Here is a 69,070-nt window from a genome sequence, read left to right as displayed (position 1 = left end):
TGTAGGGCAAAGATCCCTGGGGCAGGCCACGTCGGGTATGTCCTGCAGCGTGGAGATCCCTGGGGCAGGTCACGTCGGGTATGTCCTGCAGCGTGGAGATCCCTGGGGCAGGCTGCGTCGGGAACGTTCTGTAGGGCAAAGATCCCTGGGACAGGCCACGTTGGGTATGTCCTGCAGCGTGGAGATCCCTGGGGCAGGCCGCATCAGGCACATCCTGCAGCGTGGAGATCCCTGGGGAAGGCCACGTTGGGCACGTCCTGTAGGGCAAAGATCCCTGGGGCAGGCCGCGTTGGGAATGTCCTGTAGGGCAAAGATCCCTGGAGCCGGCCACGTCAGGCACGTCCTGTTGGGCACGTCCTGTAGGGCAAAGATCTCGGGAGCAGGCTACATCGGGCACATCCTGCAGTGTGGAGATCCCTGGGGAAGGCCGCGTTGGGAACGTCCTGTGGGGGGCAGGGGTTGCACCTTGGAGCAGGCCATGTTGAACCCCGTGCTCATGCTCCTTGGGCCTATTTTGGGGGAGGAGGTGACTGTATGGGGAGGAGGTGACCAGCTCTCTGTGGAGAAAGAAGTAGTTCGGGGCTATTTAGGAAAGCTGGACGAGCACAAGTCCATGGGGCCGGATGCGCTGCATCCGAGGGTGCTAAAGGAGTTGGCCGATGAGATTGCAGAGCCATTGGCCATTATCTTTGAAAAATCATGGTGATCGGGGGAGGTCCCAGATGACTGGAAAAAGGCTAATGTAGTGCCCATCTTTAAAAAAGGGAAGAAGGAAGATCCAGGGAACTACAGGCCAGTCAGTCTCACCTCAGTCCCTGGAAAAATCATGGAACAGGTCCTCAAGGAATCAATCCTGAACCACTTAAAGGAGGGGAAAGTGATCAGGAACAGTCAGCATGGATTCACCAAGGGCAAGTCATGCCTGACTAACCTAATTGCCTTCTATGATGAGATAACCGGCTCTGTGGATGAGGGGAAAGCAGTGGATGTGCTATTTCTGGACTTTAGCAAAGCTTTTGATACAGTCTCCCACAGTATTCTTGCCAGCAAGTTAAAGAAGTCTGGGATGGATGAATGGACGGTAAGGTGGATAGAAAACTGGCTAGATGGTCGGGCTCTACGGGTAGTGATCAATGGTTCCATGTCTAGTTGGCAGCCGGTATCAAGAGGAGTGCCCCAAGGGTCGGTGCTGGGGCCGGTTTTGTTCAATATCTTCATTAACGATCTGGAGCATGGTGTGGACTGCACCCTTAGCAAGTTTGCAGATGACACTAAACTGGGAGGAGTGGTTGATACGCTGGAGGGTAGGGATAGGATACAGAGGGACCTAGACAAATTAGAGGATTGGGCCAAAAGAAATCTGATGAGGTTCAACAAGGACAAGTGCAGAGTCCTGCACTTAGGACGGAAGAATCCCATGCACTGCTACAGACTAGGGAACGAATGGCTGGGTAGCAGTTCTGCAGAAAAAGACCTAGGGGTTACGGTGGACGAAAAGCTGAATATGAGTCAACAGTGTGCCCTTGTTGCCAAGAAGGCTAATGGCATTTTGGGTTGTATAAGTAGGGGCATTTCCAGCAGATCAAGGGATGTGATCATTCCCCTCTATTCAGCACTGGTGAGGCCTCATTTGGAGTACTGTGTCCAGTTTTGGGCCCCACACTACAAGAAGGATGTGGATAAATTGGAGAGAGTCCAGCGGAGGGCAACAAAAATGATTAGGGGGCTGGAGCACATGACTTATGAGGAGAGGCTGAGGGAACTGAGATTGTTTAGCCTGCAGAAGAGAAGAATGAGGGGGGATTTGATAGCTGCTTTCAACTACCTGAAAGGGGGTTCCAAAGAGGATGGATCTAGACTGTTTCAGTGGTAGAAGATGACAGAACAAGGAGTAATGGTCTCAAGTTGCAGAGGGGGAGGTTTAGGTTGGATATTAGGAAAAACTTTTTCAGTTGGAGGGTGGTGAAGCACTGGAATGGATTACCTAGGGAGGTGGTGGAATCTCCTTCCTTTAGAGGTTTTTAAGATCAGGCTTGACAAAGCCCTGGCTGGGATGATTTAGTTGGGTTTGGTCCTGCTTTGAGCAGTAGGTTGGAGTAGATGACCTCCTGAAGTCCCTTCCAACCCTGAGATTCTATGATTCTATTCTATTCTATGAACCTGCTGCTCCGTGTGTTGCTCGTTTCCTGGGGGTGGCAGCTGGGTTCCTTCCCTTTTTGCTCCTTTGTGATGCTGGAAGAAAGTTAAAAAAGCAGTTTGTGTTTTTCCTCTTTTCAAAACCAGATCAGAAATGGGGGGTCTCACCTACCCTACCATCCCTGGAAGCCCCAAGGGTTACTGGGGAGCTGGCAGGACTGACAGGGTCACACCTGGGGAAACTTCACTGCCTGGCAAGTGACGTGATTATTTTCCTCCAAAGGTTTGGAAACTATTTGACCCAACGTCTGCTCCCATTTACACCAATGTAAATCCTGAGTCATACTGTTGCCTTCAGGCTAGATTTACACTGGTGTAACTGGGAGCAGAGTTTGTCCCTTTGGCTTCATCTTTTTCATTTGTGTGGGTGCACATATAACTCAAATGCCTGAGACACAGTGGGGAGAAAAGCTCTTTTAGCTAAAGATGCTACACACCAATCCCTGCCCCTTTAATTATTGTCAGGCTTGATCGAAAGTGTGTCCCATTCAGTGCTTGGGGGTGGGGTAAAATCTAGGGTATGGCCAGGACAGGATTATCAGAGCCATTTTCCCCCCTTTCCAGATCCCCCCTTCATGAACCGGCAGCTGGTGATCCCTACCCTGATCATTGTGGCCATCAAACTGCTCCTGATGACCCGGGTCCTCCTCTACCTCCTCTACCGTGAGTAGCCACCATGACCTGGACCCCGTACCCCCACCAGAGCTGGTCTGGTGAGAGCTAGGCACCTTCTGAGACAGCATGGACTAGTAGAGACAGAATAGTACTAAGCCCTAGAAGACCAGGGTTCTATTTGAGTGGTGTGACCTTAGGCAAGTCACATCAATGCCCTGTGCCTCAGTTTCCCCATTTATAAAATGGTGCTCATGAGCCTGACCCCCTTCACAAAGGCTTTGTTTGCTCTACTGATGAGAAGGGGGAGGCATTATTATTATTAGGGTTTGAGATTCTCCCCTCCCCAAATCCTGCTCATCCCTGCCCCAAGAAGGTGAGAGCCCCAATGGGCTGGGGGAGCCCCTCGCTGGGATTTCCTCCCCACCCAACTACAGAGTTGACAGACCAGACTGAGAAGCTGCCAACCCACCCTTTGGGAGAGGCGTGTGATGTCCCTGAGGCTCACACTGGGGCTCTGCTCAGTTTCTTAGATGGTCCCATCTTCAGACATGGCCGGGGACCCCAGCCCCACAACCAAGAGGGGCCCGTCTGGTAAGATCAGGGCTGGAGGACAGGGGTAAATAGGAGGTGCTCTCTGGGCTCCTCTTGAATGTTCTTAGTTTTCCTTTCCTTAATGTCCTAGACTGTGCCCTGAGAACAGGGATGGCACCACATGGGGCATAGGGAGGGGGATGAGCACCCAGCAGGGACAGGGGTCAGGGTGCTGCAGTGTCTCCTTCCAATTTAGGAATGTAGGGATCAGGGGTGGTTCAGCCTGCAGATGAGGTCGGGGAGAAAGATGCTGGAAAGTCTTGATCTGGTTTAGGGATGCAGGGAGGTGGGGATCAGGCATTAGGCAGGGTTGGGGTGCTGAAGCATCACCCTCTGGGGTGCAGGGAGGTGGGGTGAGCAGCACCCCGCGGGGTGTGTGTGTGTATCCTATCAATGGCCCTGAGACTAACACAAGGCATGCTCAGTTTCACAGGCCACCCCTTCTCCCACCAAGCCGGGAGACCCTGGCCCCACAACCCAGAGGAGCACAGCAAGTGAGAGCAGAGTTGGGAGAATCCAAATGCAGTGTCACATTCTAGCTGGGGTGGGGGGCTCCCCCCTAGCTGGGGTGTGGGGCTGCAGAATCCCCCATTAGTGCCAGGGGTGGGGGCTGGAACCTGGGAATGGGGCCCTGCCACTCGCCCTGTGAAAGCAGAGCCCATAAGGATGGATGGAGGGGCTGCCTGTGCCCCATGTCTCCGCCTGTAGCTTCTGCTTTCACCTGTGGCTTAGGTTTCCTGTGGAGTACCCACACCTGCTGTGGTTTGGCCTGTGCTCTGTGTCTGCAGGGGGAAGGATTGGCCCCTCAGCAGTGCGTGTGGGGAGAGGGATCGGTTGCTGGCCGGCACATGGGGAGGGTGGGATCGGGCCCTCGTCGGCACATGGTGGGGGGTTAGTCCCTCATTGGCACGTTGGGTGGGGCGGGTTGGCCCATCATCGCCATGTGGTGGGGAGGGATGAGCCCCTCGTCAGCACCTGGCGTGGCAGGGTTCGGCCCCCCCATCGGCACGTGAGGGGGAGGGATCTGCCCTTCGTCAGTACATGGGGTCGGGGGATCGGCCCCTTGTTGGCACGTGAGATGAGGTGGATAGGCTCCTGATCGGCGCATGTGAGGGAGGGATCGGTCCCTCATGGCACATGGGGCGGAGGGATCAGCCCCTCATCGGCATGTGAGAGAGGGGATTGGCCCCTCGTTGGCGAGTAACGGGGGAGGGGCTCACAGCTGTGTTCTCTGCTGTGTTCTCTGCGGCAGGTGTTCCCTGGTGCCAGTGAGGCTGGGACAAGGACCAAGGGAGGTGCTACCTTTTCTCCCAGGCTAACCAGACCTGGGAGGCAGCAAGAAACTCCTGCTTAGCCCAGAATGCTGATCTGGTGGTGATGAGCGACCAAAGGGAGCAGGTACGAGCACTCAGCCCAACCTCTCTCTGGGGCGTAATGACCCCTGGGCAGAGAGCCGGCATGAGGCTTTGGCGCTTTTTGGGCCTGACGGGAAGAAAGGAACGGTGGGAGTTCCTGGTGCAGGGCTGGAGCAGGACTCCAGGTCTCCAGCAGTGACAAGGGCTAGCCCTGCCCCACCCCTGGGGTGAATTTTGCCTCGGTGGGGCAGGAGGGGCTTGGGGCAGCAGCACAGAGAAGGGACGATGTGGAGCAAACGGTGGGGAGGTTTGAGGAGGGCTCGGAAAGCAGAGCTGCTCTGCAGATAAGAGAGGTGGTTACCCAGCAGGGTAGTCAGACTCCCTGGGGCGCTGGGAACACAACACTGTCTTGCCAGAGGTGGATTCCCATCAGACTGCAGAGCCCAGGGGGTCTGCTGGGAGAGAAGAGCCAGGACTTGACTGTAGTGCCACAGGTGCTGACTTTAATTTTTCCAGGTGGGTGCCCCACCTCGGCCTTGCCTCAACTCCACCCCTTCCCCCAAGGCCCTGCCTTTCCCCCCGCCTATTCTCACCCCTGCTCCGCCCCCTCCCCTAACCACCTCCCACTGGCTGCCAAACAGTTGATCAGCAGCAGGGTGGCCAAACAACTGATGGATGGGTGGCTGGTGGGTACTTAGCACCCACTGTTTTTTCCCCATGGATGCTTCAGCCCCAGAGCACCCACAGAGTCGGCACTGGTAGTAGTGAATGTATTTCTTTGGTCAGTGCTTTCAAGTGCCAGGAATGGGCCAGCACCTTGGCTGGTGCACAGCAGCTGTCATCCGTGTGATCCCGCTTGACATCAGCTGGGGATCCAGCCCAAAGATCCTGCAACAGGAACTTGGGTGACAATTCTGCAGAGGCTTGAACCAGACCAGGCCCTGGCTGGCTCTGCTGGGCGTATGAGAGAGAAAAGCAGGAATGGCTTAGGTTAGTCCCTGCACCTCTGATACCCACAGGGATGAGGGAGGTCATCTGGGAGCAGGTTTTTTGCAGTCACTTTCAAAGTGTAATGGCCCTTTGGAAAGGGGAACTCGGACGGTGCATTCGTAACGCTCACCCTTATCTCCTGCTGCACCTGGTCTTAATAACTGGCCTGACAAATTTACCCTCACTGTGAATGCAGCTGTAAAAGTTTGTGAGCGTTCCTGAGATGGTACAATGATCGAGAGTAACCAGGGTTGATGGGAAAAGGTCCCATACGAGAGACAGATGGAGTTAGTCCAAATGAAAGAGCCTCCTGCTGTAACTCAGTGACTGGGTTCAGATCACGCCTGGCAAACAAGAAACGTGTGGAACCAGAAAGGAGTGAATCCAGTGCTGCAGATTAAACCTCCTTGGTGGTCAAAGGAATGAGGGGATGGGCTGTTCCACCCATTGCTCCCTTTTGGGGACCTGAAAGAGACTTTGGGGAGAAAATTAGGCTACTAGAACGAGCTTCACCATCATGGTTCTCCCCTCCCCCACATCTTCTGGGACCCGAGACCTTTGTCATCCTGAGCCTGAGACATCCTGTCACGGAGTGTGGGGGACCCAGGCCCTTCACCCCCGTGCTCCCTACGATTCACCAGGACTCTCAGCCAGCCAGTAAAGCAGAAGGTTTATTTAGACGACAGGGACACAGTCCAACACAGGTCTTGCAGGCCCAGATAACCAGATCCCCCCGGTTAGGTCCATCTTGGGGGGCCTCACCGCCCCCCCCCGGGGATCAGAGCCCGGTCTACCTGCTCCCCTCTCTTCTTCAGCCCACGTTCGACTCCCAGTCCTCTCCGGCCCCTCCTCTCTCCTCCGCCTCCTTCCTTTGTTTCCCCTGGCCAGAGGTGTCACCTCCCCTCCCCCAGGCCAAGCTCAGCTCACCGTTTGAATTCCTGCATCTTCACCTAAACCTCTGGCTCTCCCCTCCCCCGCACAGACAGTCTGTGCTTCCTACTCCATCACACCTCTCCCCCCTCCGAGACTGAACTGAGCGGGGTCACTCCAGCCGGTGACCCGGGGAAGTTCGGACCCACCTACAACCTTATGCCGCCCGCGCCCTTTCCCCACCCCAATACCCCGGGGGTGCACCCTGGGCTGTGGCCTTCTCCCCACGTTCCAGTCTGGGGGGCTGGGATTCGGGTTCTCTCGGACCAGAGCCCCCCTTCAGACCCTGGCCCCCCTCTGGACAGGCTCCTCGGGGCGGGGCGGGGGCCTTACAGCCATCTCCCCCCTGTCCCGGGCCTTCCTCCCCCTCTGGCAGGGGTCACAGGAGCGGCAGTGCTGCCGGACATGGGCAAAGACCCCAGGCCAGTAATAGTTCTGCAGCAGCCGCTGCTGGGTACGCCAGGCTCCCTGGTGTCCTGAGGGGGGAATGTCATGGGCCTGGCACAGCAGCTGGTGGCGATACTCCTGGGGTACCACCAGCTGCCTCCTGATCCCCCCTGACTCCATCTTCCCTGGGGGAGCCCATTCTCGGTACAGGAGCCCCTTCTCTCACAGGAACCTTTTCCGGCCACCTCGTCCCATGGTCTGTCCCCCCCCGAGGTTGGCCAGGTCCCTTATCCTCCGCAAGGAGGGGTCTTCCCGCACCGCGGCCTGGTACTCAGCCGCTGGGGCAGGGGCGGGGATCTGCTCTCTCTCACCGGCTGGGTATGGGGCCACAGCCTCTCTGAGCCCTGTCCCTGGGCGTTCCCTCCCCACCGGCTCAGGGTCCGGTGTCTCGGCCAGAGTACCTTTCCCGGTGTCGGGGTGCAGAGCCCTGCGTCGACCCTGACTACGGTTCACGGCCAGGGTACCCTGGGTGTTACTTGGCCAGTCCTCGAGGTCCCCCCCATTAACACCTCCGTGGGCAAATATGGGTGCACTCCCACGTCCTTGAGGCCCTCCTTGTCCCCCCACTTTAGGTGTACCCTCGCGACAGGCACCCTGAATGGGGTCCCGATCACACCCCTCAGGTTCAGGTAGGTGTTGGGCACCATCCGATCTGAGCCCACCACCTGCGGCCGGGCCAGCGTCACCTCTGTGCCCGTATCCCAGTACCCAGTGACCTCCTTCCCGTCTACCTCCAGGGGAACAAGGCACTCGCTCCGGAGGGGTAGTCCCGTGCCCACCCTGTAAACCCCAAACTCAGGGCTGGGAGCATCCAGCCCCTCGGGGGGGTCAACCCGGGGCCCCCCTCCCTCCTTCGCAGGGGGTACGCGGCCCGCCCCCCTTTCGTGCGAACGCTGCCCCTCATCCGGCTGGGTCTCTATCAAGTTGACCCGGTGTGGGGTTGGTCTGCTCAGTTTGTCCCGGAGCTTGGGGCACTGGGCCCGTACGTGGCCCGATTGGCCACATTGATAGCAGCCCATGTCTCGTGGGTCCCCTCGAGGGGGACGGCTGGACCTGACGCCAGATGCTTCCCTTTGGTGGGGGCCCTCCCTCGGCTCCTTCTGGGGGGTCCCATGGTGACTCTCTCTCTGCGTTGAGGCGGACCTGCTCCTTCGAGACGCCTCCCTGCCATCCCCTGCCCGACTGTCCACAAACTCGTCGGCCAGCCGGCCTGCATGCTGCAGATTCTCCGGCTTCTGGTCCATTAACCACAGCTTCAGGTCCGACGGGCACTGCTCATACAGGTGCTCCAGTACGACTAGGTCAAGCAGGTCCTCTCTAGTTTGGGCCCCAGCCGTCCACTTGCGGGCGTACCCCTGCGCCCGGTTGACCAGTTGCAGGTACGTGACCTCCCGGGTCTTACGTTGACCCCGGAACCTCTTCCAGTACATCTCCGGGGTCAGCCCAAACTCGCGGAGCAGGGCCTCTTTGAACAGGTTGTAGTCCCGCGCCTCCTCCCCTTTCATTCGGCTGTACACCTCCACGGCGGTGGAGTCCAGTAAGGGGGTGAGGCACCGGATCCTGTCTGCGGGGTCAACCTGGTGCAGCTCGCAGGCATTCTCAAAGGCCGTCAGGAAGGTGTCTATGTCCTCCCCCTCCTTACGCGGGGCCAGGAAGTTCTTATCGAAGCTCTTTGTAGGCTTGGGCCCCCCCTCACTCACCGCAGCCGGGACCTCCCTGCTTTTCAGCTGGGCCATGGCCAGCTCATGGTTACGCTGCTTCTCCCTGTCCTCGAATTCACGTTGCTTCTGCTTCTCCTCCAGCTCACGCTGGCGTTGTCTTTCCTCATATGCCCTCAGCTCCTTACGCTCCTCCATCTCCTTCAGTTTGATCTCTCTCTCCAAGTCCAGCCGCTTGCGCTCCACGGAGGCCGAGCGTCGCCGGGACGATCCCCTGCTGGCCGTGGGGGTCACGGTGCCCTCGGTAGCTGGGCTCCTCCCCCCCCTCCCCCTAGGCCTAGGGGTGGGGGGTCTCGAGGAGCCCTCATCCGCCAACTGGCCACTCCCAGCGGGTACAGACACTGGTGCCTGCGCTGCATCTGCCCGGCTGCTTCCCTCAGAGACAGGGACCGGTTCATTCCTGCGATCTCTCTCCTCCAGCCGGGCAATCAGCTGGGCCCTGGTGAGCTTCCCATGGCGCAGCCCCCCCTGCTTGCACAGCTCCACCAGCTCACCCTTGCGCTTCTGGGAATACATCTTCCTGCTGGCCGCTCGCAGGCTGGGGTGTTCGCCGCTCCCCACGGGTTCCAGGGGACCCCTAGTGTGCCAGGCCTTGAGGTCACCCCCTCTCTGCCAGGGTCGAGCTGCAGACTCCTCCGCCCCTGGGATCGCTCGCTGTGATCCCCCAGGGGACCCTGTTACTGCAAAGTCCTGCTCTCTGGTCACACTCTCCCAGGGGTTATTCGCCCCTTCGTTTTACTGCTCCCCAGTCACTTACTGCAGGAAGCGCCGTCCACGGGGTGCCGCCGATCCAACCGCTGACACCAGTTGTCACGGAGTGTGGGGGACCCAGGCCCTTCACCCCCGTGCTCCCTACGATTCACCAGGACTCTCAGCCAGCCAGTAAAGCAGAAGGTTTATTTAGACGACAGGGACACAGTCCAACACAGGTCTTGCAGGCCCAGATAACCAGATCCCCCCGGTTAGGTCCATCTTGGGGGGCCTCACCGCCCCCCCCCGGGGATCAGAGCCCGGTCTACCTGCTCCCCTCTCTTCTTCAGCCCACGTTCGACTCCCAGTCCTCTCCGGCCCCTCCTCTCTCCTCCGCCTCCTTCCTTTGTTTCCCCTGGCCAGAGGTGTCACCTCCCCTCCCCCAGGCCAAGCTCAGCTCACCGTTTGAATTCCTGCATCTTCACCTAAACCTCTGGCTCTCCCCTCCCCCGCACAGACAGTCTGTGCTTCCTACTCCATCACACATCCTGACCAGATGGGACCGGAGAGGGGACCCAGATGACGTCGCCTCTACCCTACCCGCTATTATATCCATACCCTCATGTAATACGACCTACTCTAGTTCACCTATCTTATTGTTTAGACTTCTAGCATTGGTATATGAGCGCTTTAAAAACTTGTCACTTTTTAGCTGTCTGCCATTACATGATGTAATTGAATGGGACTCTTTTTTATTTGACTGTTTCTCATCAGAGCCTACCTGTATTTTATCATCTTCCATCCTCTCCTTAGCCACCTCCTTACTAGGACATAGAGAATCTCCATTAATAGATCCGCCCCTAAGGGATGTCTCTGTCCAAACCACATGCTCCTCCACACATGTTGGCTTTTCCTCCAGGGCCGCCCAGAGGATTTCGGGGGCCCGGGGTCTTCGGCGGCGGGGGGCCCTTCCGTTCCTGGACCCGCCGCCGAAGTGCTCCGAAGACCTGCGGCGGGGGCTCCCCGCCGCCGAAGCAAGACCCGCCGCCGAAGCGCAGCCCAGTCTTCGGCGGTAATTCGGCGGAGGGGGGCCCCCGCCGCGGGTCTTTGGGGCACTTCGGCGGCGGGTCCCGGAACGGAAGGGGCCCCCCGCCGCCGAAGACCGGGCTGCGCTTCGGCGGCGGGTCCCACTTCCCCCCCGCCCCGGCCCCAGTCTCTTACCCCCGGCTCCCTCCTCACCCGGAGTCTCAGCGCCTCGCCGGAACAGCCGCAGCGTGTGGCCGGCGGGACCTGAGCTCCGTCCCACTCAGAGCCGCGTGGTGAGGGGGCGGGGCTGGGAGCTCCCCGCCGAGCGGAGGGAGCTGAGCTCAGCCTGGAGCTCCCAGCCCCGCCCCCTCCCCACGCGGCTCTGAGCGGGGCGGGGCTCAGGGGCCCCGGCGGAGACTCGGCGCTTGATGCGCTGAGGCTCCAGGAGAGGGGCAGAGGCAGGAGCCTCCGCTGTTCTCTTGGGGGCCCCTGCGGAGCCCAGGGCAAATTGGCCCCTTTGCCCCCCCATCTGGGCGGCCCTGTTTTCCTCAGCCCTTAGTTTAAAAACTGCTCTATGACCTCTTTAATTTTAAGTGCCAGCAATGTGGTTCCATTTTGGTTTAGGTGGAGCCCATCCTGCCTGAATAGACTCCCCCTTTCCCAAAAGGTTCCTCAGTTCCAAATAAATCTAACCCCTTTGTCCCTAAGCCATCGTCTCATCCATGCATTGAGACCCTGCATTTCTGCCTGTCTAACTGGCCATATGTGTGGAACTGGAAGCGTTTCATGAAATGTTACCATGGAGCCTAAATTTGGCCTCTGGGATCTCTCTCCCATCCTTCCCTATGTTCTTACCCAGGGGGATTCTATGATTCTATGATAGACTCCAGTAGGCAATGGCAAACAGGAGAGGAAAAAAATTCTTTAGCCACAGGGAATGTGTTGTTCTAAAGCAGACAGAGGAGGAAATAAGGCAGGTGAACCACACCACACTGCTCACCACAATCCAGACAGGACAGGGGTATCCACCAGGAAACACCTGAGAAAGGGGAAGTCACTGAGCAGAAATTGACTTTATATGGGCAAAACCCACTTGTGTGTGCAGTGTTTTTCGTCAATGGAAGGTTGATCTATTTGGAAGAAGCACATCTGTGACACTGATTCGACCAGAGCTGTTCCTCTAGGAGGGGCCACAAGAAAAGGGGACCTGGTAAGACCCACACATGAGAGTGATCATAGGAGGAGGAGCTTGCGTGTATTTCTTTGTCTCTCTTCACCTTGAGCTCATGGACACCAGGATGGGAGGACTGGAGAGCCCCAAGTCCTGAGGAGTCCCTCCCTTGAAGAACCTGCCGTATGGGACCATCAACAAGTACCATCTGTTGGGAATCAGGGCCTGCAGCAGAGCCAGTCTCCAGGCAACCTAACGAGCTCAGGTAGCCTGTACCAAGCTGACTGATTGGTGGGAAGGGTCAGCAGAGAGGCTCTTAAGCCCAGCAGTGGCAGTTCAGTAGCTGCTCAAAGCTTTTGCCCACAGCTATGGTAGCTCCGGCCTTGGTCCAGCCCTGCTCCTGCCTTGTCCCTCCCCAGGTAACCTGGTTCTGACCCTCAGCTCCGATTCCTCATCTCCAGCTTCGACTCCTACCCCGATTCTGACCCTGGCTCTGACCCTTGGCGCTGGCATTTGGCCCCTGGCTCTGACCCACAGCTCTGTTTTTTGGCTGCAGGTCCTGCTCTGACCACTAAACCTTACCACCCACATCCCGCTCTCTGACACCGTCAAGCACGGATAGTCATTAGCCGCCTCTTCTATCTTCTTCCTGTGTTAACCCTGTTACTACAGCACCACCTGGAACGGGACTGATGTTCTGTCTGCGTCTCCAAGATGACAGCTGCAGACAAGAGCTACAATCACAGCTGAGACTTGGACATCACCAACTCACCCATAGGGAGCCACACTGTGAGCTGGATGAAGATCTGTTCTTCTGTTAAGAAGAGCTACTGCTCAGAATGTGACTTCGGCATTACAGCTGCACCACCTTAGATGACTGCTTACAGCAAGACACATTAACAACCCCAGGACACTGACATCTTTGACCATTATGTTAGCAACCAGCCACTCAGTATGAGCACCTCTTCAGTTTTACTGAATGCAGGATTTAAAAGGTTAGTTGTGAACAGATACTTCACACTGGTTAATTTTAATGAGAGGGAAGGAACACTGGCCAGAATAGGGAAATAATAGATACAGAATATTTACTAAGTTAGATCTCTGCAACTCTGCAGGGCCGGATGAAATTCACCCTAGAGTACTTAAGAAACTAGCTGAAGCAATCTCTGAACCATTAGCGATAATCTTCCAGAACTCATGGAGGGTGGGTGAGGTTCATAACAAGGACAAACTTCAAAAAAAAAGGTTCTCAGGGAAGTAAAGATGGGACAGGCTAACTTCAATACCCAGAAAGATACTGGAAAAAATGATTAATCTACCAATTTATTAAAAGCTAGAGGATAATAGGTGATAGGTAAGAACCAAGATGGATTTGTCAAGAACAAGCAAGTGCGGCTCTAGGCACAAGCAAAGCAAGCACCTGCTTGGGGCAGCCCATTTGCCAGGGCAGCAGGGAAGCTGAGAACCAACAGGGGGCTCTGGGAGCTGTAGTTCCTTGGTTAGCTCCCTGCCTATAGAGCCAACCCTGGAGGAGGGAAAGAACTACATTTCCCAGCATTCCCTTGGACACTACCAACTGGGAAGGAAGGAGGGGGACCTCATGCGGCAGCCTGCTGTGAGTGCTGTGAATGGTAGGAAGACCAGACTTTAACATTCAAAAAAACAGGACACTCCACGGGGAGGGAAGCCCCCCCCCGCAACCATCCACTCCCTCCGACTGCCCCCCACAGAAACCCCAACCCGTCCAACCCCCCCCCCCGCTCCCTGTTCCCTGATCACCCCCTGCCGGGACCCCTGCCTCTAACTGCCCCCCAGGAACCCACCCTCTATCTAAGCGCCGATGGTCCTTGTTGCCTGATTGCGCCATCCCGGGACCCCTGCCCCTAACTGCCCCTTGGGACCCCAGCCCCCACCTAAACCTCCCTTTTCCTTGTCCCCAACTGCCCCCCTAGGACTCCACCCCCTAGCTGTCCCCTGACAAACCCCTGGGACTCCCATGCCTATCCAACCGCTGCCTGTCCCCTGATGGCCCCCCCGAACTCCTGACCCATCTAACCCCCCTTCGCCCTGTCCCTTGACTGCCCCCCCGGAACCCTCCACCCCTTCTCCAACCCCAGCCCCCTTACCGTGCCACTCCGACCAGTTTGTCTGTTTCCGCGCAGCGCCAGACACACTGCTGCATACAGGCTGCCGTGCTCCCTCGCGGAGCCCATGGAGCCCACAGCCCCCCGCTCCACCCCCACCCCAGCAGCTGCCTTCCAGATTTGAACACCTCAAAATTCAGGAGTGCTCAAGCTCAGTTTGGGCAGCTGCTACTTCATTTCTCCCAAATCAAATATATTGATCCACTGCAACTTGCTGTAGAAAAAAGTAGGATAAAATTGAGCAAGAAATGCTTCCCAGTGGTTATTAGGACTGGAATTGCTATTTTCAACAGCCATTGCCTTTTGTTTGTTTGTTTGTTTGTTTGTTTAAAAGGAAGACAGTGATATTGCATTGGCAAATTCCCCATAGAAACAAAGAGTGGAACAAAAGAATAATAAAGGCACCTCAACTTCTCCTCATTTATGTAGGACAGTCTTATAATATGCATCCAGATATCCTCCAATCACACAAGGTGAAAATTGTTCCACTTTACTGCTGTTCTGTAACCATATGGGACCCAATCCTGTTTGTGTTCTGTGCATGTTCAAAATTCCTGCTGAATGACCCACCCTGGGAGCAAGTTTCCAGTGACCCAGGGCTGCGGCGGAAGGAGGATGCTGGTGGGGGGGGGAAGATCCCAGGGCTGGGGTGGCAGGAGGTGTCTGTGGGGGGGCACTGGTGGGGGGTGAAGGGTCATTTTCATTTTCAGGTCATTAAAAAACTTCTGATGGAGTCATATGGGCCTCTTGCTATTCTTCCTATCTTCTCTTTGCATTTTATCTTTACTCGGAGACTTTCAGCTGGTCTGCTTCTCACCTCCTTCTGGACCTCAGAACAGGTGTACAATGCAATACTTTCTCTCTTTTTTTCCTGCCTGTCCTTCCTGAACAAGCTATAGCCCTCTATACCAATATTCCAGTCATGAGATTTAGCTCAGCAAGTATCTGTGATGCCAATTAAGCTCAGTTATCACTTATGTATTAAAACTCCCAGTTCTTACTGTTTATTCCCCATTAGTATTACTCCTCCTAGAATCACAGAATATCAGGGTTGGAAGGGACCTCAGGAGGTCATCTAGTCCAACCCCCTGCTCAAAGCAGGACCAAACCCAACTAAATCATCCCAGCAAGGGCTTTGTCAAGCCTGACCTTAAAAACCTCTAAGGAAGGAGATTCCACCACCTCCCTAGGTAACCCATTCCAATGCTTCACCACTCTCTGAGTGAAAAAGTTTTTCCTAATATCCAACCTATAAACATCTAAGATTTTAAGCAGATGCCCCCATGGATTTCCCTCTTGTTTCTCCTATAATTCTACTGCAATTTTCCACATCTACTTCTCCCCAAACATCTAGTCCTCTATTAAGGTCACTTGTTTTTACCTGGTGGCTTTTTTCACCTGCCCCCTCTGAACTTAATTTTAAGCTCTTCTCATAAGGTTGGTGAGTCAACGCATGAAGATGTTCTTCTCCTTCTTGGTCAGACGGACCCCAACTCTTCCCAGCAAACCTTCTTCCTGCAATAGCAGCCCATGGTAGAGGAAGTCAAACCCTCCCATACACCCATCTTCATAACCCATTATGTGCATATGCTACCGTTGAGTGTGTGTTGAGCAAAAAGAACACTCAGTGCAGGAGACGAGGGGACTGAGTTAAACTGCAGATGTCAAGTTCACATACTTCCATTTTCAGTGACTAATCTCGTAAGCCAGTGGGGATGGCCATGGTACAAAAGTATTTCTGTAGATCAGCATGTGATTATTTGTATTGCAGCACTGCCTCATAGTCCCACTCACAGACCAGGATCCCATTGCGCTAGGACCTGTACAGACATAGAACAAGATGGTCCTTAACTGTCATTAACTAACACATATTAACAGCACAACAAACAGACAAGAGGATAATAAAGCAAGCAAAAAAGCCCCCTTTGACGAGGTACCAGCATATAACTAATATAACATATTTAGGGAATGTGAGGGCAGTTCACAGTCTGTGCCTCACGCTCCCAGTCTCCTGCCCAGGCCCTAGCTGTGCTGCAGGGATGCTGTAGGTCAGACACTTGCTCTGGCAGTGGCCACACGCCCTCTGGCTCTAGGTGGCAGGATCCTTCTTCCCAGGGTCAGTCCCCCCATCAGGGTTATGATCCCCCTCCAAGTCTGGCCTGCAAGGCCTCTTGGCTGGGGGCATCTCCCTGTGCTGCGCCCGCTGCCCAGGGTCCCCCCTCGCTCCCCACAGTGCTCACTGCTCCAGCTTCAGCCCCAGCACTGATGCTCTGCCTCCAGCTCCCTGGGCTGCTCTTCTGGCCCCTCTGGCTCTGGTTGCTGCAGCTCTGCTCCCAGCACAGGTCTGCTCCCTGGGCTGCTTCTGTGGCCCTGCTCCCAGCACAGGTCTGCTCCCTGGGCTGCTTCAATTCATAAGGTAAGTTTGAGTGTTTGCTCTGAAACTGGAAGCCCCCACGGTGAGGAGAGAAACATCACCAGGTTGGAATGCAAGTTTGCCGCAGGAGCTGTCATCTTCTGGCCAACACAAGAAGGCCCCTGGACACCAGACAAACCCTTGTGGAACATCAGAAGACAAAGGACTTTTTTGATTGCTCTCCCCCCCGCCCCCCAAAGAAGGGATGTGCACATGGACTCGTCCCATCACCTTGAACTGTGGGGGAAGGGAATAAAAATCCCCGACAAGAAGAAACGGCACCTTTGTGGCTGTTTGAACTCTGAAGGGCCAGAGACTTGAAACTGAAGCCAGAGATCCCCAGGGGCTGCCTCCTGGGGTGCCCTGAAAGATGCTTTGAATAGACAGATCAGGACAATTCTGTCACTCTCAGGAGTTAGATGGTAACTCATTGATTGTACAAGTTCGCTTGCTTTGACCTGTAAATGACGCTCTTAGTCCTTTTCCCTAATTAATAAACCTTTAGCTAGTTTCTTACAGGATTGGCTACAGGCATCACTTTGATGCAGGATCGAGGGTGTCAAGTGATCTGGGGTAGGTGACTGGTCTCTGGGGTCTGGAAGCAACCTGAATGTGGTGTCATTTTTGGTGTAAGCAGGGGGGGCTCCAGGCACCAGCATGCCAAGCGCGTGCCTGGGGCAGCAAGCAATGGGGGTCGCTCTGCCAGTTGCCGCAAGGACAGCAGGCAGGTTGCCTTTGGCAGCATGCCTAAGGAGGGTCTGTTGGTCCCACGGCTGAATCCGCAGGATCGGGGACCTCCCGCAGGCAAGCCGCAGAAGGCAGCCTGCCTGCCTGCCATGCTTGGGGCGGCAAAATACCTAGAGTCTCCCCGGGTGTAAGTGACCATTTATCACTAAGTCCAGTTGTCTGGGTGGCAGGATAGACTGGAGAGTCTAAAGGGACTGCGTGTGACTCCATGGTAAGGCTCGTATAGTGATCCAGGCGTTCACAGTTACTGGCTTGGTGAAATCTGATTGTAGAACACACCACCAGCTTGGGGTGTCTGCCCTGATATTGGCAGTCTGCTCTGAGTTAGGCACTCATGGTCGTGAGCCACTCCAGACATGCACTGCACTCTGAATTGACACAAGCGCTCCTGGTGAGGATGCGCAGAGGTGACCGGGAGCATGTGTTCAACTTCCCATAATGCAGTGTTCTGCATCCCATAATATTTCACACCTCTTTTCAAAATCCCCCAAAACCTGTGTGTCCCTTCTCACTGTCTACCATCTCTGACAGAAGCATGGAGCATGCACAGCTCTGCACTACTCTCGTGAGTATTGTGAGCACGGGGCACCTGAGCCTGCAGAATTTGCAGAGTGTGACTCATTTCAGCCCCATGAGGCACTTCAAAAACGTCCCTAATCACTCTGGGCTGGAATGACAGTGAGTGGCACAGTGGGATAGCTGCTCATGGTGCACTCTGCCTTGATACACGCACTCCTGGTGAGGCCACGCACCGCTGACTCAAGGAGTGCAGTGTGCACACGCACAAGCAATGTAATAACTGTGATGGCTGTATGCGTGGGCGGCAAGATATATACCCACATTGTGCCCAGGCACCAGCAATATTCAGAGCCCAGGGGCCCAGCTCCACCAATGTTTGGGGCCGGGTCTCCCCCCAGCCCCACCTACTGCCCCGCCCCGCACCTCCTGAGTGTCCTCCGCTGCCCCCCCACTTGCTGACCCAGGAGCAGGGCATCCCTGCTTCTTCTGTGCAGCTCCATGCTGCCCTGCTGCAGGGTCCTAGTGCCCTCCAAATCGACTGCCAGGGCAGACTCTGAGCCTGCCCTTCTACCTCAGACCCTTCCCTTTTCCGGTGGGACCTCTATCAGCACAGGCTCCCTCCACCCACAGTCACCACTCCTGCCCCATGCTGGGCAAGGAGGCAGCCCCATCCCCCGCCCCCAGTGTGGCTACAGTCAGGGAAAACAGCAGGAGAGGGGCAGCACGGAGCACCCCCTGGCACCCACCATGGGGGAGGCGAGGGAGATTCCTGGACCTGAGAGGGGCTCTAGGAGCACATGCAGTGACAGTGCTGGGGGTGAGTGTACTGCTGGGGGGGTGGGAAAGGGGGGCTCGTTCCCCAGAGCTCGCTGCTGCCGGCAGGGAAAGGGCTGGGGGGAGTCCTCCTCTCTGGCCCCTGTCCTGGAGCAGCCTGCCTGCACCCCAAACTCATCCCCAGCCCTGCCCCACCCCAGAGCCCATACCCCCAGCCAGAGCTTTCATCCCCCCACCACATCCTCAACCCTAGCCCTGAGCCCCTCCAGCACCCCAAGCCCCTCATCTCCAGCCCCAGCCAGAGCCCTCATCCCCCCGACACCCCAACCCTCTACCTTAGCCCTGAGCCTCTCCAGCACCCCAAACCCCTCATCCCCAGTCCCAGCCAGAGCCCTCATCCCCCCACCACATCCTCAACCCTAGCCCTGAGCCCCTCCAGCACCCCAAGCCCCTCATCCCCAGTCCCAGCCAGAGCCCTCTTCCCCCCACACCCGAACCTTCTGCCCCAGCCCTGAGCCCCCTCCTGCATCATGAACCCCTCATCCCCAGCCCCACCCCACAGCCCTCACCCCAGACCCCTCCCCTCTGCCATAGCCCTGAGCCCCCTCCCACATCCCAAAACCAGCCCCACCCCTGCATCCCCTCCCTTCTCCAAAATCCCTCCCAGCGCCTGCACCCTGCACCCCTCCTGCACCCGAGACCTCCTCCCCCACTCAAAATCCCTCCCAGAGCCTTGGGTAGGTGGGGGGCAGAGATTTGGGGGGGGCAGAGTTTGGGCAGGGGCGGGTTCTGGGCAACACCAAAATGTCTACAAACCTGCCGCCCATGCTCCTGTATGCACAGAATAGATATGGCAGCATAACCTCCCAGTCATTCTGGCGTCTATCCACATACATTTTCAACATAGACTTCAGGGTTCCATTGAACCGTTCGACTAGACCGTTAGTCTGGGGGTGGTAGGGAGCAGCTTTCAGGTGCTTCACCCCAAATAACTCCCACAACTGCTTGAAAACATCCGACATAAAGTTAGACCCACGGTCAGACAATATTTCCTTGGGAAAACCCACTCTGCTAAAAATAGAGAACAAGGCCACTGCCACTGTCTCTGCCTCAATATTAGCCAAGGCTACAGCCTCAGGATATCTGGTAGCAAAATCTACCAACACCAGGATGTATTTCTTCCCATTTTTGGAAGGTTTGGGGAGTGGCCCTACAATATCCACAGCCACTCTGGCAAACGCCTCCCCAATAACGGGCAGAGGCTGGAGGGGCACCTTGCTAGGCCCCCTTACGCTTCTGGCACAGTTCACAGCTCCTGCAGTAATCTCTCACCGACCCAAAAAGGTGAGGCCAGTAGAAATTTTGCTCTAGCCTGTCACGTGTTTTGCCTAGACCCAGATGTCCTGCAAATGGACCATCATGAGCCAACTTCAACAAATCATGGCGGTAACTCTCAGGTACCACAAGATGTTTGCGAACTGCTGCTTGGGAATTCTTCCTTCCCCTAGGCAGCTCCCTATACAACAGCGCACCCTGCATGAAAAACCTGCCTCTCTCTTCACTGGCTGGGACCTGACTCTCTCTAGAGATACATCACTTTGCTGAGCCACAATGAATTCACTCTGGGTTTTGTTTGAATTCAGAACCATCTCTGATATTTCAGACAAACCCTCACCTGATTCATCTTGAGAGACACTCTCTGTCTGTTTGCCGTTCCCCTCACTGCCATCAGTCAGGGTATTTGCCACAGACCCAAACTCCCTCTGTGACCTGCTCACCACATTAACTTGGCCAGGCACCCCCAGTATGTTATTTCCTACCAAAACATCCGCCGGAATTAAATCCCGGACAGCAGCCTTCACATCCCCTTTAAAGCCATCCCACTCAAGGTGGATTCTAGCCATCAGCAGGTCCACAGAGTACTCAGATAGTGCCACTATCGTCACATATTCCCCAGGGAACATGTCCTCTGGCTTCACCAGATGTCCCTTGACTTTAGTTACATCCGAGCCAGTGTCTTGCCATCCCATGCATTCAACACCATTGACCTTTGCCTCCATAATAAACCTCTCACTCCCTTGCCATGCCTTAGTTCTGACATAACTGGTGAGCTCATCACCTCCTCCCATACCACTGGAGACGATGGGGTTGGCATTAGCCACTGCTTTGCTTGCACCTGAACTTAAGGTGGTGCTGTTGAGGCTTGGTTCAGCCTGAGTGCTCAGGGTAATGGAGTTGGCATTTACTGCTGGCTTTGGGCTGCCCTTCAGTGTCGGGCAATCTGGTCTCATGTGGCCGAGCATGCCACAGTGATAGCAGGTAACCTGTTCCGTCCTGGGATGTGAGTTCCTACCCTCCAGGCCCCCTAGGGCTCCTTTAGAAGAGTCAGGGCCGGTTTACTTTTAAATCCTTCCTTCCTCTTGACCTGGGGAGAATGGTGATTATTTTTCCCCAGGGGTTTACATCCTTCCCGAGCCCTGTTTTGGGTAGGGGCATCCGCAATCTCTGCCGCCCATAGGACTGACTCAGGGTCCCTATCACACACAGCTGCTCTAACATGGTCAGGCACAATGTCTAGGAACTGTTCCAAAGTTATCAAATCCAGCAGTTTTTCAAAACTCCCATGTGCCACTGCTCCCATAACCCACTTTTTAACAAAACCCATCAGCTTATGAGCACATTCTACAAAAGTCCAATCCTTAGACATTTTAAACTCTCTAAATTTAACTCTGTAAGATTCAGGAGTAACCTTGAACCACCTTAACACAGAATCTTTAAACCGCTCATAATCTAAGGCTTCTTGTTCCCCCAATTCATTAAATACCTCTCTGGTTTTTCCAGTCAGTCTGGTCAGCAGGGCAGGCATTTGCTGACCTTCTGGGATCTGGTACAGATTGCAGAGGCATTTAAAGGTAGGCAAAAACTCCTCTATATCCTCAGTATCACTGTAAATGGGACACATCCTTTCCCAGTTTTTCTCATGGTGGTGGGGAAGGGGGCGATGATTTTCTCTCTTCTTCCATTACTTGGAGCTGAAGTTTGTCCATCTCCTGTTCCATCTTGTGAGTCTCCTGTTCAGCAGTCAGCAGCTCCAGACGCCCCTTACGAGCTCTCTCTTATCAGCCTCCTTCTTTCTCTCATCAGCCTCCTTCTTTCTTTTATCAGCTTCTTTCTCTCTCTCCATCGGCCTCCTTCTTTCTTTTATCAGCTTCTTTCTCTAGTTCAGCTATTTTTTGTTTCTCCAGCAATCGAAGATCTGCTAGATTCCGTTCATGCTCAAGTTGCAGTTTACTTGTCGTCTTTTGCCCTCTAATTCTTTCTGCATCTTCTGTATCCTCAGGTAAGGGCTGTGCTCTTGTCCCCTGATCACTGGCCATTAACAGATTTCTGAGTTCTTGATTTGTTGATTTCTTTCTAAAGCTTATCCCCTTTTCTGAACACAAATTTTCCAGGGCTTTTTTGTCAAGTCCCCCATATGCTCTTTGCTTAGCCATTGCAGCAGCTCTTTAACCAGTCAAACTCTCCAAACCAAAATTCAGATTTATATAGCGTGGGGTTATGACCCAAAGCTTAATTGACATGATTCTGTGGATCCAAGCATGACTACGCCACTGTGACAGTGCTGGTTCTGGCGGGACCCCACTGAGAGTGCCAATTCAGGACCAATTGCTTAAACAGGGTAGTTACAGCCCAAGGCTGGGGTTCTTCTACCTCTAAGGCAAACCAAAACCAGCCAAACAAAGAGGACTTTGGTTGCAACCATATTCTATATGGTCCCAGATTATATCAATAACGTCACACCAGGATTTCACTCCAGTTGCCTGGGAGGAATTCTGCATTCTGTGTCCTATAGAGGTTACTCCCTATTCTCTCTTTGCAGCTCACTGTGGTTGTTCTGCGAATTAGCTGCTGGTTGTGTTGTTCTTGTGTGGAAGCAGGGAAAGAAAGAGAGTGTTTAAGTGCAGGCATTTAAGTGTCAGAGACAGAACAACTATTGAGCTAAGTCTTAGCCTAATATCGTGAGACCTGTAGAAGCAGGGCTCACGTCAGAAGCAAGTGGAAAACAGCAGAATAGTCAGTGTGACCTAGCCTTGAGATAACAATGTTTTGAGAAGAGCAAGTGAGAAAATACTGGAATAGATAGCAAATAATCTAAATAAAATTTAAATGTTTTTAATTAATGCACATCACAAAGAGGTATAAATGCTTGTGTGATTTTGCTTGTACTTTGGAGAAACTGAGGCAGAGATGCTCTCTGCCAGCTGTATTCTTCCCCTGCAATTGCCTGAATAAAGCTGTCTCTGATTTGTTGCCTCCAGCCTGAGAGTGGAGTTTTGTTTCTTCCACATGGGATATATGTATTCAAAACCAGTAGAGGGAATTTACGATATTGTACTTACACACAATAAACACAAACTGAGAATATTCTTAATTTGTTAAAACTTAAGCTCTCTTTCCGTGCCAGCAGGAAAGTGAACATTTACTTCTCCCTAGATGATGCCGGACAGTAGTGCAACTTGTGCATTTTACAGTTGCACCTCTTACTGTAATATAAAATTCACCTGTTATCACTATAGGTCTCAGTGAGAATATGCACTACTGGTAAGCTGTGACTCTTACTGATGCATGCTGTCTCCGTGTTTAGCACTTCAACATGCAAGTTCTACACTAACAGAGCACACTTTTGCTGGAAAAAATACGAGACATGCTTTGCTGCCAACTTCCACCTAGGACATGCAACATCTGTACTGGTGCATACCTGTTTAACTGGAATATGCATGCTAATGCAAGCTGATTACTGTAGCTGATTTGCACTAGTACAGATCCTGCTCAGAAATATGCAAAATTTTTCTTGGTCAAATGAGTCCTGTACTAGTTACAAGGTTTATAGGCTTCCAATTGGATTTCTTAGTTCCACAAATCTTTTAACTAATATAAAAACCTAAATTCAATATTGTCTACTCTTAATCAAAAAGGCAATATCTTCTACTTTATTTAAAAACAAATGCTTGAATGATGTTAATGTTATAAAAGGTGTCTGTCAGGATCTGCTGCATGCTTAAAGTGTTTGAGGAGATGAATATCTAATGAATGAATTACTGACTGTGACTATTTAATCACTGTAGGTGATTGACATCATGAGGGTGAATGTGGACAAGGTTTTGGAACGAGATCCAATGCTGTCAGAGTTGGATGATGCACTGCGGGCGAAATTTGAGACCAATGCTACCAAGCTGAAAAAAAGTATTGGTGGAAGAACTGTAAGGTAAACCATGACTTGAGTATTTCCAATGCAAATTAATGTGACTAAGAACTATAAGTTGTTGAATACTCCATAAAGGGGAAGAAATCCAAATAACTTTGGCCAATTTCTGCAGCGTTTACTCATGGTGAATAGTATTTAAGATTACAACATCTGGTCCTTAATGAGCATCTGGATAAGTGAAGTAGATGAACTTTCCAAAAGTTGGGTGTCCTGGCCAAGTTCCTTTACACAAAACATTCTCCAAGACACAAATGTGGCTAAGGAGAAACGAATGTACTAGTTTAAGGTGTTGGAGATCTAGAAGGAAGAAATTCAGTGATATGGATTGAATGATGACAAAACACACAACAGCACGGAGAACCTTTAGTCTCTGACAGTCACGTGTGCTAATTACAGGAAGGCCTGGAAGCCTACTCTTTTTGCTGAGAAGCCAAGACAGAGTGGAAAACATTAATTTGTAAGGCAGGGGAGCAGTAGTTGAGTCTAGAGAAGAAGCTTTTGCCCTCTTTTTAAAAATATCTAAGTGAGCTGTTTGTACTAAATTATGTGCTTTTTTTTTAACAGATATGGGCAGTGTTGATAGCATTTGTTCGCATCATCATCATCACCATCACTGGTATGTGTTTAGCTAAAGTACTATTTTGTCAGTAGGACTAGAGTACATGAGGCATAAGCTGTAAATCGAATGCAAAAAGTTGTTAATGTAACACACTCTGGTTGTGACTGCTAGTACGTAGGTCATAATATTCAAAAGTTAAGGTTCACACAGTAACGCTAACTTAGCCATATTGCATGCTTGACATATGCAGTAGTTCAAAGTAGTACTTACACTGCTTAATTGATGTTTGAACATAATCTGTGTGATGTGGTGAAGTTATGGCTTCTGTGGGAACCTTAACTGTTGAATCTCAGGCTTTTTTGCATTGAGCAGAAATGGGATCATGCAGGAGACTGGGACCCCTGAGTCCCAGTCCCAGCTCTGCTAGTGACTCTGAGCGTGACCAGGTCACGTGACCACTTCTTTGCCTCAGTTTTTCCAATCTTTAAAATGGGGATAATGACGCATACCTCACAGGGGTTTCCAAAGAGTAACATGAAATGTTTTGAGAACTTAGATAACAGAAGCTGTGGACATACACCTTTCTCAAATTCATCTTTCATGGTATTTCTACATTTATTAATCCTTTAGACTCCAGGTTCAACACCCTTATGTCACTTTTTGTTCTTGCAAAGCAGTCTGGCCCTCTTCTATCGGGTCACATCCTTTTCTTAATCCCCATATGGGTACTCCAGCCAATCAGAGTCCCCTTGCTGTCTTCCAGCCCAGAAGCCAGGCAAAACAAAGAACAAAAAAAGTAGGGAAGCTTCATATGAGACTCCTTCTCCAATCCTCAATAGTGCCAAGATAGCAAGGTAGTTAGGCCAGGTCTACACTTTAAACTTACCCCTGCATGCCATTGATAGAACTATGTGTGAAAAATCCACACCTGTGAGCGACGCAGTTACACCTACTTAACCCCTGTTGTAGACAGCGCTACGTGGCCAGGAGAGCTTTTCCCCTCGACATAGCTACTGTCCCTCGTGGAGGTGGATAAACTATGCCAATGGGAGAAGCTGTCCCATCAGGGTAGTATTGTCTTCACTGAAGCGCTACAGCAGTCCAGCTGCACTGGTGCCACTGCAGGTCTACACTTAAAACCCTGCCCTTAGACTCAGTTCAGGCAAGAGCCTTGATCTGACAAGCCTCACTTGAGTGCAGGAAACACCACTGACTTCATGCACTAGCTTTCCTGCTGGAGCAGAAGCCTGGGAGAGGAGGAGGACAGGCAGTTCTCAAGGATTCATCACCGGTGAACAAGCTGTTTAAACAGAAGTATATTGCAGTAGAAGCTGTAAGAGAAAAGACATTTATGCTCCCTTGTTTGATATCCAGATTTCACTTGTCCCAAATTCTGAATGTTGGCGGATGTACCCGTATGTATACAACAGCCACAAGCCCATCATTATAACTGGTAACAAACCTGTAAATACAAATGCAAGTGGAGATGTTTCTGGTGAGTGCAAGCAGGGCCGGCTCCAGGTTTCTGCTGACCCAAGTGGTGGGGGAAAAAAAAAAGCCAATCGGCGGCACTTCGGTGGCAGCTCAGTAGTGCCGCTCCATTCTTCGGCAGCACTTTGGGAACGGGTCCTTCACTCCCTCTCTTCCTCTTTGGCGGCACTTCGGTGGCAGCTCTAAGAAGAAGAGAGGGACTGAGGGACCCGCCGCCAAATTCCTGCCAAAGACCTGGACTTGCGGCCCCAATAGTGGATGGAGTGCCGCCCCTTTGTATTAGCCGTCCCAAGCACCTGCTTCCTTAGCTGGTGCCTGGAGCCGGCCTTGGGTGCAAGGAAGACTGTGGATTCATATTCTGGTCATAGCAGAGCCAGGGAGCTTATGACTAGTTACACTGCTTGGTGTTCAGCTGTTTGAATTTGTGATGTAGCTGTTAACAAGCTTTCCAGCAGGATTAATTTACTCTCCAACTCTGACAGCATATTCATTTCTCATCTTTGGGCCTGTTTGTAACACAATCTACAGCAACTAATTGTGATGCTACAAACAGAATTGTGACCATAGGTGAGAAATACCCAGGACATGAATTCTAAAAGCCAAGCCTGTGCATGCAGGGGCGGCTCTAGGAATTTGGCCGCCCCAAGCAGTCATGCCTGCGGGAGGTGCTGGTCCCGCGGCTCGGGTAAACCTCCCGTAGGCATGACTGCGGAGGGTACGCTGGTCCCACGGCTCCAGTGGACCTCCCGCAGCTGCGGAGGGTTCGCTGGTCCCACGGCTCCGGTGGAGCATCCGCAGGCATGCCTGCGGGAGGTCCACCCGAGCCGCGGGACCAGCGAACCGTCCGCAGTCATGCCTGCGGGAGGTCTACCCGAGCCGCGGGACCAGCGCACCCTCTGCAGTCATGCCTGCGGGAGGTCCGCTGTCCCGCGGCTCCATTGGACCTCCTGCAGGCATGACGGCGGAAGGTCCGCCGGACCCGCCTGCCGCCCTGCCGGCAAAATGCCACCCCATGCGCGCGCTTGGCACGCTGGGGTCTGGAGCCGGCCCTGTGTGCATGAATGAAACTATGGTAAAACAAACACAGGAAATTATTTAGAATTTCCTTTTGTTGAATATTTTTGAGTGTTCCGTTGCTCAAGTCTTTAAGTTGCAGAATTGTTTTATGCCTCTTTGATGTGGGGCAAGAGGACTGTCGCTTTTCCAATCCTTATTTTTCTGTTATAGTCTGGAGTGTATCCTCATGAGTTACAAGAAGAAATGCAAACCAGTGGAAGCCATCTCTCTCCTTCAAACCTGCTGTATTCTCAAGCTCTCACCTACTGATATATAAAGCAAAATTATTTTCGATTCGTCATGTGATAACTTTCTCTCATTTATAGGAAATGTGCCTTTATTTAAAAGTTACACTCCTAATTTTAAAATACTAATAAGCACAGGCCACACCTTGCACAGTGCCTTGGTAATCTTGAGTATGAGCTGGTGAAGAGGATTTCATGTTTGCATTTCAGAATCTAGAAGCAATGTATTGTTGCCAGTGACGACAGCATTCTAGATCAATTTGAAGAGTATGTTTGGGTATCTGTCCTCTTCGCTGTCTCCTTCATGCCCCAATTTAAAGATGTCTCTTCTGACACACTACTAAAGGAATGGGAACCAAATCTTAAATTTGTGCCTTCTTGGAAGAAACTCTGAATACGTCTGCCATTTGAACAGACTTTGCCTGCCTTGCCTTACTCCATTAATGCCTTCTGACTAGTTGTGGAAGAACCTGCCACCCTTGTAAACACTACTTGTCATTCACTGCTGTTTTATCAATATGCAGTTAAATTCTATTATTGAAGTTCTAAATATTGGAGCACTGAACCGTTAGTGTTGCCTTGTGGTATTTCTGATTAAACACATCTCTATAAGGTGTTTACATTTTCTTCAAAAGACAGTCTGTCACTTTTTGGTGTCAGTTTAATCTGAAAGAGTATCTTTAAAAATGTTTAGTGTTTGTAATGTAGACACTTACCAAAGTTGGTTTTGTTTGGGGGTTTTGTCTTTTGCCAAAAAGTAGTTCAGTGAAAACTTTTCTCTGCAAGCCAGCAAGATGTTTCCAGTGTAGAATCAGTGCCAAATGTAGTTTAAAAATGTATATATATTTATATGTAATCTGTTTGCATTACTTCACAAATTGTCTTCCCTCTAAACTAGTCCTCTGAGTGAATGTTCCCTTAGGACTTCAGGAAAGGTTGGTAACAAACGCCGTTGCCTCTTCCCTCTTCTCGACAAACTTTTTCGGTATGGCTGACTGTTCTCCATGAGGAGGGAAAGAAATAACTTGGTGCTTCACCCAGAGTCACCACTATGTGTACCCTCTAGTCTGTCTGTTTCTAATTTCTTTCCAGTCCTTGTTTCTACTTCCTCTGTATAGTTTTTCCTTTCTCTTGTCTCTTTTTTCCTCCCTTACTTTGCTCTGTTGGCTTATAATTAACTATCTGAGGCCTTGCCTGTGTCTTTGAGGATGAAGAGGGAGAGAAAGGCAAGGATTTCTTTGCCTGCTGAAGTAATTTCTGTTCTATCTTCATCACTGCAGTGACTTCTTTGAATGTACAAAGTCTCTTAGAAAAATAACTCGACTGTATAAATGCACCATGGACCAGTAACAAAGCTAACAGTACAAAAATGTAATCTTATTTACTCACAATTAAGAAACTTTTTATTATTATGTTTATGCTGCAGCTTTTAAAGAAATATCAACTCTCTGTACTAGTTCCTACACTGTCAGAGGTTTCTAAGTGTATGTCACCAGGGAGGCGTGTGTCCCTGCACTGTGTTGGCCTTTGTAACTTTTAATAAAGCAGCTGTTGAAACTACCATGTGTTCCTCAGCGTGTGTGTGTGTAGGGGGGGGGCTGTTAGGAAGAAAGGTCTCTGCTGCCTTGCGCTGCTGGGGAGGCGGCTGCACCTCCTGGGCGGGCATTGAGGGCAGAGTGGCCCATGGATGGTTGCCGTGCTGGGCCAAGCTGTAGCCCCAGATCCCCACCCTGGGTGATGGGTGGGGGGAGGGCAGGGGGAGCTGGGTGCTGAGGCGGCGGCTCGAGCCCCAGCCAGTAGGTGGTTCCGTCTCTAGATTTAGCCCCTCAGGGGGTTGGGGGTGGCTGCGTGCGTGTGTTCCCTCTGTGTGCTGTCCCAGCTCTGTGCACACAGCTGACACAGCAGATCTCGAGAGAACCCCCAACGACCACAGACTCTAGAAAGAAACGAAGGCACGTCGGCCAGGTTTATTGTCGAAGAAAAACACAGTCTCCAGCTCCCTGGCATAGAATTCCAAGGTGCTGCTGAGGTGTGGCCAGCTAGTACTTATGTGCTCCCTGACAATGGACTCAGCTCAGTCACTGGTGGGACTTTCCACTGCCCCCGAGGCTGGCCAAAGACACTGCCCCAGGGATGCATTCTTATACACCGGTACAAACACGTTACACATCACTCCTGACGTATTGAGGTGCAACCCTTCTACCTAGCAAGGTACAACCCTTCTACGTAGTAAGGTGCCGCCTCTCACCTTGTACATGTTGGTTCGAACAAAACAACTCTCCATCATATTACCCTTTTGGCCCTGTCATTGGGATGGGTCAACCTGTTCCTTGTTATCTGTGAGTATACAAGTATGCAAATGTTCTGATATCTGATGTCTCTTTTCGCAGCATCAGCCCTTTTCTTGCCAGCTTCTGAGAGCAGGGCCTGCCTCTGGCTCACAGCTTAACTTTGCTTTATGTTAGTAAAGTCTTGACCATTACTTTGGTCCAAGCCTTAGTCCTCATACTGGGCCTCTGATAAGGGTTTATCTTTCAGGGCCTCCTCTTACTACAGGGGCTCCCTGACAGCCGCTCTGCCCCACCACACTCGTATTGCCCTATGGGAATGCAGGGGTGGGGGCGGCCCAGGGCCCAATGGGAGGCAGCTGTGTGGTGAGTCGGAGGCCGAGCCTGCTCACTGTGGGGCTGTGTGAGGCTCTCAGGAAGGGGGAGAGAGACCCCCTAGCGGCTTGACCCTGGAGAGTGATGGGGGAGCCCGAGCTCTAGGGGTTCTACCTAAAGAACCACCGGGCTGAGGGCAAGGGCTGTAACTCTCTGGCCTTCGGGGGCTCAATAAGCCCTCCTACAAGCTGGAGTGCAGGTGAGGGGTTGCAGGGGCTCTATAACAACCACCCCCGGGCAAAATGAGACATGGACTTATATTCACCCTGTACTGAATTGCAGCCACTTCTGGGGTGAAGGGCAGTAGCTGCATAACAACACACAGCAACACTGCACAGGGATTGCCTGCCCAGCACTGAAATGCAGATATCTCTGGGGTGGAGCGCAGAAGCAGTGTAGTAACAAAGCAACACTATACAGGGATCACTCACCTGGCACTGAAATGCAGACATCTCTGGATGGAGCACAGCTGATGTGCAACAGCACTCAACAACACTACACAGGGATCACTCACCCAGCACTGAAATGATGCCACCTCTGGGGTAGGAATGCAGCAGCTGCTGAACAGCCAAAGAGAGAACACTACTCACAGTTTACAACAGGGTGCAAAGAAGACTCTCACTTCCATTTGAAACTTCTGGGGGAGTTTAACAGCATGTTCTGTTTCTGTAACCTGAGCTGAACAGCAGCCAGGGCACAATAGCTTGGGTCTGCACTGTGGGTAACCAGACAAAAGCTCTGGCATGAGGGATTTGCTCTGACTGATGGAGAGAGGAATGAGGTAGGGAGCCAGTCAAGCCTGGGGAAACAAATTCCTTCTCCAGGAGGCTTTGCTCCAGGATCTTGGAGCCCAGGCTCTACAGCCATTAATTACTGCACCACCCAGCCAGAAGGGAAGGGCTGGGGCAGGTCTCTGCACTCCACATGTCACACACAGACAAGGCAGAACGAACCATGTCACAGAATGAATCAATTGCAGAGCCTGGACTAGAACCCAGGAATCCTAACTGCCAGCTCTCTGCTCTGACCATTAGACCCCACTCCGCTTGCAGTCAGGATTGAACCCAGGAGTCCTGACTCCTAGACCCCCCCCCCCCTCCACCATTCCTCTAATCCAGTGGTTCTCAACCAGGGTTACATGGGCCCCTGGGGGTATGCAGAGGTCTTCCAGGGGTACATCAACAGGCTACATAAAAAGCATTAGTGAAGTCAGTGCAAACTAACATTTCCTACAGACAATGACTTGTTTATACTGCTGGGTGTGTTTTGTTATAGGATTATAGTCTGTTAAAATATGTGTCTATTAAATTCAATGTGTAGTTTGTAAAGCTAAAGCAGCAATCCAAGATGGAGTCTGAACTGCCACCTTGTGACCGCCATCTTGTTGTTTACTGTTATCATGGCCCAGTCCTAACTGGATCCAACCAGTTTTTCCCCCCATTGGCCACTCCAAGGACAATGTCACCCTTGCTGGGACTGTACCATATTTTCCCGCCACTAAAGGGGACTGAGCTCCCTGCCGAGTGGCGCAGTCCATCCCAGTGACTGTGTGCGCGGCTCAGGCCTGCCCAGCACGTTCTGCCCGAAGTGACGAGTGAGGGAAGGAGATTCCATCGAACCCGCTCCTGCTCCTGGTACAGCCCGGGGCCTGGCTGGGGGCTGGGTGGAGGTGGGGGGCGAGGGGCCTGGCTGGGGGGCTGGGTGGAGGTGGGGGGTGAGGGGCCTGGCTGGGGGGCTGGGTGGAGGTGGGGGGGCCAGGGGCCTGGCTGGGGGGGGGCTGGGTGGAGATGGGGGGTGAGGGGCCTGGCTGGGGGGCGGGGTGGAGGTGGGGGGCGAGGGGCCTGGCTGGGGGGGGCTGGGTGGAGGTGGGGGGCGAGGGGCCTGGCTGGGGGGGTCTGGGTGGAGGTGGGGGGGCGAGGGGCCTGGCTGGGGGGCTGGGTGGAGGTGGGGGGGCGAGGGGCCTGGCAGGGGGGGGGCTGGGTGGAGGTGGGGGGGCAAGGGGCCTGGCTGGGGGGGGCTGGGTGGAGGTGGGGGGCGAGGGGCCTGGCTGGGGGGGGCTGGGTGGAGGTGGGGGGCGAGGGGCCTGGCTGGGGGGGGCTGGGTGGAGGTGGGGGGACACAGCTGAGGGGGGCACTGGTTGGAGGGGGGACTTGCAGCTCGGGGTGGGGCTCTGACCGGAGTGAGCTGAGGCCCCACTACCCGAACCCCGTCCTCGCTCTAAGCCTGCCCGAGGCCCCTGCCTCCCTCTGCGCCCCACGTGACCAGGTGGGGGTTCAGTGGGGACCTGCGTGGCCCTGTCACCAGGCGCCTGCCCATGGGTGCCCAGGCCTGGCCCCCGCAGCGCCAGAAGTGGGGGGCTGCAGCGTTCGGCCGTCATCAGCCTTGCAGACATCGACCCACCAGCACCTCAGTTGCTTTATACTGAAATCAGTCACTGGGGGGGCTGGGCCCATCCGTCAGTGACACTAGGGGGGGCTGGGCCCATCCATCTGTGAGGGGTCACAGACACTCCCCAGAGCACGGCAGGGAGAGGCCAGGGCGCGCACAAGGGCAGGAGCAGAGCAGGGGCGGAACCCAGGAGTCCTGACTCCAGCCCTGCCCCATGCACAGCTGAATCCCACTTCCCCCCACAGGACTCGAGTGGACGTGACAGGAGGCGAAGATGGCTCCATCCGGGTTGAAGGCAGTGGTGCGTGAGAGTAAGTGCGGAGCCGGGGGCAGGGCCCAGTTGGGGAGGATTAGGTGTCAGTCGGAGCAGAGAGCTTCCCCCATCACCTGCTTGTCACACAGCAGAAGGGGAAGGAGGGTGTCTGCCCCACCCCCAAGGGCTGCCCCCTGCCATAGGAGCTGCACCTTGGGGGAGCATCTCTTTCCATTGGGGTGACTCCCACCAGGGCCAGTGGAAGGATATTTTGTGCCCTAGGCGAAACTTCCATCTTGCGCCCCTCCCTCTCCCCATCAACCACCTCTGAAAACTAGTAATCTTAGTGTTATAAACAGCCTGTCAGAACGGGTAATGGCTGCGTGCGAGGAGAAAAATGACATCATAGCCACTTTGTACCATAGTGAAGCAGTACGCTTCAGCCCAGCCCCATCGCAGAGCTGGCCTAGGCTATAGCTGTAATGTAGGAGAGAACAAGTTAAAGCCTGACACTCGATCAGCATGGCCTCTGCTGCCTTGTGCATGCTGGACTCTGAGGTGTTTGTTAGTCCTTGTCTTCTCACAGCACCCTGACCTGCTGTGAGGGCTGCATTACTTCAGATGCCCAGGCCACTGCTGAATCTCCAGCCCAGGCTGCAGTGGACGGGGCCTGTGGCTAAATCCAAACCACACACCTGGGGTTTAAAAGGCCAGGGCTGGGCCAGGGCACCGTGAGGCTGAAGAGCAGCAGGTCTGGGGGGCTCTCCAGGTCCTCGGCCACCAGCATGTTGGGGGTGAGGGCGGTGAGCACGAACTGATCCACCTCGGCCACCAGCAGCGCCGCGAAGCCCAGGGAGGAGGCCACGTTTTCCGCGCCACCCCACAGCTGCATCACCACCTGGAAGTACTCCCGCTCCACGCCGCCCAGAAGCTCCACCCGCATGGGGACAGAGTCGCAGCTAGGCCAGGGCTCGGCTGCCGTGTGCTGTTAGCGGATCCCACGTTTGGGGGGGAGCCCAGTGCTGGGATGGCAGGGGGTGTGGGTGGGTGAGCGGAAGAGAGAGCCCAGTGCTGGGGCTGCAGGTAGTGCGGGTGGGGGGGCACTGGTGAGCGGGGGGGAGCTCAGGGCTCTGGGGAGGGGAGCCAAAATTCTTTTGCTTGGGACGGCAAAAAACCTAGAGCCGGCCCTGTCTCTTGCTGCATGGGGTCAGATCCTTAGTTCAGCTGCGCTCGTATCTGGCCTGGCAGAAAGGAAAGGTGATCAGAGCCATGGCCCATCTAGCCTGCCAGCCCACCACGGTCGGTGACTGGGGGCTCTGCTAGGAGCACATCATTAGCTGGCCTGAAAGCAGCCTCTGAGCCACTTCCCCGAGGGGTCTTTCTACTAGCCAGTGGGTCCTGGCTCAGGGCACAGCCATCTTGTCCGAGCCCCACCACTAATCCCCGTCTCTTTCCCTCACAGAGATCTTCAGCGTTGTCTTTCGCAGCGTGAAGAAGGAAGGAGAATGGAAGGTAAGCCGGCCGGGCCTGCTGCCCTGGTGTCCCCCTGGGGATATGCTGTATCCATATATTGTGCTCCTCCCCCTCCAGCCTCTTGGGATTCATTAGGAACCTGAGGTTTTCCAGGCTGGATCAGATCCCTGCTCTGTCTAGCCCATCATCCGTCCCCAGCTAGGCTTGGGTATGTCTGTCTTCCCACTGTGCTGGATCAGACCCAGCTTGTCCAGCTAGCCCCATATCCGCCCCCCCCCACCGGATCAGACCACTGGGCCCAGTGAGCCAGCCTGGGTGGGAGGAGGAACAGGAGACGCCAAGCATGGGGGCAGTATGCACCATTGGGCAGGCAGGTTATTGAGCCCCCGGCATGGGCTGGGCTGGGGTGTGTGGAGCAGTGGGCTAGGCCGGTGCGACAGAGGGAGCACAGGGGACTAGCTTTCCCAGTGGCTGGATCTGGTACAGAGGGATGCTGGGCTGCACAGAGCAATGGGTTCATTCGGCACGGAAGGAAGGTGGTGGAGATGTTGGGCCGATGGCCTACAGGGCTTTCCTAGGGGAACATGGAGACTCCTCTCATTCCATTTCTCCATGCCTGATCCTGGTTCTGTCCGAGGGCTGGGGACCGGGTATGTGGTGGATCAGAGCAGGGCACTGGGAGCTAGGACTCCTGGGTTCTGTCCCTGCCTCTTGCACTCACCCTGTCACCTGGGCGAAGAGGCTGATCTCCTCCAGTCTAGGAGGGTAGAGCCATTCCGAATGGGCGGAGGTCCCAGGTTTGTCTCCGTCTCCTACATCTCATACCAGCCACTCTGCTCGGAGCCGCTTTCCTTCTCGCTCCTCACGCAGTCCTTAGCACGGTCAGCTCAGCCAAGTGCAGGCTTGGTAACGGCCCTGCTGCTCTGCTGTGGAAGGGCTGGGCCATCGGCTCTGCCGTTAGCAGTCGCTCTGCTCCCTTGGCTGTGCCATGGATGATGATGGTGGGCAGCTGGGCTCAGGGCAGTGACTAGCTCCCCTCTCGCTACCTCAGGTGCTAATCATGGACCACCCGAGCACGCGCATCCTCTCGTCATGCTGCAAGATGTCCGACATCGTGAACGAAGGCATCACACGTGAGTGGGCCCTCCCTCCCGTCTGATCCCCCCGCCAGGGCTCCCCTCCCCCTTGGACACACCTCACAGTTGGGGAGTTGACTTGTCTACATTCACGTTTGCATCTAGTTTCCTCCCTTTGCAGCCCCCTAGACGCCCTCCTTGCTATTGGTACCTTCCCAGCCAGCTCTAGTTCCCTTAGCCCGGCGCTTTCAGGCCCTGGAACCTCTTCAGCGCTTTTCTCAGCTCCCGTTAACTCCTCGCTGCTCCTCCCCCACGCTGGAGGCAGGGTCCTGGCTGGGGAGGGGGAATGCTGGCTCCCTGCTCCAGGGTGGAGGAGCCCTGGGGTTGAGGGGCACAGAGCTGAGCCAGGGCTCTAGCGGGGTGCCCCCAGCACAGTACACAGGGATGTTCCCTCCCTGCTCCGTACTGTGGCAGCATCGCAGCCCATGGTCCCACATCAAAGCAGCTGCTGCATTGTAGCCTGCAGAACCCCCCAGCCTGCTGCCAGCGAACATCCCTGTTCCCCTTGGCTTTCCCTCCCCCCATCCCGGTGGAGACAAGCTGGGGTGGGTGGCTAGGACGCACTGACCCACACCCAGTGTCTGCTCTCCCCAAGCTGTGGAAGATATTGACAAGTGCCGGGAGCCAATCCCCAGCCTGGAGGCCATCTACCTGCTCAGCCCTGTGGAGAAGGTAGGAGCTCGGGCCTGGGGCAGGTGGATGGGGAGCAGGGGAGACCCCGGGGCAGCTCCTAGTGCTGCCTGGAGGTGGCGCTGTCCGGGGGGATGCGCAGCACGACCTCAGGATGGGAATGGGGCTAGTAGGGGCCCCCCAAGAGGCTGCTTCCCCAGAGCTGGGCTTCGTGTTCTTTGCCACGGGAAGCACAGATTGTCCCACGGACCTCTCCGCAGTGCAGTCCCATGGGGGTTGGATGGGATGATGCAGCAGGGGGAGAGAGGCAACCTCAGCTAAGCTGACCAGATAGCAGGTGTGAAAAATCGGGACAGGTGTTGGAGGGGTAATAGGATTCTATAGAAGAAAAATCCCAGATATTAGGACTGTCCCTATACAATCAGGACATCTGGTCAGTCTAACCTCAGCTGAGACTCAAAGCGAAGGAGAATCGCTGAGGCAGAGGCTCACGTAGCAGGGGCTGTGGGGGAGGAGGCTCCTGCGTCTGCTGCAGGGAGGCGAGTGGAGGGAGACCAGGGGCAGGGGGCACTGGCGGAGCATGGTGCAGCCCAGAACCCACAGGTGCTGCCCGCGGACGGAGCGCTGGAGTAGAGGCCTGCGAGCTGGGGCCTGGGGCTCGGGACTGGTGTAACGATGCTGGTTCTGGCGGGACCCAACTGAGAGTGCCAATTCAGGACAAATTGCTTAAAACAGGGCAGTTACAGCCCAAGGCTGGGGGTTTTCCACCTCTAAGGCAAACCAAACCAGCCAGCCAGAGGACTTTGGTCTTACCCCAGTAGCTAAGCACAAGTCACACAAGGAATTCCCTTAGACACTCCCGTCTCCCAGTATCACCACAAGTGCTACTCGTTATGGGGACAAATGGTTATGAAAACCAATGCCCTAATAAAAGAAAAAGGGTTCTCCTGATCCCTAAGGACCAAGCCGCAGACCCAGGTCAATATATAAATCAGATCTTATCCACATATCACGCTGTTGCCAGTCCTTTAGAATCTAAAATCTAAAGGTTTTTTCATAAAAGGAAAAAGATATAGATGAGAGCTAGAATTGGTCAAATGGAATCAGTTACATACAGTAACGGCAAAGGTCTTAGTTCAGGCTTGTAGCAGTGATAGAATAAACTGCAGGTTCAAATCAAGTCTCTGGAGTACTGTACATCCACAGCTGGGATGAGTCATTCGGTCCTTTGTGTAGAGGTTCCTTGTAACAAAGTCCCTCCAGAAGTATGAAGCAGGACTGAAGACAAGATGGAGATGAGGCATCAGCCTTTTATAGTCTTTTCCAGGTGTAAGAACACCTCTTTGTTCTTACTGTGGAAAATTACAGCAAAATGGAGTCTGGAGTCACATAGGCAAGTCCCTGCATACTTTGCTGAGTCTCAAAGCATATCTGCCTTCTCTCAATAGGTCAGTTGTTTAGCTGATGATCCTTAGTGAGCCATCAAGCAGGCTAGGCAGAGCTAACACCAACTTGTGTGAGGTGGCACCCAGAAGCATGGCAGAAGTTTGAAATACACACAGTCTAGAGCCAATATTTGTAACTTCAACTACAAAAATGATACACATATACAGCTAGCATAACCATAACCAGCAAACCACAACCTTGTCTTAGATATTTGACCGCATTTATACAAGATTTTGTTCCTCTACAACCATGTTCTATATGGTCCCTGTTCACGTCAATAACGTCACAACCAGGCAGCCAGGTTCTCACCTGTCACTATGCCGGTCACGGAGTCTGAACAGCTTCCGAACACCCTGCCTGGCTAGCTGGTGTGGCAAAGCTGCTGGTGCCCAGTGTGGCACCAGGGGAGGGAGCGGGCCCTGATGGCGGCTGCCTGGGATTGCTGCTCGGCCGGCTGTTCCCTGGGCACTGCTCAGAGCCCACTTAGTTCAGCAGCAAGGCCAATGCCAGGTCCCGTCTGTGGCCGAGCACGGACACTTGTGTGCCAGCGAGAGACGGGGCTGGGCCCTGAGGCTGTCCTGGGCACATGGGCACATGCCCTGCTCCAGGTGGGGAGGGAGCCCAGAGCCAGGGGGGTGAAAACCAGCCCACCTCCTGACAGCATCATGCTGGACCCTGAGTCCCCAGGGGCTGGACATGGGCTGGGCCCTTCGGGAAGCAGGGAGGGGCCTCCGCTGGTGCTGACAACCCCCCTTCCCCCTTTGCAGTCAGTGCAGGCTCTGATCAGTGACTTCCAGGGCACCCCCAACTTCAACTACAAGGCGGCTCACGTCTTCTTCATCAGCCGTGAGTATCAGGATACAGCGGATTCTCCAGCTGGGAGCCTGGCCAGCGGCACAGTGGGGGTGGGGGGGGTCTCTCTCTGCCAGCAGGCCAGTGCCCCAGCAGACCAGACCGAACGACCCCACCTACCCCTTCCCCCCCTTCTCCCCCACGGGCCTGCCTCCAGCCAACACGGCTCACAGCATGCGCCCAGAAAGGCGGCCTCTGGCTACCATTCCCAGCATGCATTGCTCCATCAGTCCCAACTGGGGTGGGGGGATGGGACACCACCAGAATACCCAGTGTGTCAGGGTCACATCTGCTTCTCCCCATTACAGCGGCAGGGGGAGCCCAAGTCCCCGTTCCTCCTTGTGCATCATCCTGAGTTGTATACTCCGCTCAGCCCCTCCACAGGGGGAAATGACTGAGGGTGTGAGACGGGGCTGCACAGGAGAGATTATGGCCCCCCCTCGCTGCTGATGCTGCAGAAGGCGAGAACCCGGCGTGACTCTGGTTTGGTGGGGCTGGATTCATCATTGACTCCTGTGTGTCCCTGCTGGCTTGCCCAGGTTCCCCACAGGTGTGCAGCACTACTGCCCCTGCTGTGCCCATCCTGGCCTTGTCTGGGGGGGCGGCACTGTGCTGGGGGTCCTGAGCCCTGTGCCTGTCACCCCCACCCACTGCCTTTGCCTTGCAGCCTGTCCTGAGCCTCTGGTCAAGGAGCTGAGGGAGTCACGGATCACCAAGGCCATCAAAACCCTCAAGGACATCAACGTGGCCTTCCTGCCCTACGAGAGCCAGGTGAGGGGTGGCCGGGCTTTGGAGGAGCCGGGCTGCGGGGCAGACAGTGACGTACGACACCCCACCCTTAGTGTTCAACGTGGCTGGGGGGTGGGGGGGAACCTTTCCCTTCTAGGGCCCTGGGTTTATCGCCAGCACAGGGCAGCAGGGACTAGCCGGCTGCTCACACCCTGTGAGACGGGGAATCGCTGGCTTAGATGTCTGGGGGAGGAGGGCCCTGCCTCCCCGGCTTTACCAGCTCTTACTGATGGTTTATACCAGGCCTGCAAGACAGCCCGATACTCCACACGCCTGCCCTTTGCCCAACCGCCCCATCCCCTCCTTGTGTCATCAGTGGATTTCCCCGCTCACGCCCCTGAGGGGAGGGCTGTGTTGTCAGCCCCATTGCATTGATGGGGAAACTGAGGCACAGAGCGACATGAGCCTGGTCTACACACACCAGCTTTGTTGGTCTGGGTTTGTCACGGAGACATGAGAGAAAAAATCCCCCCTGTAACTGATGCAGCTGTGGTGGCAGAGCCCCTGGGTAGATGCCGATATGCTGGCCAAGCAGTCCTTTCGCCACTGTAGCTTATTTCATCTGGGGTACCGGTGCCAGCTGTGCCAAGAGAAGCTCTGGCTGGTATAAGCTGAGTGTCCGTCAGGAGGCTTTGCTGGTTCACCCGTCCCGTTGCGCCAGCAAACCCTTCATGGCCGATACTGTTTTATTGGTGTCCAGGCATGTTTGCCCCAATGGCTCGTTCTGTTTGGCCAGTGAAATAAGCGACAGCGGCAGGCACGCATTGATGCCAGGTTTGCCCGTGGCTACACTGGGGCTTTCACCAGACTAGAAGCGTGGCCAACCCCCCTCCCCCAACATTGACTTCTCCAGGGCAGAGACACACCCCGAGGGCACCTGGGAGTCTGCAGCTCAATAAGGACCTGAAGCCAGGGAGTCTTCATCCCAGGCTGGTGCATGAATCTCTGGGCCGCTGTCCCTCTGCCACAACAGGAGTGGCTCTGGCAAAGGGATCTCCCTCACTAGGGGCTCGCTATGGCTCTGCCAGGCTGGTCTGGTCCAACAGCGCATCGTAGGGGCGTGGTGTGGGGCATAGCTGGCCTGGCTGCCAGCGATTGGCACCAGGGTCTGATCTCTGCTCCCCTCGTCCCCTAGGTGTACTCCCTGGACAGGCCACAGACCTTCCACATCTGGTTCAGCCCCTACCGCGCCTTGGAAAAGAAGAAGGAGCAGGAGATGCTGGCAGAGCAGATTGCCACGTTGTGCGAAACCCTGGAGGAGTATCCAGCCATCCGCTACCGGAAGTGAGTGTGCCGGGGGAAGGGGTGTGACGAAGTGGGAATGTTCTTAATGTTTTCTCTGAATACTGCGTGGGTGCCTGTGATGCAGCAGGGAGAGGGGAGTATTGACCTGGGCAGGTTGCAGGGGAGTTTTGCTGGGACTGTCTGCATTGGGGATGGGAGACTCCTTGAGGCCAGATACCTGAGCATGTAACCTGAGAACAAGGAGGGGGGTTGGAGCCAGGTGACACCTTTTCCCAGGAAATGGACAAAGGCTGGAGGAGGAGTCGGGGGGAGGCTGGGTGAGACTGGCTGGAGGGAGTTTCAGTTTGGAGCTGGCTGGGAAAATGGAGGGGAGCCTAGCCGGATGGACCTGACTGAGGGGGTCCTGTTGTCTGTACCTGAAAGACCTGTCTTGGACTGTGTTGCTGTCAACTAAACAAACCTGTTTTACTGGCTGGCTGAGAGTCATGGTGAGTCGCAGGAAGCCGGGGGTGCAGGGCCTTGTCTCCCCCACACTGTGACAAGGGGTACCCAGCTATCTGCTTCAGGAAGTGAGTGTGCCCTGGGAAAGGGGTACCCAGCTATCCCCTATAGGAAGTGAGTGTGCCCGGGAGATACCCGGCCATCCGCTACAGGAAGTGAGTGTGCCCAGCGGGAGAAGGGTACCTGGTCATCTCCTACAGGAAGTGTGTGTGCCCCTGCGGGAGGAGAGGTTTCTGACCCATAGGGTTTGTCTTTGCTGCAGGGACCATGAAGAGAACTTCGACCTGGCTCGCGCTGTGCTGGCCAAACTCAAGGTGTTCAAGGAATACGAGCCCAGCATGGGAGAGGTGAGTGAGCTGTGCCGGCCGTGCCCTCGCCCTGGGACAGAGCCGCGGGGGGAGCACATGAGAAGTAGAAGGAAGGAGGAGCGATTTCGAACCTGCCTGGAGATCCTGGCCGGGAGAGGGGTGGGGTCTAGACCTGCTTGGAGATCCTGAGGGGTTGGCAGAACAATAGCATTCCCTGTGTGGGGACTAATGGCCCCAGCCCTTCTCTAACACTGGCCGTGGGCAGATCTCAAAGTGCTCTACAAAGGCCAGTGTCCTTATCCCCTGTGTACAGATGGGGAAACCGAGGCACCGCCTGGGGAAGTGTGTGCCCAGCACAATCTCTCTGTTTATAAACAGGGAAGTTCGATCACAGAACTAAGCTTTGCACACGGAGCCTCTTCCACACCTGGACACTCCTGTCTGTGTGTGCTCCTACACCCATCCCCACGGTATCGGAACCTCACTAATGAATTCAGCCTCCCAGGGGAGGCGGGGTGGCCTGTGTTACAGATGAGAAACTGAGGCATGCAGGGAGTCTGCCAGAGCAGGATTAGAACCCAGCTCTCCTGAGCCTTAGCCACAAGTCAGCCCTGGCCTGTGGGCTCCCCCCAACTTCTGCCGTCCCCGTCCCACCCCCAGCAGAGGGGAGCTGCAAACCCACCCCGCCCTGGATTCTCGCACAAGAAACTCAGAGGTTCCTGTCCCCCTAGGAGAAGCAAAGTGATGTAAAATCCAAAGCCATATCTCTCCCTCCTGTTGCTTCTGCTCTTGCTTCCAGCCTTTGCCGAGCTGCTGGGAGACTGTGCACCTGTGGCCAACTGGGAATGTTTGTAATATCTTTTATGAAGCTGATGTGTGCCTCAGTTTCCCCTATATGTTGCATGGCTTCTCTGGCGGGACATGGGGGGGGAAGGACTCTCAGGGAAGGTAAGAATCATGGTGTGTGAGGGGGTGTCACCTCCCTGTCTTGGTGAAATGAAGAGAATCCAACCCAGATCAGCTTGGGAGCCAGAAAGACCGTGCCAGCTCCAAGGGCTCCTGGCTGGACACTCCCAGCAGGGAATCGGAGCAGGGCCCCCAGCTCGAGAACACAGAGTTGGGAAGGTTTGAGCTGGGGGATAAGTGAGGGAAGCTGGGAGCTCTCGCCTGAGAACTGACCAAGGTCAGACTGAGGCCTGGTCTACACGAGGCAATTGGGTCGGTGTAACTGTGTCGCTCGGGGCATGAGAAAGGCGGCGTCACTGAAGCGGCGCAGCTGCAGCGGTTTACATGTAGACACAGTGGTGAGCTGGAGCCGGTTCGCGGGAACCAGTTGTTAAATTTAGAAGCCCTTTTAGAACCGGTTGTCCTGTGCGGGAAAACCAGTTCTAAAAGGGCTTCTAAATTTAACAACCGGTAAGTTTAAGTGACCCAAGAGCGTAGCTTGGGGGGAGCAGCCGCTCCCCCTCAGCACATTACCTAAAAGTGGCACCTTAGGCGCCGACCCCGTGGGTGCTCCAGCTCCCCACCCCAGCCCCAGCTCACCTGTGCTCCGCCCCGCTTCTCCCCCACCCCCACCGCTTCCCGCAAATCAGCTGTTCACGTGGGAAGCCTGGGAGGGCTGAGAAGCAAGCAACGGCTTCGCGCACACCTGGCTGCCCAAACCGTCTACACAGGGAAGGGGTTGACAGCATGCTTGTTAACCACCGGAGCTACTTGCTGCAGCAGAGCTGGGTCCAGCCTGCAGCCCCTGTCTGATCTGTGCTATTCTCCGGAGCTGGGAGGTGCTGGGGAGGTCAAAGTCCTGCTCCGTACACACCCTGCTGCTCTTACTCCTGTGAGTCCCCCCAGGGATATTCCTGAGGCTCTTGCCAAGCCTCCCTGTCACAGGTGTAAGCACTATCCCCATGTTACCCGGGGGAAACTGAGGCATGGAGCAGCGTGCCAGGAGTAGGTGGCAGAGGCAGGAATAGGAGCCAGGAGACCTGACTGCCCAGCCCCCTTCAATAGAATCCAGACAGCTCGCCCACCGCAGGGCCAGGAGTGCTGACTCAAACCCCTCTGCTCTAGGCAAGGTGGGGTGACCCAATGGTTAAGCCAGGCCCCATCTGCAGTCGGGTATCCCTCCAGCAGAGCCTAACTGGCAAAGGTGTGAGCAGAGTCCAGGGGTGGGGGGCATAGCAACCCCCCAAGGCTGGGTAGGGCTGGAGAGCAATGATGGCTTCAGCTCTGGGGTCATGTCCCTGCTCTGCCCAGACTCCCTGTGTGACCTTGGGTGAGTCACCCAGCCTCTCTGGGCCTCCATCCCCCTCTGCAATGGGGTGACAGCGCTGCCCAGCCCCACGTGCATGGTTTGGGGGGAGGCAGGATGAAGCAATGATAGTGCTACAGTGGTGGGGGCCAGATACTCCTCCAAGAGAGGCGCTTCCCCGTCAGCCTCAACTAGGGTGACCAGAGAGCAAGTGTGAAAAATCAGGGCGGGGATGGGGGGTAATAGGAGCCTACATATGAAAAAGACCCCAAAATCAGGACTGTCCCTATAAAATCGGGACATCTGGTCACCCTAACCTCAACCCATTTACCCAGAGACTGTGGAGACCTGCCAGCGAGTGGGTGGTGACTGGTCCAAGGTTCTGCTTCTAAGTGTGGCTGAAAATCGGGCCATGTACTGAGGTGGGACAGTTGGGGAAGCGTCAGGGGCTGTACGTCTCGGCCCCCCCCAGACGGTCTGTGCTACCCAGCGAAGAGCAGACGCAGCCCCTTGCCGAGGTGCTCCTGGGTGGGCTTGGGTTCCACTGGGGCTGCTGGAGCTGGTTTCAGAGCCGCCTGCCATGGGAGCGCAGGGCTGGTCTCCTATCGCCACCTGCTGTGCCAAGAGGGCAGTGCATGCTGATCAGGCTGATCAGGCAGGGAGCAGGGGCTGGGCCAGCCCGCCCATGATGTGGGTCTGAGCTGCTGACCATTTGAGTGGTCTCTGTCCAACTGGATGCTGGGGGCCACCCAGGCTGGGAGCGGGGAGCTAGAGGCTCACATGGGGTCCCAGCTCAGATGCAAGGTGGGGCATCGGGATAACATCCCATTGTCCCCCTCTGGGACCTTGTATCAAAGAGTCTCTGGGCCTGGTGTTGGTTAACGATAGACCAGCCAGGGCCTTCTGGTGTAGTTCCCCCCGCCCCCACGCAGCATATGGGGCAGGGGGCAGTCGGGGGGCTGCCTTGCAAGGGGCATGGTCCCGTTGGTGGAGAAGCACAAGCTGAGAGCGTGCTTGGGGGAGGGGGACATTGCTATTAGCACGAGGGGCAGGTGGCCTGTCCCTGCAGGGGGCGTTGCAGCACAGCTGAGTGGGGAGCTCTCCCTGCCGGTCAGGGCAGGACCCCAGGGCACGTCCCAGCTAGCTTGGGAGGTGTCTCTTGGCTTCCTGCTGGGGTTGGGGGCTGGGCCGCAGAGAGGGCAGGTGGTGAAGTTTCAGGCCACCAGGGCCCATTGGATTGTGCCGTGTGAGCCAGGCCAGGACCCCTCCGCCAGAGCAGGGGGTGACGGGTCTCTCTCTCCTTTGCCCCAGGGCCCCGACAAAGCCCGCTCTCAGCTGCTGATTGTGGACCGGAGCTTCGACCTGGTGTCCCCACTGCTGCACGAGCTCACCTACCAGGCCATGGCCTACGACCTGCTCAGCATTGAGAACGACACCTACAAGTAGGGCCTGGCTGCCAGCAGGGGGCGCCCCGCACTCCTCCTCAGGCGGGCTGGGGGGGATGTGACCCAGGCACCTGCACTGCTCTGCAGCCCCCAGGCTTGGGGGAGGGGTGCCACAGTCTGACCCCGTCTCCCCTCCCCCGCAGGTATGAGACGACAGGGACCAGCGTCTCGCGGGAGAAGGAGGCGCTGCTGGACGAAAACGACGAACTCTGGGTGCAGCTACGCCACATGCACATCGCTGACGTCTCCAAGTGAGCGCGCTCAGCCCTGCCCCTGACACACCCCTCCATGCCCCACCCATCCCTCGGACACTCCCCACCGTGCCCCACCCAGGGCCAGAACCCATCCCCTTCAGACACACCCCTCCCCACCCTGGGGCCCCCTCGGACACACCCCTCCCCTTCCCTTCCCACCCTGCTCCCCTTTGGATACACTCCTCTCCCACCCAGTGCAGGGACACCCCCCCGCAACACACCCCTCTCCTGCTCACTGCCAGGACTCCCCTCCCCCTCCCACCCAGTGCTGGGGCTGGTCCCTCAGACATGCTCCTTTTTGAGTGCTGAGACCTCCTGGACCCAGCCCCTCTCCCCAAAGGACCCCTGAGTGCTCCCTTCCAGAGCCACTGTCTGCAGCTCCTCTTGGGGATCCCCTTGGACACTGTCTTCCCCCGATCCCAGGATCTCCCCATGCGCCTCACAGTCCCCTTGAGGGAGTCCCTCACCAACCTCCTGCTGGGCCTGCTGCTGCCCCCAGACCACCCAGCAAGGCGCCAGGAGCCCCCAGAGGTGCACTGAACTCTCTGCCTTGGGGTAACTTGGGAAGAGCCCCCCCCTAACTCCCCCGGCCCCATCTGAGGCTCTCGAGGCAAAAAACCCTGGTGCTGTGGGGCGGGGGGCTCTATCACCTGTAGTATAGGACAGGGCGCCCCCTACCTTCAAGGCAGTGCCTGGCTTCAGTCTGACCCCTCTCCCTGCTGCAGGAAGGTGACGGAGCTGCTGCACACCTTCTCTGAGAGCAAGAGGCTGACCACGGACAAGGTGCGGCGGGGGCTGTGGGGGGAGCGATTGGGAAGTCCAGGATGGGGGGACCCATCCCACTGCCATTGATGGGGAGGGGAGGCTGCTCTGCTGCCCCAGGAGGCCTTGGCGGAGGTGGGGCTGTCCCATTGCTCCCAGGGTTTGCCTGTAAAGGGCTAAGAAGTGTATGTGGAGCCCCCTGCCCCCAGCCAGAGCTCTGGAACTCCCCACGGTGTGGGAGGGCAGAGGCCCATGGGGCGGGGTCAGACAGCAGGATCGGGGCCGTGCAGGAAGAGCTGCAGAGAGCCAACACTGGCATCTCCCTGGCCTGCTGCCGCTTTACACCTCAGGGGCGCTCGGGTTGCGGGGCTCCTGTCTCATTCCAGCTCGCCTGGGAAGAGCAGGTCTAACCCAAGCCGCAGTTACGTGTGGCCTGAGTGACCCGCCCTGGCCCTGGTACGCGTGGCTGGGCTGCTGTGGCTGGCCCCAGGCGAGGCCTCTGCCCCGCAGGGGGCTCCGTGCACTGGGAGGGGCCGGGATCTCACCACTGCCTCCCTCCAGGCCACCATCAAGGACCTGTCCCAGATGGTGAAGAAGTTGCCTCAGTACCAGAAAGAGCTGAACAAGGTAACGGGGCTGGGGCTGTTAGTGGGCGGGGGCAGGGCATTCAGCGGGGCTGTTGGGGGGCAGGGTGCTCTGTGGGGCTGGTGAGGCACAGTAGGGACTCTCTGGGGGGCAGGGCACTCTGGGGCACTCCGCTTTACTGCCTGATGAGAGCTGCTGACCTGTCCCGTCGGGCAGAGCCATTTCCCCCCCAGGTGCTGTGTGGCACCATGGGCAGTAGCAATGCCCCAGCAATGGCAGCGCTGGGGTAACGCCCACGCCTTGCTGCTGCAGCTCTCAGGAGACGGCCTTGGTGGGCTTCCAAACCAGCCCGTTGGAGCCACTCCTGGTGCCACTGGGCCATGTGCCAATGGAAAGCTCCTAGCCACTGGCACAGGTACCCCGACACCTGCTGGTCTCCAAGCCCCCAGCCTCGTGGTGGCTAACAGAGAAACCATGGGCTGCTTTGGAAGCTGCTTCCTCCTCCTGATTCTCCCCTCCAGCTGCCCCGCTCCACCCCAGAGGTGGCAGCACATCAGTGCTGGGCAAAACAATCCCTATATACTGGCCTTATACAGCCGGTTGGGGCTGCCCCTCTGGCCGAGGGGCCCTCCTTGGGGGTTGGGGGGTGCAGGTGCTCTGGACCAGCCGGTGATGCGGTAAACTCCCCCATGCCCTGGTCTCTCCCCGCAGTACGCCACACACCTGAACCTGGCTGAGCACTGCATGCAGCACTTCATAGGATCGGTGGAGAAGCTGTGCGGCGTGGAGCAGGTGGGTGTGTGGGCAGAGCCTGGCTGGGGGGCAGAGTCTGGCTCATGACTCAGCCTGGAGAGAGGGGTCTCAGACCCACAGGCTCGCTGGAGCCAGGGCCAGCCCCACCATGCAGCACCAGGGGTGCAGAAGGGGGACATGGTGCTCGGGTTACTCCCTGGGGGCCTGTTGCTCACCCCAGGGGGAGCTGACCCCAGGGAGGAGGGGGCCCTGGCACAGGGGGTAGGCGAGCTGTGGTCTGTGGGGCTGTCGCGTCTCCCATCCTGCTGCAAGGCGAGAGGAAGCGGAGCGGCCTGACCTGGGCCTTGTGTGTTCGCCCCCCAGGACCTGGCCATGGGGATGGACGTGGATGGGAAGAAGATCAAAGACCCCATGAAGATCATCGTGCCCGTCCTGCTGGACCCCAGCGTGCAGGCCTACGACAAGCTCCGCATCATCCTGCTCTACATCTTGAACAACGGTAACGCCACAGGCCTGCAGGGGGCAGCACTGGGGGGCCTGCTGCTGCAAGGAGCACCCCTGGAGGCAGTGCCCAGGTCGGTGGGGCTGGGGGGGAATAGCACTACTTAGACTGGCACCCCCCCAGCCATGCTGGGTGCCTCCTGGCCAGCTGCTTCCCGGGGCTTGTGTCCAGCCTGGCTCTACGGCCCTGTCTCCCCTCTGCCCACTTCTCGGTGCCTGCGAGCGGCCTTTGCTCCCTGCTGCTGCCTTCCCAGCAGTGTCCACCCTCCACACTCCCCCCAGCCCGTTCTCTGCAGGGAGGGGAAATGGAGACACACACCCGGAGCAGCCCCCCGGCTCGTTCTCTGCAGGGAGGGGAAATGGAGACACACACCCGGAGCGGCCCCCAGGCCCATTCTCTGCAGGGAGGGGAAATGGAGACACACACCCGGAGCAGCGCCCAGCCCGTTCTCTGCAGGGAGGGAGGGAGGGGACGCACGCCCTGAGCAGTCCCCGCCCTTACTCTGCAGGGAGGGGGATGGAGACACACACCCGGAGCAGCCCCCTGGCCCGTTCTCTGCAGGGAGGGGAAATGGAGACACACACCCGGCGCGGCCCCCCGGCCCGTTCTCTGCAGGGAGGGGGATGGAGACACACACTCAGAGCAGCCCCCCGGCCCGTTCTCTACAGGGAGGGGGATGGGGAGACACACCAGGAGCAGCTCCCTGGCCCGTTCTCTGCAGGGAAGGGGAACATCCCTCCCTTCCTGCAGGCTATTCAGACACCATGTTCTGCCTCTGAGCCCCCTGCGACCAGTTCCCTGCCCACCCCTTGTGTCCTCCCTGGACCAGCTCCCTGCTTCTTGCTGCATCCAGCCCCTTCCCCCAGCTCACCAGGGCCTGGGGAACCTCCCTGACCCTGACATTGACACAGTCCCTCGTCCCCCATCGGTTCCTGCCCCATGCTGGCTCGGTGGGGCAGGGCCCTGCTCCGGGGCCCTTCCTGTAACCCTGCTCAGGCACTGCCCCTGCGCCCATTGCCCAGGCCAGGTGCCCTCATGTGGCTCCTCTGGCTGCCCAGTTTCCTGGCCAGGGGGCGCTGTGGAGTTGCCAGGCCTCCCCCTCTGCACTAAGCAGCAGTAAATGGTTTGGGGGGGTTGCCCTCCCTCCAGCTCAAGGCCTCACAGCCTTAAAGAGCCAGACCTCGGCTCTGACACTGCACCTGACTGGCTGCAGAAGGGGGAGCCCAGATTGGGGGAGGGGGGCTCCCACTGCACTGCCGGGGGGAGCTAGAGAGACCCCTGCCCCCAGCGCTGAGAGAACCTGTGGAGGCAGGAGCAGCAAGAACCTGAATTCAATCATTAACTGTCTGGGATCCAGTGGGTTAGAGCGGATGGTGCTGGGAGCCAGGACTCCTGGGTTCTACCCCCAGCTCTGAGAGGGGAGTGGGGTCTAGTGGTTAGAAGGGGGCTGGGAGCCAGGACTCCTGGGTTTATCCCCAGCTCTGAGAGGGGTGGGAAGAGCAGGATCTCAGGATTTGATCGGGGAACTAGGACTCCTGGGCCACGGACTGAATGTGCCTGGGCTGTGGGTGCGTCCCAGGGGTGCTAGCGCTGACCTGTCTCTCCCCATGCAGGTGTGAGCGCGGAGGCCATCAGCAGGCTGATCCAGCATGCCAGCATCCAGCAGAAAGGGTGACATCATCTACAACATGGAGCGCCTGGGCACCTCCTTCATGCCTGGGGTAAGGGACTGGGGCCAGGGGCCGGTAGCTGTACCCATGCCAGGGGGCAGATCTGGGAAGCCCAGGCCATCCTGGGGGTGCGCCCCTATGGCAGTGACCTACTCCCAGCAGAGGTGGCCTCTGTCCCTGTACAGTGGGGTGACGCCCTCCCCATATGAGGGTGACCCCTGAGTTACTCCCCATCTGGGGTGACCCCTTCTGCCCCTGCAGAGGACCCTGGGGGTCAGGACCTCAGATCACCAGGGATCTGGTGACCACTGCATGGGGTGGCCATGCGGCAAATTGGGGGCAAACTCTGTCCTCCCATCAGTCTCTCTCCCCTCCTGTCTCTCTCGCTCAGTGATCCATTCTGTTCTTTTCTCTGCCTCTCCCCTGCCAGCCCGGCTGGAGCGACTCAGATAGGCCGCGCTCTCCCTGTCTGCCCCCATTCCCACCCCGCACCCCCTCCCTGCTGCCTCTCACCCCCTCTCCCTTCCTCCCCCAGAGTGGGCAGCTGCAACCCAAGAGGAAGGTGCGGCTGGAGTCCACCTACCACCTCTCCCGCTGGACCCCCAGGCTCAAGGACGTCATGGAGGTACCTGGCCATCTGCTTCCTGGCCTTGGGGGTGGGGGGTCACACCTGGCAGGCTGGGCCCAAGGGAGTGGGGCTGGTTTGGGGTCAGCCATGTGTAGAGCCCTGCATATCCGCGCACCATTTCTGCAGATAGTGGATCGGCTGCAGAGACAACCAGGTCAGTCTCTACTCCCCAGCAGCGCCTGGCCCACAGCATCCGGCTCATGCAGCCCGGGGGGCGCAGCGCGCTCGGGGCCGCCAGCCAGCAGCCAGTGGCTGTCCGGCACCCATTTGCCCCACTGCGCTGCTTCCTGTCCTGCAGGTCGAGCAGCACCAGCGTCCCCACCAGCTCCTGGGCAGCAGGATTTGGGATTGGAGCGGGCGGGGCCCCTGCACCAAGGGTGACCAGATGTCCCAATTTTATAGGGACAGTCCCAATATTCAGGACTTTTTCTTATATGGGAACCTATTACTCCCCACACTCTGTCCCGATTTTTCATACTTGCTGTCTGGTCACCATACCAGGGCCCCACCCCTCCACCCCACTGTGATGCAATATGCTCTGCTGCTGTCGTGTACCATCACTCGTGACCCCCCAGAAACATCACTTGATAAGACACCCCTTCCCCCCAGCCCCCACCCCTTCCATGCTGCCCCCACCCCCTCCACGCTGCCCGTTCTCGAGAGCCCGCCCCTGCTCTGCCCCTTCTTGAGACCCCACCCCCACACTGCCCCTTCTCCTCGAGACCCCGCCCCCACATTGCCCCTTCTTGAGACACACCCCCACGCTACCCCTTCTCCTCAAGACCCTGCCTCCTCCACGCTGCCCCTTAACCTCAGTCCCCACCCTCGCGCTGCGTCTTCCCTGCAAGACCTCCTTCCCCTCCCCCCACCCCCCAACTATCCCTTGTGAGCGCATCCTGCTGCTGGTGAGGATGTGGATACAGGTAAAAGACGGCTAGTGCAGTGGTCTCCAAAGTGGGGTGCGCAAGAGGATCCTTGGGGGTGCGCGGCAGGAGAGGCGCTTCGGCTGGGAGTCCACACGGCTTTTTTTTTTTGCTTTGGCACAAATGGTGGAGCCAGCGCGGCAGGGGGTGTGCGATCAGAAAAGTTTGGAGACCACTGGGCTAGTGGATCGCGGGCTGATGCAAATCCACATTTTTGTATCTGTGCAAGGCTCTAGCCATGTGAGGGGCTCATCAGAGAGCCCTCTCCTGCTGCCATCCTTAGGGACTTATATCATAGACTCGAGTGTTGGGGAGTTGTCTTACCCGGTGCTGCGATGCTGCCACCTCTGGGAGGGGGGGGGCATGGGCGGTTTATACAGGGGTCCCTCACCAGGCCTGAATTCTTCCTGAGGAGTGGCAGGCAGCTGTTAACAGCCGCACAGCAACACTGCCTGGGAGTCTAGGGCAGCAGGTGATCAGTGTGTGGGGCTGGAAGTGCAGGGGATCCAGGCAGCACACTGTCATGGCTGGCACTGGAATCTGAATGGCCGGCAGGGTCCTTGGCCTAACCTCCAGTGAGGAGCAGCTGTTTGACGTTCATCTGAAGGACAAACTCCTGCAGCACAGTACTGGTCACTGACTGACCGGGGAGCGCGCCCCCTGCAGAGCCTCCCCACTCCCTGCAGTACAGAGCCCCCTAGCGCCGCACTGGGGCCAACACTGACTGATTGGGAAGAGCGCCCCCTGCTGAGCCCTCCCCCTCCCCGCTCCCTGCAGAACAGAGCCCCTTAGCGCCGCACTGGGGTCACAGAGCACCCTCTGCTGACTCACTAGCACCCCCCAGCACCCAGTGGCTTTTCCTTAGAGGTCTCCTGTCCAAGCACTGCCTGGGCCCAAACCTGCTTAGCTTGTGAGAGGTGACATGGTCGCTCCTTCCCCCCACGCTTGCTGGGGCCTGAGCCCCTCGTCGCCCTGCCCTGTGGGGCACTCCTCAAGGGGGTGAGGGGAGCACATTTAGTTGCCTTCAGCCTACTGGCTTGGGGATCCTCCAGGCCAAGGATTAACCCCACTGCCCGAGCTCCTGTCCCTGGTAGATCACAGGCGGGAGGCTCCCAGGCCCCTGCTCCAGCGCTGTGATGGTTCCTCCTGTGGGATTTTGGAGCAGGCAGTTGCGGTAGCCTCAATCCCATGGCTAATCCAATCAGGGGCGCTGCCCCCACCCAAGCGCCAGCCGCAGCTCGTCAGGCCTTAAGCTTCCCTGTACAAGTCAACGCAGCGGATTCACAGCCTGGGCCCCCGCGTGGCTGGGACACACCTCATGGGGCAAGAGGCAGGGCCTGGATCTGCCTGCAGCAGGGAAAGGGCACTGAGGGCAGCCTCCCCCCCCAAGTGAGGGGCCCTGGATCCAGCTGCAGGAGGTCTCTGCCCTCCCCATAACGATGGAGGGGTGGGGAGTTCACAGCAGGGCACTGAGCGGCTGAGGGGGATGTGGGGAGATGGGGGGCATCACTGGAGGAGGCCGTGTGCTCTTTGCTGGCTCCCCATGCGCCACCCCAGAAAGGGGGCGCCAGGCTGCTCCTCCCAGGGGTTGTCAATCATTCAGTGAGGAGCTGTCCCAGCCCTTCCCCCCAGTGGGGCCTGGCTTGGCCACCAGGTCCAAGGTTCCTGCTGCTTGGCCCCTGCTGACCTGTCCTCCCCCCTGCCCTCCCAACCAGGACATCACTGAGGACAGACTGGACGGGGAGCTGTGGCCCTTCCTCTCAGACCCGGTCCCTTCCACCAGCTCCCAGGCTGCTGTCAGGTAAGGCTGAGCCTGGCTGGGCTGTGGGGGGCAGAGCCCTGACATCCTCCCCCCTCCCCCCCCAGGGTGTAGGAGCCTCTGTGCCTGGGAGTGTGTGGCCAGGACCCGGCCACACACTCCCAGGGTGCCCAAGAGCCTGGAGCCCTGGACCCCTCTCAGCATGTCTCCCGCCCCCCAGCAGTCCCTCAGCACACCAGGGCCCAGGATGGAGGGACGGGACTGGCCGGGCTGTAGACAGCACCCCCAGCCCAGGGCAGGTGCCGCCGTCCCCTACTCCCTCTTGCCGGCTTTGGGTCTCCTGTCCCACGGCCTTGGGCAGGGCCTGCCCCCCAGCCTCCTCGGGGCCCTGCCCTTCCATCTGGCATCCCTCAGCGAGCCCCTGGTATCCACACTGCCCCTCTCTCCCCCCAGCGCCTGCTTCTGGCAGTGCCCACCCCTCCGCCTGGCATTCCCTCAGCGAGCCCCTGGTCTCCACACTGCCCCTCTCTCCCCCCAGCACCCGCTTCTGGCATTGGCACAAGAACAGGCCAGCGGCTGAGAACCTGACGGGCCAGCGCCTCATCATCTACGTGCTGGGTGGGGTGTCCATGTCTGAGATGCGCTGCGCCTACGAAGTGACCCAGGCCAGCGAGGGCAAGTGGGAGGTGGTGATCGGTGAGTGGGGCGAGTCCTGGGGGGAGGGTGGCTGGAATGCCCAGGTCAGGGACAGTCGGGACCCTCTGGGAGGTGGACACCCTAGAACCACCTGCCCAGCACCCACAGGGCGCCCATGCCACCCTCTGTCCTCCTGCACCCGGGGGGCTGGGAACAGATGTGCTGGCCCCACCTGCCCGCAGCCCCACATGGCCTGTATCTAGCCACCTGATCTCCTGGCCTCTGGCTCCCCAGGGCTCTCCTTGCCCAGGGACCATGTGTGGGGGCCCAGTCAGACACCCCCAGGAACACCCATGGGGATATGGCTCACCCCCTGCACACACCCCTCTAAGACCCAAGGGTGAGGAACACTGTCAGCGGGTGGATCCTTGCCTGGCCATGCAGGGTACAGCGGCACGAGGGGTGCGGTGCCAGGCCGCGGTGGGTAGGAGGGGCTGTCTCCTCCCCCGCTGCACTAGAGCAGGGTCCAACTGCAAGGATGGGGAAGATGGTGATGCCAGCCTCATGCCTCCCCCACTGTGCCCACTGCTGCCAACCACCTGTCTCCCCCGCAGGTTCCAGTCACATCCTGACCCCCAGGCGCTTCCTGGATGACGTCCAAACCCTCGACCAGCTGGCCCCCGAGGAGGCCTAGAAGCAGCCCCCTCTCCCAGAGACTCTGCCCCCCACAGCTCGCTGCCCCCAGCTCCACCTGCTTTTCTCAACAAGGCACCTTCCCCCCTACTCCTGGCTGTGGTGTCGGTTCTTGGGGGTGGGATGGGAGAGGGGCTGGGGGGGACCCCCAGGCTGCTTGGCTGTTAGGGCAGGGGGCAGGCCAGCCCATTTGGATAATTGCTGTGCGGCTGCCAGGTGGGTGGGCGGCGGATTGGGGACACACAATTAAAACGCTGCAGCAGAGACATCTGCCCAACTGGCTGGTTTATGGGGGTGGGGAATGGGACACAGCCCCAATCTGGCCAGGGCAGGGCCACCAGTCTAGATGGAAGTGGGGTGGGAGGTGGGCAGAGCCTGCCCACAGGAGGAGGAGGGGAAGGGGGACACCAGTCCGACTTGGAGATCTTGAGGAAGGTGCAGTCACGGTTGGCCTTGATGGTGAAGATGAGGGGCTTCCCGGTCAGCCCAGCCAGCTGGCCCACCATCCCGCCGGGTGCGTCAGGACGCGGCACACGTCCTCCGCCTTGTCGGGCAGGCGCTGGTAGACGTGCAGGCAGCCCCACAGCATGAAGTAAAGGCTGACGTCCTGTTGGGGGGTGGGGTGGAGGATAGAGAGGAACGTCAGCCCCAGCACCAGGGTGAGGGGCAGGCCTGCCCCCAAGGTGCGCACCCACAGACAGGCTGCCAGGAGACCTGGGGGACAGCCTACAGCTCCGGCCGAGCCTGAACTCTCTGGAGCACCCCACTAACCTCAGCAGAGCCACAGCCCAGCATGAATACCCCCAGCTCCATGGCAACCAACCCCTTCCCCATTCCAGCTGTGCAGGGTTTAATGTTTCCTAGGCCTGAGTCCCAGCACCCGGGGGGAGGAAAGGGGGGCTGCCATCCCACCTGCCCATTAGGCCTGCAGCCCGGGGGGGGGGGGCACGCACAGGGAACCCCTGGCGAGGGCGCTGTAATGGGCTAACAAGGTGCAGAGGGAAGGGATGGGGTGCTCGGGGCAGGGCACTTGGGGGCAGCAGCCTCTGGATCCATTTGGTAGGAGCTGCAGGGAAGGCCCTCACGCCGCATGGGGAGAGGACAAAGGGGGACTGGAGGAATGGGACTCCAGTCCACCACAGTCATAGGCGCTGACTCTGTGGGTGCTCCGGAGCTGGAGCATCCATGGGGAAAAATTAGTGGGTGCTCTGCACCCACTGGCAGCCAAGCTTCCCCCCAACCTACCTCACCTCCACCTCTGCCTCTTCCCCGAGCGGGCCGCGTCCCCACTCCTCTGCCTGCCTCCCAGTGCTTGCCAGCGTAACAAGCTCCAGCAGGGAAGGGGAGGAGCGGGAACGCAGCGCGCTCAGGGGAGGAGGTGGAGGTTGGCAGGGATTTGGGGAAGGGGTTGGAATAGGGGCAGGGAGGGGGCAGAGTTAAGGTGGGGACTTTGGGGAAGGGGTTCGAATGGGGGCAGGGCATGAGTGGGAGGGGGTAGGGCTGGGGTGTAGTGAGGGCAGGGCCAGGCGCGGGGGGGGGCAGCACCCACCGGCACCAGCAGACGTCAGCACCTATGGCCTCAGTGCCATTGACCTCCGCAAAGAGGGACTCGGCGTGAGAGGCTGAGGAAGCAGCAAGGCCCTGTGCTGCTGGCAGACCAGGAGCCAGCTCATGCCAAGGCCCCCAGGCCTCACTGAACACTGACAAATGCAGAGCCAGGAACCAGGCTGGCTCACCAGTGTGTTCCCACTGTTAGAACAGATGTGAAGTTGATGCGAATGTGTTTGGTGTTTAGAAATGCTGGTCAGATGCTGATCTCACTTATCACATCACCGGAGCCCCATGGTGTAGTTACATCAAGTATTTGCATTGTAAACCGTTATGGAGTCCCCGGGCGATGCTCTGGAACTGCTCCCCACAAAACCAGTCAGGACTTTGGGGAGCCTCCTCTCCCTTGGAGCAGACTGTCTCCAGAGCAAGAAGCTCACACGGCTTCACCTCCTGGGTCTCTCCTTGGAGCATTTAGCGTATGCCCCTCCGTGCACTTCCCACAGCGAGTCCCCCCCAGGCGGGGTCCTGGGGAAGCCACAGGGTCCTGCACCCCCACTTCTCTTTGCAGTCAGACGGGACTCTTAGCCAGCCAGTAAAACAGGTTTATTTAGATGACAGGAACACAGGTCAAAACAGGTCTTGCCGCTATAGACAACAGGACCCCCTTTAGTTAGGTTCATCTGGGGCCCCCAGGGAGGCCACAGCCCCATTGGGAAGCCCAAGCCCCGTCGGGGAGCCCCTCTCCATTTCCCAGCCAGCTTCAAACTGAAACTCCCTCCAGCCTCTCACAGCCTCCACCCAGCTCCTCCTCCAGCCTTTGTCCAGTTTTCCAGGGCAGAGGTGTCACCTGGCCTCCAACCCCCCTCCTGGTTCTCAGGTTACATGCTCAGGTATGCTCCCTTCCCCAAGGCATGTCCCAGCCCAACTGCCCTGCAACCTTCCCAGGTCAATACTCCCCACTCAGCATTCACATAACACAGCAAGAACATTCCCACTTCATCACATCTCTCCCCACTTCGAAACTAAATTGAGCAGGTTCACTTCAGCCAGTGACTTGGGGAAGTTCGAACCTACCTACATTCCCATGGATGCCCCAGCATCCCTCCCCCTTCCTGGGGGAGAATTACACCGGGCCCTTCCAGTTTCACGCCCCCCTTTAAGTTTGGTGTGCTCGAGGGCACTCGTAGTCTGCAGGTGGGAAGGCTTATGCAGCCTGTGTCATTTCCCCCTCTTCCCCCAATACTCCTGGGGTTCAAACTGGGATGGGGTCTTTTCCCAGTGGTCCAGTCTGGAGGGCTGAGATTCAGGTTCTCTTGGTTAAGAGCCCCCCTTTTGACATTGGCCACTCTCTGGAAAGGTTCCTCTGTGCTGGGCAAGGGTCCTAAAGCCATTTTCCCCTTGTTTCAGGCCTTCCTCACCCTCTGGCAGGGGTCACAGGATCGGCAGTACTGTCGGACATTAGTAAAGACCCCAGGCCAGTAAAAGTTCCGTAGCAGCCTCTGCTGGGTACGTCAGACTCCCTGGTGCCCTGAGAGGGGAATGTCATGGCCCTGGCACAGCAGCTGGCAGCGATACTGCCGGGGTACCACCAGCTGCCTCCTGATTCCCCATGACTCCGTTTCCCCTGGGGAAGCCCATTCTCGTTACAGGAACCCCTGCTCCCACAGGAACCTTTTCCAGCAACCTCCCCCGATGGTCTGTACCACACTGAAGTCAGCCAGGTCCCTTATCATAGAATCATAGAATCTCAGGGTTGGAAGGGACCTGAGGAGGTCATCTAGTCCAACCCCCTGCTCAAAGCAGGACCAAACCCAACTAAATCATCCCAGCCAGGGCTTTGTCAAGCCTGACCTTAAAAACCTCTAAGGAAGGAGATTCCACCACCTCCCTAGGTAACCCATTCCAGTTCTTCACCACCCTACTAGTGAAAAAGGTTTTCCTAATGTCCAACCTAAACCTCCCCCTCTGCAATTTGAGACCATTACTCCTTGTTCTGTCATCTTCTACCACTGAGAACAGTCTAGATCCATCCTCTTTGGAACCCCCTTTCAGGTAGTTGAAAGCAGCTATCAGATCCCCCCTCATTCTTCTCTTCTGCAGACTAAACAATCCCAGTTCCCTCAGCCTCTCCTCATAAGTCATGTGCTCCAGCCCCTTAATCATTTTTGTTGCCCTCCGCTGGACTCTCTCCAATTTATCCACATCCTTCTTGTAGTGTGGGGCCCAAAACTGGACACAGTACTCCAAATGAGGCTTCACCAGTGCTGAATAGAGGGGAATGATCACATCCCTCGATCTGCTGGAAATGCCCCTACTTATACAACCCAAAATGCCATTAGCCTTCTTGGCAACAAGGGCACACCGTTGACTCATATTCAGCTTTTCGTCCACCGTAACCCCTAGGTCCTTTTCTGCAGAACTGCTGCCCAGCCATTCGGTCCCTAGTCTGTAGCAGTGCATGGGATTCTTCCGTCCTAAGTGCAGGACTCTGCACTTGTCCTTGTTGAACCTCATCATATTTCTTTTGGCCCAATCCTCTAATTTGTCTAGGTCCCTCTGTATCCTATCCCTACCCTCTAGCGTATCAACCACTCCTCCGAGTTTAGTGTCATCTGCAAACTTGCTAAGGGTGCAGTCCACACCATCCTCCAGATCGTTAATGAAGATATTGAACAAAACCGGCCCCAGCACCGTCCCTTGGGGCACTCCACTTGATACCGGCTGCCAACTAGACATGGAACCATTGATTACTACCCGTTGAGCCTGACCATCTAGCCAATTTTCTATCCACCTTACCGTCCATTCATCCAGCCCATACTTCTTTAACTTGCTGGCAAGAATACTGTGGGAGACTGTATCAAAAGCTTTGCTAAAGTCCAGAAATAGCACATCCACTGCTTTCCCCTCATCCACAGAACCGGTTATCTCATCATAGAAGGCAATTAGGTTAGTCAGGCATGACTTGCCCTTGGTGAATCCATGCTGACTGTTCCTGATCACTTTCCCCTAGTTTAAGTGGTTCAGAATTGATTCCTTGAAGAACTGTTCCATGATTTTTCCAGGGACTGAGGTGAGACTGACTGGCCTGTAGTTCCCTGGATCTTCCTTCTTCCCTTTTTTAAAGATGGGCATTACATTAGCTTTTTTCCAGTCATCCGGGACCTCCCCCGATCGCCATGATTTTTCAAAGATAATGGCCAATGGCTCTGCAATCTCATCAGCCAACTCCTTTAGCACCCTTGGATGCAGCGCATCCGGCCCCATGGATTTGTGTTCGTCCAGCTTTCCTAAATAGTCCCGAACTACTTCTTTCTCCACAGAGAGCTGGTCACCTCCTCCCCATATCGTGCTGCAGAGTGCAGCTGTCTGGGAGCTGACCTCGTCTGTGAAGACAGAGGCAAAAAAAGCATTGAGTACACTAGCTTTCTCCACATCCTCTGTCACTAGGTTCCCTCCCTCATTCAGCAAGGGACCCACACTTTCCTTGACTTTCTTCCACAAGGAGGGATTTTTCTGCAACTCGGCCTGGAACTCAGCCACTGGGACAGGGATGGAGACCTGCTCTCTCTCACCGTCTGGCTCTGAAGTCACAGCCTCCTTGAGCTGTGTCTCTGGGCATTCCCTCCCCATCAGAGTAGGGTCCTGCTCCCCGAGGTCAGGGCACAGTGTCCCTTGCAGGCTCAGGCTAAGGGTCACGACCAGGGCATGCTAGGGGTTACTTGGCCAGTTCTCCATGTCCCCCCCACATTAACACCTCAGTGGGTAAATGGTGGTGCACCCCCACTTCTTTGGGGCCCTACTTGTCCCCCCATTTCAAGTGTACCTTTGCCATGGGCACCTTGAATGGGATCCCACCCACCCCTGTCAGGGTCAGATAGGTGTTGGGCATCACCTGATCTGGAGCTACCACCTCGGACTGGGCCAGCGTCACCTCAGCGCCCGTGTCCCAGTATCCATAGACTTTCCTCGCATCCAGGGTCGCCCAGAGGATTCAGAGGGCCTGGGGCAAAGCAATTTCAGGGGCCCCTTCCATAAAAAAAAGTTGCAATACTGTAGAATACTATATTCTCATGGGGCCTCCTGCAGGGCCCGGGGCAAATTGCCCCACTTCCCCCCCCCCCCGCCCCAGGCGGCCCTGGAAATGGGTGACATGGGATAGATCACTAGACGATTACCTGCTCTGTTCATTCCCTCTGAAGCACCTGGTATTGGCCCCTGTCAGAAGACAGGATACTGGGCTAGATGGACCATTGTTCTGACCCAGTATGACCATTCTTATGTTCTGATTGCTCATAATCTTAATCAGTTACTACTGTGCCAACTAAGTGCACGTCATTTAAATTGACCCGCAGAACAGTTATTACAGGCAATAATGCATGAGGACAAAAGCCCTTTGATCCTGGCATTAGTTTGCAGGGTGAGTAGAAGAAAACCTCTGCTTGCTTGCAAAGTGAGCACATTTACTATGGCGTCTCAGAGAGATGATGGACATGGGCCCCCTTGATGGAATTTCGATAGAGTCTCTTTTCAGAGTCAAAAGCACTTTGAAGACAATAGTTCTTGCAGTTTGGTTCATTTGATGCAAATTAGTTGCTTTCTGCTGGCTCTGCTCCTGTAGCTTTGTTTAAAGTTGCTATGGAAAATGTAAAGTTCCCAGACTGCTGTTTGCTGGCTTATTACAACCCCTTCCATGCAGGCTGTGCATGGAGCATCTTCCCCATGTCTCCCTCAGATGCATTGTGACAAAATTCCTCCTCTACCTTGCGCTTATTGGCGGAGTTGCTCGCCTTACAGGTTTACCCTGTGGATCAGGAAACAGCCCAGCCCAGTCCAGGTCAATTCCTCCTCTGTTTGATCAGAAGTTGGGAGATTTGGGGGGAACCCGGGCCCGCCCTCTACTCTGGGTTCCAGCCCAGGGCCCTGTGGAGTGCAGCTGTCTAGAGTGCCTCCTGGGACAGTTGTACGACAGCTACAATTCCCTGGGCTACTTCCCCATGGCCTCCTCCCAACACCTTCTTTATCCTCACCACTGGACCTTCCTCCTGATGTCTGATAACGCTTGTACTTCTCAGTCCTCCCGCAGTGTGCCTGCTCCCTCTCGGCTTCCTGTACACCTCTTGCTCCCAGTTCCTCGCACACACTTCCTCTCCTCTGGTTCCCTAGCTCCCCTAGCCTGACTGGAGTGAGCCCTTTTACAGCATCAGAGGGGCCTTAATTAAAGTCAAGTGCTTAACAGCCTCACCTGACTCTTAGCAGGTTAATTGGAGCCAGGTGTTCTCATTAGCCTGGAGCAGCCCCTGCTCTGGTCATTCAGGGGCCAGTATATCCCCCTGCTCTGTTTATCCAGGGCCAGTATATCCCCCTTTGACTACTCTGCTGTTCCCAACTGGCCTGGGTCTATCTCAGCATCTAAATACCGACATTCCATCTTCAGTCTTCTCAAGGTTCATTCCCCATGCTGGACTTTAGAGTATACATATGAGGACTTGCATATGAACCCCTAAACTGAATTACCAGCTTAGATCTGGTTTTTGCTGCCACCACTCGCAAGTACTAACTCCCTTCCCTGGATAGTCTTGAGAGACTTCTTCACCAAGTTCCCGGTGAACCCCGATCCAACCCTTTGGATCTTAACACAAGGAGAATTTAAAGCTTTTTATTGTTTTGTTTTTGAGTGCAGTTATGCAAGAAAAAAAAACCCCACTACATTTGTAAGTTGCACTTTCATGATAAAGAGATTGCAGTATAGTACCTGGAAGAGGTGAATTGAAAAATACTATTTTTTCCAATCGTTTTTACAGTGCAAATATTTGTAATAAAAAATAGAGCGCTGTTTGCTTTGTATTATGTTGTAATTGATATATTTGAAAGTGTAGGAAAACATCCAAAATATTTAATACATTTCAATTGGCATTCTATTGTTTAACAGTTCAATTAATTGTTTTGAGTTAATTGCGGGAGTTAACTGCAATAAACCAAGAGCCCTAATTTAAATAAGTGTTGAAAAATTAAGGAGGGTGCAGAAAAGGGCTACAGAAATGGTTCAAGGGGTGGAGAATGCCTCCAATGCCCTCCAGTGAGACCCAGGGAGCTCAGGCTGTTCAGCTTCTCAACACGACTGAGAGGTCTCGGAGAACCTCCCTTGGGAGAAACAGTGGGATCTAAAAGGCTCTTCAGTCTAGATGAGAAAGTTAGAGCAAGAAGCTGTAGCTGAAGGTGAAAGCAGACAGAAACATTCAAATTAGAAACCGGGCACATTTTTCCATGGTGGTGATGGTTAACCCTTGGAATAAACTCCTAGGGGAAGGGGATGGATTCTCCTTCCCTTGGGCTGGCTCTTCAAATCCAGGCTGGAGGCCTTTTGGAAGATGCTTTAGTCAAACAGGTTACTAGGCTTGATATGGGGGTAACGGTGAAATTCCTGACCTGTGATAACTAGGTCAGGCTATAAGGAGCCACTAGATCTTAAGAGGCGTAAGAATGGCCATACTGGGTCAGACTAATGGTCCATCTGTCAGTGGCCAATGTCAAGTGTCCCAGAGGGAATGAACAGAACCGGTAATCATCAAGCGATCAATCCCTTGTCGCTCATTCCCAACTTCTGGCAATGAAAGGCTAGGGATGCCATCCCTGCCCATCCTGGCTAATAGTTGTTGGAGGATCTATCCTCCATGAATTTATCTAGTTCTTTTTAACCCCATTATAGTCTTGGTCTTCACAACATCCTCTGGCAAGGAGTTCCACAGGTTGACTGTTGTGTGAAGAAAGACTTCCTTTTGTTTGTTTTAAAGCTGCTGCCTAGTAATTTCACTTGGTGACCCTTAGTTCTTGTGTTATGAAAATGAGTAAATAACACTTCCTTATTCCCTGTCTCCTCACCAGTCATGATTTGATAGAGGTCTATCATATCCCCCCTGCGTTGTCTCTTTTCCAAGCTGAAGAGTCCCAGTCTTATGAAAATCACTCCTCAAAGGCAATGAAGGGTTCATTCCATCCAAGCCATCTCTGCTGGGAAGGAAGAGTAGATGGGAAATGCACTTTTCAGAAGCGCACTGGGGCACTTGTCAGGCCATCGACATGGTCTCTTCCGGAAGCAGAGAACACAACACCACACTGTTTACACAAAGGGAGATTTTATTTCTCAATCTACAGTAAGAACATGTCTAAAACAGCCATTGGGGAATCTACAAGTTGAAAAATATTGACAAAGTTTAAAAGCTTCAACTCTTTACCAGGCTGCTTGTTCCCATAGCAAGAGCCTCACAGAGAGCCTGGAGAGAGATTTTGAGAGAGAGAGAGAAAGAGTCAGGAACGATGACAATACAGGCGGGAGAAGGTACTACATTTATAAACAGCAGGTCCTGCGGTAATGTCACATGCCATCATTGAGGCCTGGTCTACACTGAGGGGAGGGAATAGCGTAGCTGAAGTCGAACGTATCTTATTTCAACTTCCCTCCCGTCCTCATGGCACAGGATCAACAGCTGCAGCTCCCTCGTCAACTCCGCTTCCACCTCTTGCCCTGGTGGAGTTCTGGAGTCGACGGGAGTGCGTTCGGGGAAATTGATATATCGTGTCTAGACGAGACACGATATATCGATCCCCGATAAATTGATCGCTACCTGCCGATCCAGTGGGTAGTCTGGACATACCCTGAGTTATGCCAAGGTGACAGAAGCTGAAGACCATGTTTACAGAGTCAGAAGCCAAGGCAATCGAAGGGTTACACTCACAAACAGCTCTAAATAGGACCCCCATGGCATTCTCTGGGATCTGCCACTGTCATGTGCTTGAGGGTCCTTAGGGATTCTATGCTGTTCCATGCCAGCGAGCACTGGATTGTTCCCCACAACACCCCTGGTAACAGGTAAGTCTTGTCCCCAGGGCAGGGGCAATGCATTGGTTGTAAGCTGCCATTGGCCTTCCCAGGGCAGCCCACATGTGAGCTTGGACCTTCAGCCCAGGTGAACGATGGCCCCCTCCCACCTTGGCAAACAGCAGCTGTTCAGGCACCTGCATGGATTTTACTCCTGCCGGAAGGGTTTGTGGAGAATGTGCCCACAGTGTCTGGACCACATGCTCTCTGGGGCATGAACAGTCTGGCTTGTTTGCGCACCCCCTAGCACAGCGGGGTCCTGCTCCCCATCTGAGGTCCCCAGGTGCTACCACCACTCAGACCCTGCTTAACTGGGTTAAGTTGGCATTTCCTGCTGCCATGGGGTACCAGCCATGTGTTAAACGGGAGAAGGAGTGAGACATGTTACACTCACAAACAAGGATTTCAGAGTGAAGCAGCCAACAGCTGACTGCTCCTGCATATCCAGTCTTGCCTTGGAACTCAGCCTGCGTTCCCTTAGGGAACGTTTCACTTCCAGTAAGACACCCCTCCCCCCGCATCTCTGGTGTTCAGCTGTTTGTCCCCCAAAGCTACCGTGCGGCTTCTATTCCACTGAACTCTGGATCCCCTGCCCCAGTGCCCTGTAACTGCCAGGCTTCACGAGCTTACTAACTCGCCACACTGCATTGTCTGAGGCCAGGTGAATGCCTGCACCCCCCTTCCCTCCTGAGCCATGCAGCTATACCGCCCTAGCCCCCCAGGTAAACAATGCTGGGTCGACAAGAGAGCTTTTCCCATCAACATAGCTACCGCCTCCCGGGGAGGTGGGTTAGCTACGCCCGCCCATTGCCACAGTAGTGTCTTCACTAAAGCACCACAGCTGTAGCACTGCAAGTAGAGACAAGCCCTAAGGCCATGAGAAGGACCCAGGAGCCCCCATGCTCTCAGTTACAAGGGGATAAGCTATGAGAAGTTCCGCAATGCTGGTGAAGTTGCTAATGGACTTTCACAGACTCTGGCCCTGCCATCAGACATTTTGGATCCTGATAGACCCAAAGGAACAGAAATTGAGTTGGGCTTCCTCCTTCACGCACATGGGGAGAAGGGAACGGGAACAGAGCAATGTATTTCTAACCGGATTGCTTGCCTCCAAAGCACCTGCTTCTGGCATGACCAGCCTCAGTTTCCCCATCCTCGGGGCTCCTCAGTGGTTTCCCAGAGGCTCTCACAGCCTGTGACATCCGTACTGAGGCTGACTTAGCACTGACGGCTCCAAAACAGAGCCCTCCACGTCCCAACCAAGAGTGTCTATATTTTAAGGTCTGTATCTTCCTCCTCCCCACTCAGAGGCTGCCTGGAGCCTGACTTGCCTTGGCAGGCCACTCCCAGTCCTGCCCAGCTGGAGCCGCCTTCTTCCCTGCAGCTTCCCCAGGACTTGCCTTATCTACCACAGAGACCTAACCGGGTGGAAGGGGGGGGACATGACCCTGTCATGTGACCTCCATTCTTCCCACTTGGGGAAAACAGGTCACAGGTGGGGCCAAGACCTATGGGGCCAGCTGCCCTGTGACAGTGTCCACATTATCTGAGAGACCCGGGCACATCAGTTCTTTTTTATCCCTTGCAAACTCAGACAGGAATCTCCAAGCAGTTCTCGTGGTGGCTCCATTTATGCCCAGCAGACCCATGTCCTGGCCCAGTTCTGACCTCACTTATACCCATGCAATCTGCAGCCCTTAGTCAGGCTGTACGGGTGTAATGTGAGCAGAAGCAGGCCCATTACAGCCCTGGGCACTGCAGGGGTGTGTCTAGGGAAGTTCCGTTAGATTTCTGGCCACCCAACTAGAACAGCATCATCCAAGAGTGACTATTGCAGGAGTGCACAGAGCTGTTGGAGGGACAAGAGCCCTGCTGGCCAGACGGTGTGGCCAGCCCCAAGTGTTAAACACAAACCAGCGTAAAAGTCAGGCCCCCAAACTCCACGAAATCCTAGGAGTTGGTTTCTTTTTGCCTGCTGGTTACTGAGCATTTAGGCTCACACAGTCCATGTTTTCAACCTTTCCTCTCAACCAGCAGGCTAGACACTTGTTTTAAGTCACTCAACTTCCCAGCTGCTGGGGCTTTACAAGCCCCCAAGGATCATGAGACTTGCAATAAAGTTACCAGTGGCCACAGCTCTTGACACTAACACGGCTACCCCTCTGATAGTAGAGCTGGGACATTCACACCAGTGGGGGACCCGGCCTGATCTGTGTCCCTCTTTTCCCAAAGGGGTGCAGAGTGGCTGCTAAAAGATGCCAGAGGAGAGTTAGCTCTCACCTTTGACTTGTGCTTAAGGTGCGATTTGCCTTGGAGCCAAGAACAAAGGGAGAAGTGGCAGCAGTCTCATCTACGTCTGAGGAGGAAAAGCCTAGTGTGAGTGCACAATGAAAGGCTTCTGGACCGGTTTGAACACACCACGACTCTACACCCACAGATAACATGAACAGGAGGACATTGGCCCTGCTCTCTCCCCAGACCACTTACTTGGAACAGATCTTGTTCCAGAGTTCTCCTGAGCTGTGCTTTAGAAGGAAGATGCAACTCCATGCTCTGGGTGTCCTATGCCTCTAACTGCTAGAAGCTGGGAGTGGACCACTTGGAAGTTGACCTGTTCTGTTCACTCCCTCTGAAGCAGCTGGTGCTGGCCACTGTCAGAAGACCAGATACTGGACTAGATGGACCAATGGTCTGACCCAGTATGGCCATTCTTATGGGTGCCCACTATGCTAGACCTGATCCTGCTGCCCTCCCGAGTTATAAGGGGCATGGGCATGCAGAGGAATCACAATGCCAGGGGTGCTAGCTGGTCTGTTGGAAAAGGTTCTCTCTTGGGATTTGGGAGCATTGCCAACACCTGTACGGTACATGCTCAGGCCCTCAGTAAACAGCTCAGAGAGGTTTTATACCTGCACAACAGTTAAGCTTCCTATTGACAGGCGGGGGCCTGGCACAGAGGGTTGGAGCAGGATATAGACTTGTTTGCAAGAGACTTTTCCTGACCACAATGCTGACAACTCATGAGATGTTTGCAGTGTTGGTGTAGCAACGCTCGTCGCAGGATGAGAGAGACAGGGTAGCGGAGGCCATATTTTATTGGATCAAAGCCAGTTGGTGAGAGAGACAAGCTTTGGAACCACAAAGAGCTCATTTCAGGGCTGGGAAAGGTACTCAGAGCATCACAGCTAAACACAAGGTGGAACAGACTGTTTAGAATATGTGGCTAACTACTGATAGCAAGGGACCATTGAAGGTGAAGTGACTTGTTAAAACCCCTCCAGTCATAGGGAAAAGCAGCTAATGTACTCAGTGCTTTTTTTGCCCATCTTCTATGAACAAGGTCAGCTCCCAGACTACTTCACTGGGCAGCACGGTAGGGGAAGGAGGTGACCAGTCCTTTGTGGAGAAAGAAGTGGGTTCAAGACTATTTAGAAAAGCTGGTATGAGCACAATTCCATGGGGCCAGATGTACTGCATCGAGGGTGCTAAAGGAGTTGACAGATGTGATTGCAGAGCCGTTGGCCATTATCTTTGAAAACTCATGGCGATCGAGGGAGGTCCCCGGATGACTGGAAAAAGACTAATGTAGTGCACATCTTTAAAAAAAAAAAGGGCAGGAGGAGGATCTGGGGAATTACAGGCCAGTCAGCCTCACCTCAGTCCCTGGAAAAATTCTGAAGCATGGAACAGTCAGCATGGATTCACCAAGGGCAAGTCATGCCTGACTAACCTAATTGGCCTTCTACGAAGAGGGAAACTGGCTCTGTGAATGTGTGGGAAGTAGTAATCTGTTTTTCCTTGACTGTAGCCAAAGCTTCTGATACAGTCTTCCACAGTATTATTGCCATTAGGTGATGGTAGAAAGCAGGCTAGATCGTAAGGCTCAATGGTTCTTGTCCAGTTAGCAGCTGGTATCGAAGTGGAGTGACCTATGGGTCAGTCCTGGTGCTTTGTTTTGTTCAATCTCTTCATTTATGATCAGGAGGACTGCACCGCTCAGCAAGTTTGAAGACAATCACTAAACTGGGAGGAGTGGTACATACACTGGTTGGGTAGGGATAGGATACAGAGGGACCTAAACAAATTAGAACGGATTGGGTCAGACGTCATCTGATGAGTTTCAACAAGGACAAAGTGCTCAGAGGAGGCCTGGACTTAGGATGGAAAGATCCATTACACGGTTACTGGACTGGGACTGAATGGCTAGGCAGGGCCCCAGTTCTGCAGGAAAGGATCTAGTGCTTAGTGGACAAGAAGCTGGACAGGAGCCAGTGTTGCCTTATTGCGAAGAAGGCTAAAGGCATTTCTTGGGCTGTATAAGTAGAGGAATTGCCAGCAAATTGAGAGATGTGATCTGTCATAAACAGTTAGTTAAAGCGTCTCTTTTACCCTGTAAAGGGTCTAACACGCTCAGTAACCTGACGGCGACAACTGACCAAAGGACCAATCAGGGGGAAAGATTAATTTCAAATATCTGTGGAGGGAAGTCTTAGTCTGTTGTTCTTTGTTTGGGTTGCCGTTCTCTCTTTGGATCAAAGAGTAGCCAGACTTATATACAAGTTCTCCAAATTTCCTGAAGTATCATCTTTTAATCAGTATAGTGAGTATTAGAACGGTTGAAAGTCTTATAATTAAATTCTGCATTTGCACTTGAGTGTTAGCTAGGAAAAAAACATCTTTGATTTCTGTTTGAGTTACTTTGATCATTTCTGAAGAAGGCTGGGGGTGAGTACTCCAGATATATAAGTTAGACCCTGAATCTTATTAATCCTGTTGATACAGAGATAGTGTACTTTTTTCTTTCTTTTAATAAAATCCTTTTTTTTTTAGAACCTGATTGATTTCTTCCTTGTTTGGATTTTCAGGGGAAGGGGAGGGGGGAAAAGTGAATCCCTCTTTGTTTTGATTCAAGGAGTTTGACTCTGTGGTGATCTCTCCCAACGGCTAGGGGAGGAGGAAGAAGGTCGGGGGGGGGGGAATGGTTTATTTCCCTTTGTGTTGAGATTCAAGGAGTTTGGATCTGTGTTCCCAGGGAAAGTTTTGGGGGAACAGGGAGTGTGCCAGACACTAAAAAACCTGGCTGGTGGCAGCTTTTACCAAATCTAACTAGGATTTAAGTTTAAAGAAGCCCATGCAGGTCCCCATCTTGTGAACGCTACAGTTCAAAGTGGGGAATAAACCTATGACATGATCATTCCCCTCTATTAGGCATTGGTGAGGCCTCATCGGGAGAACTATGTCCAGTTTTGGGCCCCACACTACAAAAAGGATGTGGAAAAATTGGAAAGAATCTGGCAGAGGGCAACAAAAATGATTAGGGGGCTGGAGCACATGACATATGGGGAGAGGCTGAGGGAACTGGGATTGTTTAGTCTGCAGAGGAGAAGAATGAGGGGGGATTTGATAGCTGCTTTCAATCACCTGAAAGGGGGTTCCAAAAAGGATGCATCTAGACTGTTCTCAGTGGTACCAGCAGGGCCGCCCAGAGGGGGGACAAGTGGGGCAATTTGCCCCGGGGCCCTGGGCTCCTCAGGGGCCCCCAAGAGAACAGCTGAGGCTCCTGCCCCAGCCCCTTACCCCCGCCTCCTCCCATCTCCAGGAGCCTCAGCACATCAAACAGTGTCCCTGGACACCGCTGCAGCCTGGCTCCGGCGGGGCCCCTGAGCCCCGCCCCGCTCCGACCCGCGTGGTGAGGGGGCGGGGCTGCGAGCTCCGGGCTGAGCTCAGCTCCCTCCGCTCGGCGTGGAGCTCACAGCCCTGCCCCCTCACCACGCGGCTCGGAGCGGGGCGGGGCTCAGGCCGCGACACACTGCAGCTGTTCAGCGATGCGCTGAGGCTCCGGGTGAGGAGGGAGCTGGGAGTAAGAGGCTGGGGCTGGGGGGGTTGGCTAAGGGGCAGGGAGTCCCAGGGACAGGGAGGGGGCGGACAGGGAACAGGGAACAGGGGGGTTGGATCGTGGGCATTCTGGGTGGGGGGGGTCTGTCAGGATTCAGCGGGGGGGTGGTGGATAGGGGTCGGGGCAGTCAGGGTATAGGGAGGAGGGGGGGGGTCCCGGGGTGGTGGTTGGGGTGGTGGGGTCTCTGGATGATGGTGAGGGGACAAGGAGCAGAATGGGTCAGGGATTCGGGGGTGGGCGGATGGGGGTCAGATAGGGG

General features: G+C 55.5%; 1 long non-coding RNA gene and 1 pseudogene across 1 annotated transcript; both read left to right on the top strand.

Annotated features, from left to right (window-relative positions):
* The first annotated feature begins 13,299 nt into the window (after window positions 1–13,299).
* LOC123357568 lies at window positions 13,300–26,986 on the top strand. Its single transcript, XR_006575571.1, has 4 exons — window positions 13,300–13,360; window positions 23,453–23,592; window positions 24,157–24,208; window positions 26,870–26,986. It is a non-coding gene; the product is annotated as an uncharacterized LOC123357568 (long non-coding RNA).
* A 4,121-nt stretch (window positions 26,987–31,107) lies between these two features.
* LOC123357567 lies at window positions 31,108–53,500 on the top strand (annotated as a pseudogene).
* The last annotated feature ends 15,570 nt before the right edge of the window (window positions 53,501–69,070 follow it).

The sequence above is a fragment of the Mauremys mutica genome, unplaced genomic scaffold (assembly GCF_020497125.1).
Source record: "Mauremys mutica isolate MM-2020 ecotype Southern unplaced genomic scaffold, ASM2049712v1 000805F_np12_subseq_1:69070_obj, whole genome shotgun sequence".
Classification (NCBI taxonomy): domain Eukaryota; kingdom Metazoa; phylum Chordata; order Testudines; family Geoemydidae; genus Mauremys; species Mauremys mutica.
This window is presented reverse-complemented; position numbering and strand designations above follow the sequence as displayed.